The sequence below is a fragment of the Rhinopithecus roxellana genome, chromosome 12 (assembly GCF_007565055.1).
Source record: "Rhinopithecus roxellana isolate Shanxi Qingling chromosome 12, ASM756505v1, whole genome shotgun sequence".
Classification (NCBI taxonomy): Eukaryota; Metazoa; Chordata; class Mammalia; order Primates; family Cercopithecidae; genus Rhinopithecus; species Rhinopithecus roxellana.
In genome coordinates, this window is record NC_044560.1 from 66,621,151 (window position 1) to 66,693,239 (window position 72,089).

The 72,089-nt window shown below is 38.6% G+C and overlaps 1 protein-coding gene and 1 pseudogene across 6 annotated transcripts; both read right to left on the minus strand.

Annotated features, from left to right (window-relative positions):
* Positions 1–682: 682 nt before the first annotated feature.
* On the minus strand, positions 683–1,622 carry LOC115900732 (annotated as a pseudogene).
* Positions 1,623–9,062: 7,440 nt separating this feature from the next.
* On the minus strand, positions 9,063–56,890 carry SSX2IP (SSX family member 2 interacting protein). Of its 6 annotated transcripts, none has more exons than XM_030913168.1 (15): positions 56,623–56,740; positions 46,560–46,609; positions 37,139–37,270; positions 36,614–36,783; positions 35,642–35,854; positions 32,097–32,207; positions 30,403–30,538; positions 27,825–27,900; positions 27,568–27,745; positions 23,683–23,833; positions 21,699–21,835; positions 21,183–21,356; positions 17,077–17,191; positions 15,565–15,730; positions 9,063–12,224 (listed from the first exon to the last, which is right to left on the minus strand). In XM_030913168.1, the coding sequence occupies exons 3-15, from the start codon at positions 37,179–37,181 to the stop codon at positions 12,050–12,052; spliced, it is 1,845 nt and encodes a 614-aa protein (XP_030769028.1). In that variant the 5' UTR covers positions 37,182–37,270; positions 46,560–46,609; positions 56,623–56,740; the 3' UTR covers positions 9,063–12,049. The 6 variants fall into 6 exon arrangements, with proteins under 6 accessions (XP_030769028.1, XP_010380845.1, XP_030769029.1 ...); XM_010382543.2 differs by having other exon boundaries at positions 56,409–56,700; XM_030913169.1 differs by lacking the exons at positions 46,560–46,609; positions 56,623–56,740 and adding an exon at positions 56,836–56,890.
* Positions 56,891–72,089: the final 15,199 nt, after the last annotated feature.

A 72,089-nucleotide genomic window follows, 5' to 3' on the forward strand; every position in this document is an offset into this window, starting at 1 on the left:
CTCTCTAGCCCTCCCACTGGTCTCCCACAGCCTTCACTTTGTTCATACAGAGTCATTCGTAATTTTCCTGAAGGTCATGTGGTTCCACACCTCTGACCTTGTATGTTCTGTTCCCTCTATCTGTACTCTTCTTCACTCTTCAATACTTAGCTCAAGCATCCTCTCTGACCTCCTATTCTGCAGGCTAAACATGCTTCTCCCCCTCTTCCCTGCCTCAGAGCCCTCTAAAACCTTTATCGGAGCACTTATTCAACTGCCCTAAGTGGCCCATTGGCTTATTTCCTCCAGTAGTTTGTTAGTTTCTGAGGACAATGGCCAAGTTACCTTCCATGTTAGAATCCCAGCACCTAGCATAGCAATCCTAATAAGTACTCAATGCACATTTGCCGAATGAATAAAAGAAAGTTCAGTTCTGAGAGCAGAGTTGTGACTGCCTCCCTACAAAGTCAGAAAAAGCTTTACAGTTGTAAGAACCATTTAAGCTGATATTAAAGGAAAATAAAATTTCATCAATTTTTGATTTACCCATAACCAAAACTTTATTGAAAACACCAAAATAGGAGATCACTGCCGCATACCTTACAAAATCAGACACACTTATCTTGGTAGATTAACCAGAATTACTGAACTTATGATAAGGCTTTCTGGGACATAACACAAATTCAGGATGTTGTGTGGATCATTAGTGTTGCTTTCTTCTAAATGAACACTCTTCTGTGAGCTTGGTGTTTCGTCCTGTAGGCCAGCACAACACTGTTGAATAACCTACACAAAGATCCACTGTCTGAGTGTAACTGCCAAATTGGTTCATTTTGCCCACTGCCTATATAGAACCAATTTATCAAGACAGAGGCATTGCAACAGAGAAAGAGTTTAATTCACACAGAGCCAGCTGAACAGGATACTGGAGTCTTATTGTTACTCAAATCAGCATCCCTGAAAATTTGGAGGCTAGGGTTTTTCAAGGATGGTCTGGCAGGCAAGGGAATGGGTGCTGCTGATTGGTTGGGGGTGCAATCATAGAGGTGTGCAGAGTTTGCTTCTTGGTGGGGCCACAGGACTGGTTGGCAGGTCCAAGTGGAGCCATGGTAGTCAGAAATACAAAAGTCAGAAAAGACATCTCAAAAGACCAGTCTTAAGTTCTACAATAGTAATGTTATCTGCAGGAGTAATTGGGGGAAGTTGCAAATCTTGTGACCTCCAGAAAAATGGCTAGTAATTGTTTAGGTCTACACCTTAGCAGAGTTCATGCTCCTGTCATCCACCTAACCTGGTGGTCTTTCATTTGCTTTACAAAGGTGGTTTAGTTTTGGGGAAGGGCTGTTATCATTTAAAAATTTCTCCCAAAGTTAGCTTGGCCCAAACCCAGGAATGAGTAGGGCAGACTGGAGGTTCAAGGCAAGATGGGAGTTGGTTACATCAGATAGATCCCTTTCACTGTCATTGTTTTTTCATTGTTGTTTTTACAAAGATGATTTCATGGGCATGGCTGAAAAACATGGTAATCTTGTGGCAACTAGGACATGTTATATCCACAAAGTAAGAATTTGAACTTTTCACTGGCCTTTTCTTTTCTTTTCCTTTTCCAAGGATGGATGCAGTATATCTCTAGTCAAAGGCATGTTGATCCTTTCTCAAGCTCAGCCCATCCAGACCTCTCAGGCAACACCCTTAGTGAGCAGCACACAATCAAGCACTTGCAAGTTCATCAGATTCAGTAGAAAATGTGCTATAAAATGATTCCTGATGTTCACATGCCTTCTTCACCACGTATTAGCTGTGTGGCGCTGGCCAATTTTACCTTTCTTTGCATCAGTTTTCTCATCTATAAAGTGAGTGTAACAATAGCTTCTGCATAGAGAGTTGTTAGGAAACGTCAAATAAATGGCTTACTAAGGCTTAGTATTGTGCTTGGCACAGCAAGGGCTTGATGTATTTTTGATGGTTGTTTTCAGTTTTTAAAGTTTCTGTCCCTCAAATAATACTTTGTTACAGATGTGTAGAATCAGGAAAGCTGGCATGGAATTTTGAGAGACTGTCAGCAGTCAGCATATGATAAGTGGAGGGACAAAAGGCGCTCCTTTTCATCAACTCTGCTTTAATACAACACATATATCCCTAAAAACCATGTTTTGCAGAATTACAGTAAAAATCACAGGACTTATGGGGAAAATGGAGTTAGGTGCACAGCATTAAAAAATTTCATCAGGGCCGGGCTGGTGGCTCACACCTGTAATCCCAGCACTCTGGGAGGCCGAGGCGGGTGGATCACGAGGTCAGGAGATCAAGACCATCCTGGCTAACATGGTGAAACTCTGTCTTTAGTAAAAATACAAAAAAATAGTCAGGTATGGTGGTGGGCACCTGTAGTCCCAGCTACTCGGGAGGCTGAGGCAGGAGAATGGCATGAACCCAGGAGGCGGAGCTTGCAGTGAGCCAACATGGTGCCACTGCACTCCAGCCTGAGGGACAGAGCAAGACTGCCTCTCAAAAAAAAAGAATTCATCACTGACTCATTAAAAAATATGATCCTAATAAAAAATGGTAGCAGAGTTTTATACATGTTAAGTGGTTAAGAAATGCAAAAACAATACCACAAACATGATACTCTACCTTGAAAAAGACTGGAAGTTAGCTTGTGGAAGTAGGGGTTGGAAGGGTTGCAGCTTGTATGTTGTGAAGTGGTAGAAGGAGAGTTGTCTAAAACCCCAGGGGAAAACTGTAATGTCAGATAGGGATGAGTATTGTTTTTAACGTACATGGGAAACTGAGATAGATGGTAGTGTTAGTGGTGGTGAATACCCAAATTACTGATGGGTCTGTGGCAACCTAAATTCTTGCTTCCTCAGAAGAAAGAACTCGACAGAGGGGCTTAAGGCAGAAAAAGAGACTGAGGCAAGTTTCAGAGCAGGAGTGGAAGTTTATTAAAAAGCTTTAGAGCAGGAAAGAAAGGAAAGTATGCATGGAAGAGACACAAGCAGGTGATTTGAAGGATAAGTGCGACATTTGACCTTTTGACTTGGGGTTGAATATGCTGGCATACTTCCAGGGTCTTGCGTCCCTTTTCCCATAATTCTTCCCTTAGGGTAGGCGCTCACACGTACAGTGCCCTCCTTGTGCTTGGGAGGTGAGCATGCACAGTGTGTTTAGGAAGTTGTATGCATGCTCACCTGAGGCTTTCTTCCCTCTTCTAGTGAAATGCCCCTGGAAGGCCGTACTCCGCCATTTTGTCTCTTAATGCATATGTTAAAGCTCACTCACCCAATTCCTGAGATTTTATTGGAAGCTGATTACCAATTTCAAGTGTTTTTAATCTGGGAAATTACCTCTCCCTGGTGCCTGCAATCAATTATCACGTTAGTGTGACAACTGTGAACCATCAGGAAATTGCCTCTCCTAGGCCTGGCTGCCAATGATCATTTTTAGAGAGGCAGTGTGGTAACTGCCATACCATCATCTGATGGTCGCCTGACCATCCTGGTGGGTGGTGGGGGAGCCCTCTCCTGCCCTGCTCATGTCTGACTACCTATCTACTGTAACAGTAGACATTTGAGATGTATATTTGTTTTATGTGTTACTGTTTAGTTTGGATCAGCTGGGCACAGTTTTCTGCATTCACTTAGTGTTTCTCACTAACAGAATCACACATAAGCAAAAACAAATTTTGCATTATGCTCAAATATTGTTTCCTAATATGTCAACTGCATTGAGACAAACTTGTGCTTTTTTACATGGTGTTTAGGCATGAATTAAAGGAAGTACCTTTGTAGGGATTAGGGTTTGTGAACCCAAAAATATCTGAGATAGGTCTCAATTTAGAAAGTTTATTTTGCCAAAGTTAAGGACAGGCCCATGACATAGCTTCAGGAGGTCCTGGTGACATGTGCCCCAAGTGGTCTGGGTGTGACTTGCTTATATACTTTTTAAGAAGATGTAATATATCAATCAATACCTGTAAGATGTACATTGGTTCAATCTGGAAAGCTGGGACAACTTGAAGCAGTGGCTTCCAGGTTACAGGTAGATTAAAAATTTTTCTGATTGGCAATTTGTTGAATGAGTTACATTATGTTGTGTTGTGTTGTTATGTTATGTTATGTTATGTTATTTTTCAGATGGAGTCTCCCTCTGTCACCCAGGCTAGAGTCCAGTGGAGTGATCTTGGCTCACTGCAACCTCTGCCTCCTGGGTTCAAGCGATTCTCCTGCCTCAGCCTCCTGAGTAGCTGAGATTACAGGCACGCACCACCATGCCCAGCTAATTTTTGCATTTTTTTTTTTTTAGTAGAGATGGGGGTTTCACCATGTTGGTCAGGCTGGTCTCAAACTCCTGACATCATGATCCACCCGCCTCAGCCTCCCAAAGTGCTGGGATTACAGGCGTGAGCAACCGTGCCACCTGAATGAGTTATTATCTAAAGACTTGGAATCAATACAAAGGAATGTATGGGTTATGATGATAAGGGGCTGTGGAAACCAATGTTTTTCATACAGCCTCCAGGTAACAGCCTTCAGGGAGCATAGATTGTAAATGTCTCTTGTAAGACTTAAGGTCTGTGTTGATATTAATGCTGGTTAGCTTTTCCTGAATTCCAAGAGGAAGGAGGGTATAATCAGGCATGTCTGACCCTTCCCATCATGGCCTGAACTAGTTTTTCAGGTTAACTTTGGAATGCCCTTGGCTGAGAGAAGGGGCCCATTCAAATAGTTGGGGCGGGGCGGGGCTTAGGATTTTATTTTTGGTTTACAGGTTCAACAATCAAAACTCAAGTCAGAGTTCTGCTTACTTTGACAGGGCTTCCACTATACACAGGGTGATCATTTGTCCCAGTTTCCACTGTGGTACAGGCCTAATCATGAATAGCTCCCCATTTCAATATCAAGTTTCTCATTTAGATAACAATTTATAGTCACTCAAGCTATAATTAGTGAATCCCAGTTATACAGTGCTTGGGGGTCTGCAAAACAGAAGGCTACCAAGTCCAGAGAAAGACTGTTGAGTCAACAGGAATGTGCATCTCCAGATTTTGGGAAACCACACCACAAGCAACTGTGTCTCCGATGTACACACCCTTCTGGCCCTCACTGCCAAGGCCAGAATTTGCCTCTGAGATTTACCATAGTCTTTGAGTTCCTTATCAAAGAATTTCAATTAAAAGCATTTATGAGGCCAGGTGCGGTGGCTCACGCCTGTAATCCCAGCACTTTAGGAGGCTGAGGCAGGCACATCACTTGAAGTCAGGACCACTCTGAGACCAGCCTCACCAACATGGAGAAACCCTGTCTCTACTAAAAATACAAAAATTAGCTGGGCATGGTGGTGCATGCATGAAATCCCAGTTACTTGGGAGGTTGAGGCAGAGAATTGCTTGAACACGGGAGGCAGAAGTTGCAGTGAGCTGAGATCACACCACTGCACTCTAGCCTGGGCAACAGAGTGAGACTCTGCCTCAACAACGAAAAGCATTTATGAGTTGTTTCCTCAGATCTTTGCCCTTGATAAAAATGAAGATGAGTGCTTTGGAAATAAAAGGGCAATGTGATTTTTAAAACTCCAGTTAAAATTGTTCATGGTTTAAGATCAAAAGTTTCTTTAGAACATATGTGCCAAGGCTTTGTGTGGCTAGTTGTTGGATTTCTAGTTTTCTTTGGGGCATTAACACAGAATCTCAAGAATTATTTGTTTGGAAAAGTTTAATTTCACTGATATCTAATTTATAGAGATTTTCCTTATTTATTTATTTATTTTATTTATTTTTGAGATGAAGTCTCGCTCTTGTCCCCCAGGCTGGAGTGCAGTGGCACGATCTCAGCTCACTGCAACCTCCCACTCCCAGGTTCAAGCAATTCTCCTGCCTCAGTCTCCCAAGTAGCTGTGATTACAGGCACCTGCCACCATGCCTGGCTAATTTTTGTATTTTTAGTAGAGATGGGGTTTCACCATGTTGGCCAGGCTGATCTCGAACTCCTGACCTTAGGTGATCCACCTGCCTCGGCCTCCCAAAGTGCTGGGATTACAGCCGTGAGCCACCACACCCAGTCTTCCCTATTATTTAATACCTCTTTGCTTAAAAGGAATAACATTACAAAATCAAATCAACTAGTTATCAAGGTAGAAGATTTTCAAGATAAAAGAAACTAAAAGTGGTTAGAAATTAAATTGATATTTCACAAAAGCTTTATACTCTTTCTGAAAATTGCATTTCATTGAGCCTCTTCACTAATTAAAAATGCGAAATACAAGTTTAGTTTGAAATAATAATTCTGGGCTGAGAATTACAGAAGAAAAAAATCTCAGGGTAGGGTAAATAAATTACAGCATGTTATAGTCAAGTAAAAACTATACTTAGAGGTTAACAAAACCAGCCATAATAGTCATGGCTAAGCACTAGCAGAGTCTAAACCTAGGGAACTCAGTTGTCTGATCCTATGCCTGGCTGGGATGAACAATTCACCACCTTGGTTTAGACATCATATATAATAGAAAATTGGATCCAAAAAGCCAGAATGGAGGGTTCTTGTTATCCGTTTTAGGGTTCTAGGGAATATGCAAACGATTACTTTTTTCTAATGAGTACACTGGGCTGGGGCATGGTTTGCTTTAACAGAGCACGGTCAACAGGAATTAAACTGTCATGACAGACCAGAAACAAGAAAATCTATCTAAATGTAGATGCAACAGGGAATCTAGAAAATATCCAGCTGCCCTACATCAGCTGTATTCCTTCTAAAACTGAGTAAAAATGTTCACGTTCTTTAATTCTACTACTTTATTTTTCATAAAATGTCTGCAAAAGGTGACTGAACCTTTTGGACAAAATGAAGTATTTCTGGTCACTGTGACTGTAGCCACAGTGGGACACGGCACACAAACTGCCAAGAGTGAACAAAATGGCAGGGCAGAAAAATACAGGCTGGGCAGAGGTGGTGGCTCACGTCTGTAATCCCAGCCCTTTGAGAGGCCAAGGGGGGCGTGGATCACTTGAGTCTGGGAGTTCAAGACCAGCCTGTTCAAAATGGTGAGACCCCATCTCTATAAAAAAAATACAAAAAACTAGCCAGGCACCACTGGTGGCACACACTTGTAGTCCCAGTTTTGTAGTCCCAGTTACTTGGGAGCTTGTGGTAGGAGCACTGCTTGAGCCCGGCAGAGCAAGGCTGCAGTGAGGCAAGATTGCACCACTGCACTCCAGCCTGGGTGACACTGTCACACACACAAATTGCAGGCGATCTAGATGTATCTTCAGATTACTCAATGGCCTTTTGAGTATCATAAACTACTAAAATAGCTATTTCAATGAAATCCTTAATACCTTAATTGCAAAAAGGTAGTGGTCCAACCCTGAATAGATTTGCCATGATAACCAACCAAAAAAAAATGAGGCCAAGTCTTGCACATGCACCAAATGATCACTACTTTTGATGTAGATTATAGGTGGCAGCTAATGGGTGAAGAATTTCACTTAGAAAGCCCTCCAAGCAGGCACTGCAGCAGTGTGGGAAAAGGTAGAAATTTAGCAAACCTAAGATATGGGTTAAAGTCTGGTCTTATCACTTAATAGCAGTTATGTGACCTTGGGTTCATTATTTAACACTTGAGTCTGTTATCAACTCTAAAAATAGGAAGGTTAAGATTCCCTGACAGTTGAAAAATAAAAGTGTTCTGTGCACTGTAAGATATTTTAATAACTAAATGAGGAAAACTACCATTTGAACATTCAGAAACTTGTATTATGAATAGGCTAGAATGTCTGAGAAGCTTTAAAATACATTCCTTCCAAAAATTAAAAATATTTGCTTTAATAATCAGCACTAAACCCCTTGCAGAGCAATGTGCATGGATGAAATATCTAGCATCAACTACATTCGGTAGCAGACTGTAAGTGCTCACCAAATAGCTACATGTTCTATCTATACCTCCCAGTCTTGCTTGCAGTGAGGCTGTAGGTGGAAGGCATGTCTCTTTCAGGTCTGGCCCTTAAAAATATCCTACACCATCTGCTAGTCTGCTTGCTGTCTGATTTGGCAATGTTGGAGACCATGTGTTCCAGATGGCATAGCTAAAAATGGAGGATTGCCCAGTCCACACTGGACATTTCATGAGCATAAATTTTTTTATTAAGCCACACTGACTTAATGTTTAATTGTAGCATAACCTACTCTATCATGATACTCTATATGCAAGGCATTGAGATAGGGTTGGAAATACACATGCATAAGGATTCATGACAAGGTTCCTACCCTCTTGAGAAAGAAGTTTTAGAATTCTAACCTCAAATTCATAGTCCATTCATTCCAGTAATGTGTTGTTTCATCAGTATTTCATATTTCTCATCAATAAATATTCTGTGCTAAGCATTATATACTAGGTACATGTATTTCTGACGCTCAAAGATATGAGGTGGATCTTTATCAGGAGCTTCATGTTACTGACATTACAGTACTTCCTGAGCTCTCAGCAATCCATTATTTGTAAATGTTCAAAAAAACCTCAATCATTTGATTTTATATAAATCAAGTAACTTAATCAATATCCACCCACTCTTACATCCAGCTTGAAAAACACTGTATATTTAGAGAAAGGATTAGAGTGACCAGTTTCATTATCCTTATCTGCATGGACCAAATCTTTGGGAATGCTTTTTCTACTAGATAATACATGTTCTTGAGGAGAGAAAATCCTACGCTGCTTTGCAGGTCAACATTTTGATGGTAGAAAACAAAATCTAGCAAACAATCATCTATTACATAGTACTTCACAAAGGAAATACTGCTAAGACTTATAAATGGAAGCCTAGCCACGTTACTGTTAGGAAACGAATGTGGCCCTGGAGCAGACCCATCAGTCCATGTTTTATGAACAGATTGAACGTGTCATTAGCATCTACCATTGTTTATTACAATGTAGGTTTAATAGTTGGTCTTCCACTCAGCTCAGATTCTCAATAGCAGGCAGCATGCTTATCTGTCTTCGTATCTCCAAGGACTGGAAAGTAGTTGTAACCCTTGACATACAGTAGGTACTTCATACATGCTTATCAAAAGACTGGAAAAGGACAAACATAGAGAAAAGTGTATTTACTAGACTTCCATAATCCGTACTTACTTAAAATCCAATCTAGAAATAACATGACTTATATTAGGCAATATACTTTGAAGATCTGTACAACAGCGTAATCACAGCAGGGTCTTGCTAACTCATAAGTGTGTTCCAGGCATACATGCTGCAAAAACCTCTCTCCTGGGGTCCCAGAGGCTTTCAAATGTTCCCCCAGGGGCAGTCAAGACTAGATCAACGGTGCTCTCTTCATCATGTGCATGAAATGTTTTCCCATAACACCATATTATCACAAGTCTATGAACAATCCTGGTTAGCTAAGGTAAGCAATATAGAACTCTTTCCAAATAATAGTATTTCAATTATGCCACGTAAGTAAACAATTTGCTGTGAACTGTCCTGTGTTCTAATCATTTAATACATTACTTCTATAAGAAAATACTATTTGTTAAATTTTAGTCATAATATCATTGATTCTCATTATAGACTGCAGATGCAAATATTTAATAGTGAACAAAATGTTTATCTCAATTTTTCTTTCACATTTTTATGCTTTGAAAATTCAGAATGGATAAAAACAAATGAAGTACAAAATATTTCAGATTTACATAGTGATAAACAAGAAAGCACTTAAGATTAGCAGGAGGACTTACAAATGGAAGTATTCTCTAGAACCATCATCTATCATGGCTAAATGTCAGATTAGCACAGCTGTTATTATTTGTACATTGCAAACACCTAGAAAGAGATGGGAAACAAAATCCTAGGAGTTTTGTGTGTGGAGTCCTGGGTTTTCCAACAGACATCATTCCAACATTCTGAGATTAGAGTGACTGGGGATCATTTTGGAGTTGGAATGTTTAACAAAAGTGATGTTGTTAGGTAAAATGTCCAACTTCTGGATCTATGCAGACATGAAAGGTGCAGTGAGTCTGGCTTTCACTCTGCTGTTTCTTTCACACTTTAGATTTTAAAGTAAGTCTCAAGGAATTTTTCTTTCCAATTTGAGAACTCACTTTAAAACGGAAACACGCAACGAAAAACAGATGCTGTGTTCCAGAACTCCACTGTCATAAAATACAATATTTGCTAAAGAGATTTAAAAATTAGAATGCTTATTTCTTGCAAAGTACACCATGGAAAACCCTGGGGGGGAAATTCTTGACAAATGTATCCATTAACTGTATTTAAAATTTCTGATTGCCTTTTTTGACCATGTTATTACTAAACAGCAAAACAAACAAACAAAAACAAAAACAAAAACAAAAGCAAAAACAAAGCCTACATCCCAGCCAGATTTCTTCCTTTAGAATATGGTAGTGTCTTCGATATTTTGTGCCATGTGTAGTAGTTTAAATAGTAAAGAAGTGACCATGCATCAAGCTGAAGCTACTAAGTGACTAATGCTCAAGAGCTAGCTCTTTAAAACTATAAATATGGTTACTGTATTATGAGTATATCCACTAATGTCTCATAAGATACTCTTAATGACATCCTATCAGCCCTGAAAAAAATGGCTGCTGCTATGCAACTCCAAAGAGTTACACAGTTATGTATAGTGAATGGATAACACAAATAAGTGGCTTTTTTTTGTTGTTTTTTGTTTTTAATAATATGAATTTAAAATAGCCACAAAGAGGGTGAGTGCATGTAAGTGGCTGAACTGCCGGTACAGGGGCAGGTAAATGGGCCTAAACTACGATACCTAGCAAGGATTGGATCTGTGCAGACTTCTATGTACAGAGACAAGCAGGGTTAGGCACTTAAAGCTTTTTGATGAAAATCCTGGGAAAGAGCTGAGCCTACATTTATTATTATTACTATCAAAACAACAACATACTTTTCATGAAACATGCAATCAGAAACATTACAGAGACTGAAGAGAGCCTAAGAGTTTTCTGAAAATGAAATGACACGTTTTTCCAGAGTATCATAATATCTCAATTATAAAATTTGATGGTTTTACATTATCATATTTCTTTAGTGGTAAATACCTCATTAAAAAATTATTAAAAAATCATTGACAATACAAAGCCCTAGTTAGTATACAGATATTACTATACTGGTACCCATCTCGTAAGGAAAATATCACCATCTAGATATCTTAAATATCTTCTATCATCCAATATCTTAAACCAATTTCTTAAATTGTTTTATTCAAAGGTACTTTTGTTGTCTTGCCCCTATTCCTCTATCAATAGTCCCTTTAAAAATTATAATATCTTACATATACAAAATAAAAATCTAATGTCATAAAAATCTCAAAAATGTAATGTTAGTAGTGCTGATTATCTAAAGAACTCAGCTTCATGGAACAGCTTTCAATATTTATTGCCCAGATGTATTAAAAAGAATTCTTAAATGTAATGCATCAATGGTCCTAATACATCTGTAAACAGAATACCACTAAAACAATTTTACTGGCATGAAATACTATACTTATGGTTGTGTGAAACTTTTAAATCTTAAAGCCTCTTAACATAATCATGTATATCTATGTACAAAACATACATAAATTTCACTTTATTTAAAACATATGAAAGAGGTAATTTCAAATCACACTAAACATAATAAATATAGAACTTGCTTTGTTAAAAATCTACAGTATACATTCAAGTAAAGGCTAAACTTCCAATGCCAACGATATTTGAGACAAAATTAAACATTTACAATAATCAGTTTCCTAAAAGTGCTATTTTTAATACCTATAAGAGGAAACTCATTCTAGTGCTTTTGTTTCCATCCAAACATCTATACATTCCTTTATTCACAGAACCAGATGCTTCTGTTACTAAAAATACATATCCAAAGCTTTTATATCCTTTTAAATAGATTTAAGATTTCAACTCTTTGGGGGAAGACGGGGAAGTCCAAACAAACAACTTAGACCATCTTAAGTTATTAGAGATAATTGACTTTATGACACACCCTGTTTCAACTTAGATGTGAAATTTGATGAACATGTTAATGAAAACAATTCGAGTCCACATGTCTAAGGTAAGTCATCTTTTTCTACATGAGAATTTGTGTAGGTCAAGGAGCATCCACTATAGCAACCTTCCTGTGATCCAGGTCTTGACGCCACACACCATTTTTGATTTGTACATTCTCCTCCAACCTGATTTGGTTTAATTTCTTCAGGAGTTATATTCAGTACATTGATTGAACTGTTGGGAAAAGAAAGGCAGATCTTAGTGACTATCCTCTCCTTCTTTTATACTGTACACATGCCTGGATGTCTAAGGTCTCATTACTTCCATGTCTTGTGCTAATTTACGTAAATTTGGAGGACACATGATCAAAAACAGTAAAAAGAAGTGTTTCAAAATGGCGTAATTTATCACTTTTATTTTATTTATTTATTTTATTTATCCCTTTAGTCTACTTTGACGCATGCTGCCAAGTGAAGTTTAAGGTAGAGAAGCTTAAAGTAGAGCTTAAGGGTTTTGAAAGCTGATATTCCAAATGTCCCTGTTTTTCTGCCACTATTACTTATCTCTTTGTATTTTCTTTCTTTACATGTCCACTTGTTAAAGTATGCTTTCATCTATCCATTCAGACAGATACTTAATGAGTGCCTACGGAAGTGGCTAAAAGACCAGACTCTATAGCAAGATGGTTTTGGTTCAGTCAGCCTCAAAACAATAAATGTGCTTAAACAGTAACTTTAATATCTATGCAGCTGAGCTAATGAATATTTTTTTATCAACTGAATATGTAATTTTTTCACAAAAACTTTTCTAAATGTACATTTCTTGTGACTTTTGTTTAATAATTCAACCTCAAAATGTGGCAATCTTAAAAAAAAATTAAGTTTAATTCTAAAAATCTAAGCCAAAAATCTAATTTAAAATTTTACTTGGGAAAAAAAAAAAAAAAAAGCCTGGGAGCAGTGGCTCACACCTATAATCCTAGCACTTTAGGAGGCTGAGGCAGCCAAATTGCTTGAGCCCAGGAATTCAGGACTAGCCTGAGTAACATGGTGAAACCCTGTCTCTACAAAAACTTAGCTAGGAGTAGTGGTGCATGCCTAGTTTAACCATTTGTACAAGGGATTCTGATGACCAAATTACTATAAATTTATTTACCAACACTTACAGTAATTCGGTCATCAGAATCCCTTGCACAAATGATGAGACTAAGTTTTGTAAGTAACTTACGCACAAGTCTCCTTGCCTGGAACCTAAGGCACAGCCTTTATGTAAAATTCCATTCTACAGTGAAAGAACAATGAGGATGTTGTAGAAATTAGCTACAAACACTAATTATTTTGTTGTAATATTAATATAAACCGAGATCCAAAATGCTTCAGGAGCAAGAGAACCAAGTTTATCAAATAACTTAAAATATGAAGAACCATGTCAGGCTGCACAGCTTCTCTATTAGTTATAAAACTTTTTTCTGTTTGTTTTACTCTTAGAGGCTAGTTAACAATGAATAGTTTAATTCCTTTAAGCTCCAAAATTATTTCTATGCCACTGATGTTGTTCAGTGGAGCACTCAGAAACAAAAAAAAAAGCATGTTTATATTTGTTTACATGTATATTTATTTTTATGCTCACTAAATGTTTACAATGAACTAGGTACTGCTTTTAAGTTCTTTACATATACTAACACTTAACTTGCAACACCCTATGATTTAGGTACTAAATGCTGAACTTTATTAAACATAAAATGAGGTCTTCAAGAGATATTTGTCAAATATTTCACAACTAAAAACAATGATGTAAAAAGCTAAATACGTAAAATATATAAAAACAACTGAGAGAACTATGTTATGCTATCTCTTAGATATAAAATGCATTATTTGTCAGTGGTGGCTAGAATTTGCATCTGTGTCTATACAGATAGTTCTGATTGGTCAAATTTGGAAGTTTGATTAACATTCCTATGTAAGAAAATACTATGAGCTTACACATTATCTTTTGATTGTAAAATAAATCAACTTTCACTTCCCATATTCAACTCATCTACTGGTCTAACTTCAAAATAGGTCCCAAATCCAAGCATTTCTACCTTCACATTATGACCGTAGTCCAAATTACCATTGTCTTTTCGTTCCCACTCCAATAGTGCCTCCCAACTGGATTTCCTGGTTTCTACTAGACTCCTACAATCGGTTTTCAACATTATAAAACAGTACTCTTTTTAAAACTTAAAACTTTTTTTCACTCTCTTAAAACTAATGTTTTTTCTATTCCCCTTAGAACAATACTTGACCTACAAATGCACACTAAAATATTCTGTAAATGAAATCCCAGATGTGTTGGGGGTGGGGTGGAGAGAGCGAGCAGAGTGGGATTATGTATGAACAATATTGATCATGAGTTAATAATTGCTGAACCTGCGTCATAGGTACACATGGGTTCATGATTTTATCTTCTCTGATTTGTGCGTATTTGAACTTTTACATCTCTCCATCCTCATCTCACACCTCTAGGTCTTGATCAGCATTGCAAATGTATGAGGTGTGTCCCACCTCAGGGTCCCTATACTTGGCTAGAGTGCTCTTACCTGGCTCTTTTTCATCCCCTCTAACATTTACTTGGAGTCCTAATCCCCGCACCTCTTAAAAGTCAACTACAACTTATAGTGTGTCCTCCTCCTCCTTTTAAAAGCTTCCTTTCTTGTTTTAAACTCCATCTATTTCATAATTCTTGGCCCAAGGGCCAGCTGGCTTCTTCAACCCTTAGTTCCACTCCAGTCTCTTAACACAGGCCGAGTTTGCTTCAGCTCTGACTGTTTTCCAAGGCCATTGTCTCCTACTGTTAACTAAGAGCAAAGAGATTGCCACCATACTTTCTAACTTACTCCTCTGACCTTTTCTATTCCTCTCTATCTTACTAGGAATGGTCTACATGCTTTCTCTGCTTCGTTTAAAACTAATCTTGGAATTGGCGCTGAAGTAGAGTATTGGTATTATTTTAGAAAATGATACAATAACTTGAGATAGAGGAAAATACCAAAATGTAGCAATTAAGAGCAACATATGGGTTTCCCAGGGTGGAGAGCCACGTTTTTTTTACACTGTCATCCTTGGGCTCAGATCTTTATCACTCAATATGAACAGGCATTTCTCAGTTATTTGCCCTTCAACAACAATAAAATGGGCATGCCAGAAAAAAATGTTAAGATATGTACTCTACAAAAACTGTCAAAACAATATCCATCTATTTAATACAATTAAAGTACTTAAAATATTAACTCCTATAATTAAGATTATATTCTAAATTATATCTTAAATGTGAAATAAAAAGACACACATCACATGATTTACCTCCAAGAGGACAAGGAACAGATCTACCTGTTTGCTATTATATTCCCAGCATCTAGCACAGTGTCTTTATATACTGGTCACTCAGTATTTGTAGAATGAATAAATCATCTACTAAATTCCTCTCCAAAATCTCTATTGTTGCTAATACTACAGACACGCCACATTTTCCTCAGCAGTGCAACTTTAGCAATTTTTAGAAATACGTGAAAAGATCACCTATAGACAAATACCTATGTTCAGATACGCAGGAACGTGTCTGGCAAAAGTCTGAAGTGGAAGGTGAAGCAGGAAGAGATTTAGTAAGTTTAGACATGCAAACTGGAGACCCATTAGACACACTGTGGGGCTTCTTTTGCGGCTGCCTTGAGTGCACTGTAAGATTGTCCCGATCAGAACCTGTTGTAAAACAATGGAAGGGAAAAAGGCAGTACATATAGTGAGGCATTCAATATAGTGAAGGTAAATCATCAGGATGATTCATCTGCAGTTCTGAGTGAGGTAAGAGATGGAACAAATTCAAATTAATATCATTAATCTTGTTATCTTTGTTGCATAGTCCACATGTTTCAAAGGATCTTTTTTTTTTGAGATGGAGTCTTGCTCTATCACCCAGGCTGGAGTGCAGTGGTGTGATCTTGCCTCACTGTAAGCTCCACCTCCCGGGTTCACGCCATTCTCCTGCCTCAGTCTGTAGCTGGGACTACAGGTGCCCACCACCATGCCAGGCTAATTTTTCTGTATTTTTAGTAGAGACGGGGTTTCACTGTGTTAGCCAGGATGGTCTCGATCTCCTGACTTCGTGATCTGCCTGCCTCAGCCTCCCAAAGTGCTGGGATTACAGGCGTGAGCCACCACGCCTGGCCAAAAGGATCTAGTTTTAAAAATATTTCTAGGCGGGGTGGGGTGGCTCACACTTGTAATCCTAGCACTTTGGGAAGCTGAGGCAGAATGACTGCTTAAGCCAGGAGTTTGAGATCAGCCTGGGAAGCATAGCGAAAGTTTGTCTCTACAAAAAATTTTTTTAAATTACCTAAGTACGGTGGTATGTGCCTACAGTCTCAGCTACTCAGGAGGCTGAGGCAAGGAGGATTGCCTAAGCCCAGGATGTTGAGGCTGCAGTGAGCCAAGATGCACTCCAGCCTGGGTGACACAGCAAGACTCCATTTTGAAAAAAAAATTCTAGATGTAAATTTTCAACAACTTCACATTATTACAAACTCACAACAAAAGTCACTTTGGGTATGCACAGTCCCCCTCTCATCCTCACTTTGACTACAGTAAATAAAATATTAAAGTTGATTTTTAGGCCAGGCGCAGTGGCTCATGCCTATAATCCCAGCACTTTGGAAGGCTGAGATGGGTGGATCTTCTGAGGTCAGGAGTTCAAAACCAGCTTGGCCAATACGGTGAAAACCCATCTCTACTAAAAATACAAAAATTAGCCGAGCGTGGTGGCACACACCTGTAATCCCAGCTACTCAGGAGGCTGAGACAGGATAATTGTGTGAACCCCAAAGGCAGAGGCTGCAGTGAGCTGAGGTCATGCCACTGCACTCCAACAGAGCAAGACTTCATCTCAAAAACTAAATAAATAAATAAAATAAAGTTGACTTTCAGTTATAATTAGAGAGCTCTAATTGGTGATTTCCAAAGTTCTGTATTAATAGTACATAGTATTTTGTAATATGTAAATAATTTTATTTATATGCATGTTCAAATTAAAGAGTTTATAAAGTACTCACTTCCTGAGAAGGCACTGAAAAGTTTCACATTTTCTGAGTTCTGGTGGTCAAAGGTAGTCATATTTAAAAACTGCTGCTTTAACCAACTGGCTCTTTCTTCTTCAAATGCCTTTCTCTACCATAACAAACCAAAGGAATAATGATCAATATTTCAACGTCATTTCACATGATTGCTCTAGCTATCTGTGTTTGCTCTCTGGCTATCTATACATACTTCTTATGTCAAATGAGTTAACCTAAAAAAACTAAGAATAATTTTGGCTCTCGTCTGTAATCCTAGTATTTTGGGAGGCTGAGGGTTGGTGGAGCACTTGAGCTGAGGAGTTCCAGACCAGCCTGGGCAACACGGAAAACCCTGTCTCTATACAAAATACAAACATTAGGTGGGCATGGTGGCACAGGACTACAGTCTCAGCGACTTGGGAGGCTGAGGAGGGAGGATGGCTACAGCCAGGGAAGTTGAAGCTGCAGTGAGCAAAGATGGCACCACTGCACTCCAGCCTGGGTAACACAGCAAGACCCTATCTCAAAAAAAAAAAAAAAAAAGCCGGGCGCAGTGGCTCATGCCTGTAATCCCAGCACTTTGGGAGGACAAGATGGGCGGATCACAAGGTCAGGAGTTCGAGACCAGCCTGACCAACATGGTGAAACCCCATCTCTACTAAAAATACAAAATTTAGCCAGGCATGGTGGCACACACCTGTAATCCTAGCTACTCAGGAGGCTGAGGCAGGAGAATCACTTGAATCCAGGAGGCAGAGGTTGCAGTGAGCTGAGATCGCGCCCCTGCACTCCAGCCTGGGCGACAGAGGGAGGCTCTGTCTCAAAAAGCAAAACAAAGCTGGGCATGGTGGCTCACGCCTGTAATCCCAGCACTTTGGGAGGCTAAGGTGGGCGGGCCACAAGGTCAGGAGATGGAGACCATCCTGGCTAACACGGTAAAACCCCGTCTCTACTAAAAATACGAAAAAAAAAAAAAATTAGCTGGGTGTGGTGGTGGGCGCCTGTAGTCCCAGCTACTCCGGAGGCTGAGGCAGGAGAACGGCATGAACCCGGGAGGCGGAGCTCACAGTTAGCTGAGATTGCACCACTGCACTCCAGCCTGGGTGATAGAGCAAGACTCCATCACAAAAAAAAAAAATTCACTTAGGAAAAACTACATTTAAAAAATAGAAATTCATCTGTTTCACCTACTAAACCATCACTGTCTTCATATCAATTTTAAGTTCACACGAACAATGCAAAAAATTGAATAGAATATTAGTCTAACTTTTGAACATACAAAACATTACGAAGTTACAAACAAAAGAAAAACATTCTATATGGTAAATTAGTCACTTGAAAAAAAGGACCTATGACTTCATCAAGCATTTCTCTCATCCTCCAGCCATCTACCAGTACTGGTAGCCACCACCACTAAAGCACAAGAGGGCATATGCAAATGATGTCAAACCTCCCCCTTCTGAACAGCTGATGAATCCTAAACTAAATTCTCCATCAGCCCTCAGGTCTTGCATGCCTCCCTCCTATCCCTCACTATGCACACCATCCCAGTGACCAGACGGAGAAAGATTCTCATGCAGGGAAAGGCACCTGGCAACTGGGAGCAATATGCAAAGCATAAAGAGTATCTGTTGGAGTACTGTGGGGGATATGGGCTCGGAAACAGGTAGGACACAATGCTAGTGCGAATGTTGTTCCCTGAAGATAGCTACTGATGAAACAGACATTTAGACTGGAACTGAGGAAATCCACGTCAGCTACTTAAAACAAGCAACACACAATCTTTCATTCATAAATACTGATACAGAATTATGCATCACCAAACATTTGAGAAAACTAATAATAGAAAAAAGGTCAAAATAAATAGAAAACTGACCATGGATAACAGATAATTCAAGAGATGAAAGAAATCTTTAAAAAAAAGTAACACATATTATCAGACAGATTAATAAACATCTGTAAAATATCATGCTATATAAAGAAAAGCAAAAATTAGGGACATTAGACAATTTTAGAGATAAATTCTGAAACAAAAACTCAGTGGCTAAAGCAAATAATAAAACTGACCCTGAAAGGCCAGTTTCGTGATCTCTAAGATAAAGGTAAGAGAATATCCCAGAATTGAGAACAAAAGTCAACCCGTAGATATATATTCAGAAGGCCAAATGCGTTTCTAACAAAAGTTTCAGAATACAGAGAAGTCAAAGAAGGAAAAAATAAAGACGAAAATTTCCCTAAATTAAAGAAATACAGAATCTTTAGGCTGAAAGGAACTCTCCAGACATATCCTGGTAAAATGTCTAAACTTTAAAAACATACCCAAGCTTCCACAGAGGGAAACAGAAAACAAAACACAGATATCTACAAAGTAACACAGGTATATTACAATCAGGCTTCTCATCAGTAAAACTAAACACTAGGAGAAAGGGAATAATTCAAAGTTTTGAGGGAAAAAAATGTAATCTAAATTCTATACCCAGTCAAACCAATCATGTACGAATATATTTTTGAATATTCCAGAATTCAGAATGTTTATAGCTCATGTACTATTTATAAAAAAAATTACTCAAGAAGGTAATACAGCAAATTGAATAGAAACCCAAGAAAGACAGTAACATGAGATATAAGAAACATGGCAGCCGAATCTGATTCAGGAAATCACAAAGGAAGTTACAGAGAAAGTCAAATAATTCACTAGATAGTGATATATCTCTCTGGGTGGCAAAGTCTTAACAATACAGAGTACTTTCTGTGTCCAAACATATTTGGTTATAGAATTATATTTACATAATTGTAATGTTATCAATTTTCTTTCCTGGTTTTCCAACTTTGAAGTCTCAAGTTTAGACAAAGTACTTATACCTGGATTGTACTGAAGGATAAACTATAAATGTGATAACAATGAAAAATAGTATCACAAACAAAAACTGCAAAGTAGAGGAGCAAGAGAGGTAGAACAAGAGTAACTACAAGAATGTCCTCAGCTTTCACTGCAGGGATGAACTGATACTGACTAAAGTTGAACAAACATGAAATGAAATGGAAGCTTCACATTATTTCCTTAAAGCAAAAAAAAATAGGCAATCAGAAGAACAAAAGGAACATTATGAAGACATGAGATGTGAATGAGGAAGGGTGTAGGCAGGAGATACAATGAGGACACAGAATTCCTTATCTTTCAGAGCAGGGAATCAATAAACTGATAAAGAAGAAAACTTGAAATACATTAAAAGTTAAAATAGTACTTCCTACAAGAATTTCCAACAGATACTTTTAACAAAAGTTACCTCTAAGGACTGAAACTGGGGATGGGAAAGGAGGAGACTTTCTCACTTTGTAGCTTTTTTTATGAGTTTTGTTGATTTCTTTTAACTATAGTCAGACATTACTGCTACAATTTTTGAGGGGGGAATATCTTAGAAGACACTTTGCTAAGTAAAAAAAGCAAGCTACATGGAGAAACCCTGTCTCTACTAAACATACAAAATAGGCCGGGTATGGTGGCGCATGCCTGTAATCCCAGCTACTCAGGAAGGCTGAGGCAGGAGAATCGCTTGAACCCAGGAGGCAGAGGTTGCGGTGAGCCGAGAACGCGCCATTGCACTCCAGCCTGGGCAACAAGAGCAAGACTCCGTCTCAAAAATAAAAAATAAAAAAAACAAGCTGTAGAGCGTATATATAACAATAGTGGACTGGGGAAAAGAGAACTTAATTTTTTTATTATACTTCCTTTGTAAACAGCAAACGTAGTCTTTGTTGCACTGTCTTCTGACACCACACCTACTGACAGTGGATGAATGATGGATACCCAAAAGAGATTTCTTGTGGAAATCTCTTAGCAGGAGAAAGCCAATCTGAAAGGAGTAATAAATGCTTATAGCCTTTTTTTTTTTTTTTTTAAGTTCAGTTCTCAAATCTGGTAAGGGGAAATAATCCCATTCTATATGCTCAGCCTCCCTTTCATTTCAAATTATTTATGAGATCACCAGTAAATATTTTAGAAAATAAGTAAATAGCAAGAAACCAAAGTAGACCTTAGAAGCATTCTACTAAGGCCCACCCACCCCCAGTATTTTCAAAAGCACTACCATTATTTAAAATACCTCCAATCCCAGGCGAATAGCGGCTTCTGTAAAGCTTCGTCTTTCTCTCTCAAAATTCTTTTTCTGCTCTTTAAAAAGCGACCATTCTTCTTTGAGGCGTTCCTTTTCTTCCAACAAGTAACAGTCTCGTAATAGTGAAGTGGTATCATCATCACATGCAGTAGCGAGCTGCTGCTATTAAAATTTAAAACATAGTAAGTTCCTGAGGGGCCCTGCAACACTCCAACAACTTGAAATGAAAGCAAGGGAAGGCGGGTCAAACTTCAGGGCAGGAATAGAAATTATTAAGAATCCAAAAGTCAAACGAGAATTCCCATTTCCCGAAAGCTACTACCCCAACTAGCAAAGTATGGACTATTTAAGGAATGGTACACAACGTATCTGTTAGCAGGGAACATAGACTAGAAAACTGTCAAATACCAGGGCCTTATGAAATAAAGGAATACAAATCTGCTAAGGTTCAGCACAATTCTGGCTTTTCATGGAGAATAGTTTTAAAAGGTAATTCATATTCACCTGCAAAAGCTGTTGCTGAGTTTTAATCATTTCTTTACACTGCTGAATTTCTAACTCAAGTTTTTCAGTTTCTTGTTCGTGGTCTTGTCGTGAGATTACATCTTCATCATTAAAACCTTCCAGGTGTACCTTTGAAACTAAGACAAAATCAGTAAGTTGACATAGGTTTTATAGCCACCATTTAGTTTACAGTGTTTTTGCACGTATCTTTAAAACAAGGGCTCTCAGAACTTTTATCTTTCTGGAATTTTATAGGTTTTCTAGAAAGTAGTTATGTTCTTTGGCTTTTTAAAATTTCATAAGCTATAACAAAATTACATTTATATTATTTTAACATTATAAAAAATTTTTAAGAAGCACAGCAACTACAGGAGTTCATGACAATTATACATTTGTACAATTTTAAGACTAAATGATATGCTTACAAATGGAGCTCTATTGCCAACATTTAATTTGTAATCCATATTTATTCAAGATTATGTCCTAATTAAAAACAGACAAAATGGCCATATTCAGAGAAGAGAAAAATAAAATCATTATGTTTCTGTTGACACTGCTTCAAAGATCAATGACGTGTCACAAATCTTGCTCTCAAATATTAAGTTCAACAAACACGAAGTCCAAACACACTTGCTGTTTGCTAGTAGACAGCACTGACTCAAATGAACAAAATCTCGAGTATATTCATTTTGGTGTTGTAATAATTTTGCTGATTGCTCTTTACTACTTAACACAACGGCATTGAGTTCATATTTTGACTATTTAAATTTTTTTCTTTAAATAGGCTTCATTTACTGAGCAGAAATCTTCATTTTCCTAATTTAAAAGCAAACTTTACCAAGTAGAAAATCTTAAGAATATATTCATCAATGTAGAGCTACGTATAAGGAAAAAGAATAATGTCTGAAATAATAAAGTGAAAAAAGCACACTAAAGAAAAATATAGGTGATATTCAATTTAAAAAAATTTTTTTAAAATAAGTATCTTGCAAATCCATAGAGGAAAGTCTAGAAAAATATGCACCAAACTGTTAAGTGTTATATGTACGGAATGGAGACCTGGATATTCTACTTTATATACTTCCAAATTAATATTTTGCATTAAACATCTATTATTTTAAAAATAATTTTAAGTGAATTACTAGGAACACAGTAATCTGCAAGCATCTAGAAATAAGCAAAAGGTTCCTATCTATACTATGATAAATATTTCTTGATTTTTTGAGAGTCAGTAAAAGAGACTCAGTTTTCTCTCTTTTTGGGGGGGCAACAGGTGGTGTGTGGTTACATGAATAAGATCTTTAGTGGTGATTTCTGAGATTTTGGTGCACCCATCACCCAAGCAGTATACACTATATCCAATGTGTAGTCTTTTATCCCGACTCAGTTATCTTTATTCGATTATATACTGCATCCAGAGCAGATGGATCCATGATGTCCTCTTTTCAAACATTCACTGAGACCAAAGTGTATTTTTCTCAGTGAGGTTCAAACCTCACCTCTAAATGTATGTAAAATCTCAGCTGTGCACTGTGGCTCACACCTGTAATCTGGACACTTTGGGGAGGCCAAGGCAGGTAAATCACTTGAGGCCAGGAGTTCAAGATGAGCCTGGCCAACACAGCGAAACTCCATCTCTACTAAAAACACACCAAAAAATTAGCTGGCTGTGATGCGCGCCTATAGTCCTAGCTGCTCAGGAGGCTGAGGCAGGAGAAATGACTTGAACCTGGGAGGCGGAGGTTACAGTGAGCCGAGATCACACCACTACACTCCAGCCTGGGTGACCGAGCAAGGTTTTGTGTCAGAAAGTAAAATAAAATAAAATGAAAACATAAATGTATGCAAAATCTTGCTTTCAAACCACCAAACTGAAGTATAGTACTTTAGCTCTAAGCCTACAGATGTAGCTTTCTAAGTGACTGAAAATCAACACCTTACCAAATGTCACAACTCACTTTACATGCAGAGAAGCAGTGGTTACCTTGGTTATCAAGTTTTTCTACATGACTTTTCAAAATTCTCCACTGTTTTCTGATGCTGTTGGTAAGCTGCTCTCTCACAGTTTCACAGGAAAGATCCCACATACTCTCTCTGCTCAGTTCTCCGGCGTCTTCTTCAACATCAGAAATAACCTACAAGTGGAGAGAGATGAAGAGGAAAGGCTACCACCTTACAATGGCTTTAGATGCTCAGGCAAGTAGTCTTCAGTTTGATTTCCAGAGGGAGCTGCATCCGAATCATTTCTGTGCTGTGTCTTATGCATATATGACCCAGTATTTAACATAAATGTCTTGGAAAAAAAAAAAATGACAGAGACTCCTAAATTCAGCTCTCTCTAAACCTGCATTTGAATCCAAATACAGGTAATGACAAGAGTCATGAAGCTGTCTGAGGAGATATCACTACCTGTCTAATGTGTTGGATGTTTTCACACGTTATTTAACACTCAGCTCATTACAATGTAGGAAAACCGAGGCTTAGAGAAGCAGCATTACAACTAAGAGGCAGAACTGATATTTGACATTAGATCAACTTGTTTCTAATCCTAGGCTGCTTAAAGAAATGCATTCGTGAAATAATCTCTGAAGTATTTAATAGAAGCAACTGTTAATTCTATTTTCCTCATGTACTTTTTTATACAACTGGAGATATTTTTCTTTGTATTCTGCCAAAACATGAATTCATAAAGAAGTAGCAAACTTTACTGATATATGATCATACAGAATCAAAGCAGGATCAAGAACATGGGGAAACAATACTAAAATGGATATATGTCATAATAACCCACATCTACAAAAAGTAGATCTAATTTGTCATTAATATTCAGGAAGTAGAAAGATATGATTCACTAATTTGAACAATAAAACTCTTGCTGGGGTAAAAAGGAAGATAAAAGCTGAAAAGAAAGAAGGGCTGGTTCGACTGCTCTCACATAGAGATCAGCAGGATGAGGGAGCAACTGAGTCTGAAGAACTCTATCAGTAGTTGAGGTCAGCACCGGGCTAGTAGAGGTCAGGGTTTCGGAGGCAGAGCAGACAGGGAATGGCCCAGGATCTGGCTCATGGTGATTCTAGCCCCTGCCAATCCTCAAAAGCTACTTGCCAGTAACTCTTCCAAGGAAGCACAAATTGTCTTCTGAACATTTTAAAGCCTATTAGAATACTACGAATCTGTTAGAAAAAATTATTGGCCAGGCGCAGTGGCTCACGCCTGTATGTAATCCCGGCACTTTGGGAGGCCGAGGCGGGCGGATCACAAGATCAAGAGATCGAGACCATCCCGGCCAACATGGTGAAACCCTGTCTCTACCAAAAATACAAAAATTAGCTGGGCGTGGTGTTACGTGCCTGTAGTCCCAGCTACTCAGGAGGCTGAGGCAGGAGAATCACTTGAAACCAGGAGGTAGAGGTTGCAGTGAGCCAAGATGGCACCACTGCACTCCAGCCTGGCGACAGAGCGAGACTCCGTCTCAAAGAAAGGAAAATGAGTAGTTATTACACATTTCTCAGATTGAACAGAACTCTGTAACCACAAAGTGAAAATAAAAAATTTGGCTGGGCACAGTGGCTCACACCTGTAATCCCAACACTTTGTTAAGGCCAAGGTGGGAGGACTGTTTAAGCCCAGGAGTTCAAGACCAGCCTGGGCAACAAGACCCTGCCTCTAAAAAACCAAAAAACAAAACAACAAACTCATTTTACCTGAATTTTCGGTATACGTTTTAGCTACAAGTAGGTCAAATAATAAATGAAACCTGGATGCTACCTAGGCATTCCAACATTACATCTTATTTCTCTTGCTATAATGCTTCAAAAATCTTTCCCTACAAAAATGAAAGAGAAAAGGGAGCTAGAAAAATGGATCTTTTAAAACTAGAAAATGTATTCAAGAGATCGTTGTTAGTCCACTTAAACATTTGAATTATGAAGAATTATACAGGATACTACCCACTGGCTGAGTAATGGGGGTGAGGAAGGTTTAATCACTGGAGAAAGATCTCCCTGATTTACCACATACTTTTGCTGACTGAAATCTGGTGATGAGACGTTAAGGTTGGACCAAAAACTGAAGATGCTGCAGGAGTAACGGACACTATGCTAACCTTTAAGAAGTATTAGTGAATGTTAACAACTGACTAGAAGTGACAGGTTTGAGATAAAAGGTTAACTACATATAAGAGGTCAAGCAGGCCTCAAAATGGAGAATGTAAAAGATATTCGGGAATTCCAGACCAACCTGACCAACATGGAGAAATCCCATCTCTACTAAAAATACAAAATTGGCTGGGTGTGGTGGTGCATGCCTATAATCCCAGCTACTCTGGAGGCTGCGGCAGAGAATCGCTTGAACCCGGGAGGCAGAGATTGTGGTGAACTCAGATGGTGCCACTGCACTCCAGCCTGGGCAACGAGCAAAACTCCGTCTCAAAAAGGCCTGGCGTGGTGGCTCACGCCTGTAATCCTAGGACTTTAGTAGGCCGAGGAGGGGGGATCATGAGGTCAGGAGATTGAGACCATCCTGGCCAACATGGTGAAACCCCATCTCTACTAACACACACACACACACACACACACACAAACACACACACACAAATTAGCCAGGCGTGGTGGCGGGCGCCTGTAGTTCCAGCTACTCGGGAGGCTGATGCAGGGGAATCACCTGAACCCGGGAGGCAGAGCTTGCAGTGAGCCAAGATTGTGCCACCGCACTCCAGCCTGGTGACAGAGCAAGACTCTGTCTCTTAAAAAAAAAAAAAAGAATATTCAAGTAATATTTTTTAAAAAAACGTTAAGGAATAAAAAAGAAAAGGTAAGTGCTGGGATGGGTTTATCAGCTGGACTGATGCGTAATACCACAAAATAAATAATCCTCAAATACTGGTTTAAAAAGTAAGTTCTGGTACCTTGCTGTTAACTAGCATTTTCCATCAACATTATTTTCAGATTTTAATTACTAATGTGAACTTGCTGAAACCTAAGATTTTAACTTATATGTAAAGCAATTAAGTAAAACGAACTTTTCACCATTATGTGATTTTTTTTTCAGACCTCTGCATGTATTACTCCCGTTCTCTGGAATGCTTTCTCCATGTTTTTTTTTTTTAACCTCAAAAATACTTATTTTCTAAGAAGCAGTGAAAATGTCACTTTCTCTGTGATGCCTTGATTGCCATAACTGTTCTGCACACGGCACCACCTTATTACAGCACCTAATAATGTAATAATCACGTCTCCACATCTGTCTCTCCCAAAAAGAGCTTCTTGAGGGAAAAAGTCAAAATTTTTCCTTTCCAGAGACCAGAACATAAAGAACACTCAGTAAATTTATGAACTGATTATTTGGTTCCCAAAGTTAACGAAAGTTTCACTCTGTGAAAAGTAGAGTACTTAATACTAAAACAACTGAAAGGATATTTGACACAGTGGTTATGATCGTGAGCTTTGGAGTAAGGCAAACTTGGATTGAAATCCTAGCACTGTCACGTGTGATACTGGGCTAGTAAGTATTATGCCTTAGTTTCCTTATCTATAAAATGGGGATATTTACAGTATCTAAATCATCGAATTATATGAAATAATCTCATATGTTACAAGGAATATTATAAAATGAGACAATGCTTATAAAGCACTTCTTACAGTGCTTGACATGTATTAATTTCCTGGAAAATCATCTGCAGTATTTTTCAGGAAACGTCTGAAAACATACAGGAACAGTCTTTTTGGTTGTCACGGTAACTGAAAGTAGCATAGCAGTGAGTGTCCTATTCAAAATATCAATAGTGTCCCCATTGGGAATGCCTATCATATGTTTTCATTATTCTTATTAGCAATCTGAAGACTATATTAGAGAGGAAAGAGCCACTTACAGTTCCTGTACTATCATCTACTCTTTCTCTAGGTTTCTTCTTTTGGGGAGAAAGAAGGGAAATCATTTCCTTTTTCATCTGTTGAAGAACCTTCTTAAGTTCAGCATTTTCCATTAGGATTTGTTTCTGACGATATTCATAATCATTCAAAAGAATTTTATACATTTCATCTTCATTCCTGAGAAAGAAACTGTCAGTATGAAAATGCAGGATAGAAGGAAGTCTGATTACATTTATCAATTTAAACTGGACTTTACCTGGCTTCAGTTTTACCAGTCCTCCAGGAGCCTCTTTTTCCATCAGCTCTCCCAACATAATTCAAAATGTCCATAGCTACAAACATGAACACAAAAAATTAATTCTTACCATACATGCTTAAGCATCTAAAACTCTAATGCACTCTATACACATGTGGTGAAAGTGAATCTGGTATATAGGTTAGGATTTGGGCTTAAACAGCCTAATTTTCGAGTTTCTAGTTCCACCACTTGGAAGCAATGAGATCTCGGCACATTATTTAACTGCTAAGCCTGTTTCTTCTTGGACACTGGGAATAACAAAAGTATCTACCAAAGAGTTGTGAAGACAAATAACTGTTAAAGCACCCAACACTGTAGAGTGAACACAGTATCTGGCGCATGGTAAGTACATAATAAATGTTACTTTATCATTATTAATTTCATTATCAGGGTTGGCTGATAATGGCCCACAGGCTGGCTGCCTGATTTTGTAAATAAAGCTTTATGGGAACACAGCCACATCTACTTGTTTACATACTGCCTATGGCTACTTTTCCTGTTACAATGGCAGAGATAAGTAGGTGCAACAAATAAGCTATAGATCCCATAAAACTGAAAATGTTTACTATATGCATCTATACAGAAAAAGTTTGCCATGCCCCGTTAACATTAACATCTTCATCTTCATCAAAGGAGTCAAAGCCCCTGGTAGTGTATAATACCTTCTGCCGCAGGTGGACATGGAAACATTTGGCATAAGAAGGAAATAAGAGTAAATTATTGTAATCTTAGAGTTAATAAAATCATTATGAAACTGTCACTTCTGATTGGACCAGGAAACAGTTAGGCCCCTATAATGGAAGAGCTCTGTTTCCAGAACTAAATCCTTAATAAACTTCTCTGTATTATATTTTATACTTTCAGCATTTCGGCTGGGCGGGTGGCTCACGCCTGTAATCCCAGCACTTTGGGAGGCCGAGGCGGGTGGATCACGAGGTCAGGAGATCGAGACCAAGGTGAAACCCGTCTCTACTAAAAATAGAAAAAATTAGCCGGGCGCGGTGGCGGGCGCCTATAGTCCCAGCTACTCTGGAGGCTGAGGCAGGAGAATGGCGTAAACCCGGGGTACAGAGCTTGCAGTGAGCTGAGATCGCGCCACTGCACTCTAGCCTGGGCGACAGGGCGAGACTCTGTCTCAAAAAATAGTAATAATAAAATAAAATAAATTTAAAAATATACTTTCAGCGTTTCATCCTGCTTTTTAATTTTTTTTCCTTCATGAATGAACATGAGGCTAACTAACCTTAAAAACCAATGATTCTCCTAATGAGTAAGATTAACTCAGGATACCTAAAGCTTTCCAATCTTAACTGTGTATTACTGAATCTTCATTTCTATTTTTCAATAATTTAAAAAATAAAGTATTCGGCTACCTCCAACAGCTCTGCTGTAGAATGACAGTGATGTAGTCAACACTAAACTGCTTGCTGACAGCAGGCAGAGTGTACCACATGACAGCCTGAAACGTATGCTCATCGCCCGTTTTTCAAATCTAAGGTAAGACAGTTTAGGGGTGTCATGGTATAATGTATGTTAGAGGACTACCTATAGTCACTTGGAAACCACTCTTCAATAAATTAATACACACACTTCTTGTGTCTCGTATTTATACCAGGCCAGTAAAACTGTATTGTAAAGATCTACTTTCATATTTCTTTGCTTTTTTTTTTTTTTTTTTGAGACGGAGTCTTGCTCTGTCGCCCGGGCTGGAGTGCAGTGGCCGGATCTCAGCTCACTGCAAGCTCCGCCTCCCGGGTTTACGCCATTCTCCTGCCTCAGCCTCCCGAGTAGCTGGGACTACAGGCACCCGCCACCTCGCCCGGCTCGTTTTTTGTATTTTTAGTAGAGACGGGGTTTCGCCGTGTTAGCCAGGATGGTCTCGATCTCCTGACCTCGTGATCCGCCCGTCTCGGCCTCCCAAAGTGCTGGGATTACAGGCTTGAGCCCCTGCGCCCGGCCTATTTCTTTGCTTTTTAATTTACACTATCTACTTGAAATTATCCACATATTTGGACGAACTGGTTTAAACTTTTGAAAAAGCCTACTATTAGCAAAAAAGTATACCTTAGACACACACACGCCTAACTTTCAAAGTCCATCCTTTTGACTAGTTTCTCCAAAAATGCACAGCTAAACTTATTTAAAGGAACTCAAACTGACATGAACGATTTGGTCCGATGATAAATTTTATGAGGTTTACTCTATTTTGACACTCAGAAACTGACCCTGATTTTTAATATTATCAATTCTTCGATATGGAAAATTAGAATGTCCTCTGGCTTAGTTTTTCTCTATGGATTAATTCTACACTGGTCATGTTAAAAAACACATGCAATTAAATAAAGCAAGGCAAAATGACTTATTTTCCACTAACCAGCTGTCTAAATTTTTTATATAAACCACCACCACTGAAAAGCAATTGTATAAAGCATGAAAATAACATTTCACGAGTTACTGTGTTCAATCCTTTTACAATTATCTCTAAGCATAGTATTAGCTAATTTATTCCCTTAGCTGATCTTTGCCAGCTGTTTACCTATTTTCTTATCTTTCTTGTTCATAACAAGTTGATGTAGACGTTCCTTCAGTTTATTATATTCACGCTCTTTTCTCTTCATATCATGATTATACTGAGTAGCTCGACTTGCAATGATATTTTGTAATTTTTGTACCTGAAAAAGGCATTTGCTATTATAAGCCCGGTGACAATTCACAAATTCGGAAGAGAAAAATCCTAAAATTCATCTCCCCATATAGGTTTTAAAATCCTAGGATGATTCTTCCTTATTTGTAACCAGTAGAAACCACTTTTTAAAATATTATATGAATCATATAAAGTTTAATTCTGAAATTTCTAGAAGTGCTAATTTTCTGAATTATCTCCTGTACTTTTTACCTTACATATAGACTCTGAACATTTAAAAACCAGATATTCTTATGGAAGTATTAAAATGATTAAAGCTTTATCTGAGATAAACTGAACTCATCTGATCATTTTAAGTGAACTCCTTATATTACTGACTTAAAAATCACTTATACTTTTTGTTAATCTGTGACAAAGTGAATTAAGCCTGTGGCACATGGCAGCAGGTAAGCAGGCTCATTTTTCTAATTAAAAACAATTCTCAAATAAAAGTAACTCCAAACAGCAGAATAATCCAGTCCAAATATTTGCTGAGTGTGTATTACGTGCCAGACACTGCTGTTCAAAGTTCAGATCAATTACAGTTTCTCAGGCAGCTCCTGATAAGAGTATGTCCTATTCTTTTATAAAGCTATTCCCAATCCCTGCTAGGGATTAACATGATTAACTTAATCCCTACCAAAGATGAACTGTATTCAAACCGTTTAAATGTAATCAACAGATCTAGTCAGAATTGTCTGTGAACTCAAGGAAACATGTATAAGCAACCTTACAGTTTAAATACTAATTACCTACTTACTAAATATACTACTAAATAAACAAATATGGTAAAACAAATCTATCTAAACCACTCCAGGGCTCTTTAAAGAAATACACTCCTCAGAAGTCTTTAATTATAGTTCAAACAACATAAAACACTGAAACTATTATATTTTTATAGTTATTAAATAGTCAGAGGTTATACTTTAGAGCAATAAAAACATAACGGTTTCTTCCTACAAAAATGAAAAAATAATATTTTGAAATGCATTAGTGCTATAGGTCCAAGTAACCACTAAAGTAGAAATTAGAATTCTGCTAAATAACCACTAAAGCAGAAATTAGAATTGTATCTTTTGTGTCAGAAATTAGATTTTTAATGTGAACTGCTTCTGTGCCCATTTAATGAAGAAACTGCTTGACTAGATGAACAATGTCAGTATTTAAGACAGTGCATGCAAGAAGGGGCACCTCCGCTATCACGTACAGGTACAGCAGAGAATAAAAGATCCGCATTTAAAGCACTCTTGTGCCTAAGAAAAAGTGACAGTGAACATGAGTCCAGGAAGGGCAGTCCAGGACACTGACTGTTACCAGCTATGAACTAATATCTAAGCCAAATGGATCCACTGGTGGCGGGGGCTGTGGTGGAGAGGGTTCCTGACCTTCCAGTTAAATACTATACACAAAGGTCTACCGTACCAATTAGGGGAAAGATGAATAAATGGTTCTTTCTTTTTTCAAGTAAAGTGGCTCTTATGGTCATCTCATATTACAAAGAAAACAAAAATTCACTTAAACTTCATCTGCAGTAACTGACAACTCACCTCATCTTTCTCATTCTTTAGTAGCTGATGCAAATTCCTGTTCTTACATTGTAACTGTCTATCTCTTTCCTGAAGCCCAATCATTTCCCTCCTGGAAGTTTCCAGTTGTTCCTAAAACATTTACATGTAATTCTGATTAAAATTAATAAAGGATTTAGAATAATTGAATCCTTAAAAGATCAGTAACAAGAAGTTATACATCCTACTGTTCATTAGTCAAAATCAAATGTTAGTGGCACGTGAAATGTTTATTTAAAGGAATTATTACAAAGTACACTATAAAATTGTAACATTTAAATTTACACATCAAATTGTAATTTACATATCAAATTTTGTACATATATTAAAAAGTGCTTCAAAATGGATCCCTGGAAAGAGCATCACTCCATGATGCTGCCCCTGAATATTTTTAAAGTTTATTTTTAATACTTTTTAACACTTCTATACCACGTTTTTGAAGATCTCCTCAAATACAGCAATGCCATCATCCTTCGAGAGTGTACTTGGCTTTGAAAAAGAAGCAAAAGTGATTTGGAGCTAAGTCTGAAGAAAAAGATGGGCGACCAAGCAAAGTGGCAACACGTCGAGTCACAGAAATGGGACTTCTGTGTGACACCACTTCTCCCTGCAGGTGGTAAAGTCTCTGAAGGTACTTTCCAGAGAGGAATGGCAGCAAATCCAGAATTAGTATGAGACAAGATGCTCCTTTTCAACTTACTGCATTTCCTGAGGAACTGTGCCAAGTTCTGCATGAGGCCACCCATATGGAATATTTTTTAAATTGTACTAATATTTGTATAAAATTCAAAAGCCAATCAAGTTATGTCATAACCGACCATAAATAATAACTTGCACAATTTCTGTAAGAACAGATCTCAAGAAGATACAGAAAATGTAGGAGTATAACCTGGATAACTAAGGTTGTCAATTTTTGGCACCCTTTTTTTGAATGTGTAAAACTTACTATTACTGCTAGGACAGATCAGTTGGCATGACATAACTTACAGGCACTAGGCCAGGTGATACGTAGCATATACATCAAATCAGAAATTCGCTCCACGTGATGATCAACACTTTACCTGAACTCAGCGTCACCCCTGAACATCCGCATGCACCCCTCCTTCCTTTCTTAGTGAACTACATCACCATCCTCAGTAACTCAAGGCAGAGACCTGAATGGGGTCTTGAATTCATGACTCCTATTCTCCAAATTCAATTTTTCATAAAATCCTACCCATTCTACTTCCTAAGTGTTCATCAGATCTCAATCTTACTTACTATCCCCATTAGCACTACCTTAGTTCAAGTCCAAAACCTCAGCAAAGGGTCGCTAACAGGCATTCTTATCACCAGGGCTTTCTGAGCCCCCTAACTCCATCCCAAATTCAAGTCTGCAATTCCCCTATAATTTCTCCACCCCACTGCCAGAATATTTACACATTGTTTTCCTCCTGTTTACAACTCCTCAGTGCTTCACTGTTTTCGTACAATTCCTTTTATATCATCTGGAGACAAGGCTCCAGTCTTACCTCATACCACTCTTCATACCCATCACATACTCATCGCAGCCCCAACAGAGGTATTTGTGGTTCCTCTAAAGTGCAGTGATCTCTTACGCTGCTACACATTTATACAAGTCATATACTCTGCCTAGAATGACATTTTCAAGCACTAGCAAATTTCTACTCATTCTTCCAATCTCAGATCAGGTGTTACCTCTCCGTGAAGCCTTCCCTTGCTTCCTACCCCAAGGACAACTAATGAAGCAAACAGTTATGTTTCAATATGTCTCCTTTCCCTGGACTGCAGTCTCCTCATGAACTAAGACTGGGGCTTCACTCAACTTTGAAACTCAGTGCCTAGCACATATGCAATACATTTTTGTTCAACAAGTTGAATTAATCATATGCTAGATCTAGAAACTTTTCCAGATAGATTAGCAACTTTCCCCATTGAATACACATTTCTGTCCACAGTTGACTCAAAATAACAAGATTCTGGCCTAGGTCAAATCCCATATTAGAAGACATCCTGAAGAAACAGTCCCTGCTCTGGGTAGTCCTAATAAATGGGACCACTCCTTGAAGGAAAGGCTCAATAGCCTCAGATCACCAACATATCATAATGATTTACTTGCTACTTATAAGACACATGGCCAAGGGTTACAACCTCTGGATCAGCCCAATCCTTAATAAGACCTTCCATAGTTCTCTCTGATCAGGATTAAAGTACCATCTATAACTCATAACCTTTTCACAAGCCTGGGGGGCACCAACTACCCTTTCCAATCTACCACAGTTTCCCCAAGAGACATAGCTGGATCATCTCTACCCTTTAGGAATATAGGATGCACGAAAGCCTAAAAACATTACTACGAGAAAACACACTTTCATCATTGTGTATGAACCAAGAAGACAACATAAGACAGCATTATCAATGACAGACTGGTAGGCACAGGTGCTCGTAAAGAGCGAAGATGTCTCTAAACCAATCCCCAAGTGTTTCTAGTGTTCCCATGTAGGCCAACTCTATGCCACATCATCACAGCACATTTCCTGCTAGGGGATTTTTAAATATTCTATAGAGAGGTCCTATTATTCCCTCACAGAGCTCGAAGATTCAAGATTCTGAGTGGGTTTTTTGATTGTTTTCTTAGACGGTGTGCGGTGGGGGAGGATGCACACAAAGAAAAATAAGGAAAAGTAAAGGGGCATGGACCAACAGATGAAAAACTAAAAGGAAGCTGATCATCTGACAGTATACAAACGCAAAGGCTTTGATTTTCACAAATCACAAAACCCAATATAGAATAGTATATTTAGGAAAAAATTTGACTTGATTTATATTACATCCTTAATAACATACAACTATAAGTCCCGACCACACCATGATTTTGAACACCTTGTTCCCTTCTCCCTGGATAAACATTTTTAAAATACAAATGAAAACATAAAAGGAAGAAAAAGAAAGAAATCAAAACAGAAACCAGTATCAAATATTCTACATTTTAAAGTTAGTAGGTTCAATGGTCCTGTGAAAAATACTTCCTTTTTTTTTTAAGAGAAAAGAAAGTTTACTAAGCATTTTTCTATAGTCTTTTCCAGAGACCCAAGGCTTCTAAGAGAAGTTATCTAGTCTGCTTTAACTATTGAGCCTTAGCTCATGTGGCATCATAGATGCCTCAATAATATTTTTCTTGGAATTAACTTGTGCAGCCTCTTATAATAAGACTTTTAAATGAAGCATATACTTTCTTAACCAAGATTGGATGACAGAATCGTTATTTTATTTTCCCAGAGCATAGAATATTTCCTAACTTTTTACAGATTCAGCAAGTCATTAAACAGCTCAAAAAATTAATGCCATCAATATGCTGTAGGTATTAGGAAGCAGATGTGTGCAAATTATAAGTTCACTTTTATTTACCTGTTTAAAAAGAAAACCCTAAAGCTTAAGAAAACCCTGAAATATTTAATAAAGTCAGTAAAAATTTATAGTATTCAATTATATAATTATGGCATCAAAATACAGATAACAATTTTTACCTTAAGTTTTGAGTAGCAGCTCTGTAGATGGTCCATATCACTTCCCAGCTTCAAATTCTGTGTCTCCACATTTTCCTGAGCTAGAAGGTTCTTCCGCTGAAGCACAAGCAGCTCATTCATACAATTTAAAACAGCTACTATATTTAACTCTCTCTTTGTCTCTTTACCTTTGGATTCTTCATATAATGAAGGAAAACCAAAAGTAGTCAATTCCTGGTAGGAGAAAATGTTTTCTTAAAGTTGGTTACAGTTGAGGAGATACAGGTCAGAGGATATAAACTTTCAGTTAGATAGGAAGAATAAGTTCAATAGATCTATTGTATGTCATGGTGACCTCAGCTAATAACTACGTACTATATTCCCAAAATTGCTGAGAGAGTAAATTCTACCACAAAAAATGATGTAAGTATTTGAGGTATGTGCACTGTGCCATTTCACAATGCGTTTTCTGAAGCATCATGTTGTACATGACAAATTATATAAGTTTTGTCAATTAAAAATTAAAAATATATGTGAATTATTTTAAAAGGTTGGTTACTGGACAACTTAGTAAAAAAAAAAATCAACAGATAGAAATCTTTTCTGAGAAAAATAGAAAACTATCTTGAAATAGTTAAGAAAATGGTCAATATCCCAAAGGACAAAGAGTTAAAAGGATGGGGCTCTTTTAGCCTCTGCTATAAATCTGTGACATGCAGCAAAGCACTTGGGTTTCTGCATCCATAAAGTGATGGCTAGACTCTCAGTGGAGGAGCCCCTGGGACAATGAGGAGGCCAGCCTGCTCCAGATAAAAAAGTTAGACTTGCTATCTCTAGATGAGATAATCACCAAGGTTGTCTGAAAATCTAAGTCTCAGGGGCACTCACTATATAAACAAAAAACTTGTGTTTGACAAATGTTTCTCTCATAACTTTGATACATTCTATTATATAACATGATTTACGCTATTGTTTTTTACAAAAACATGTTACCTGATCAAGATATGAAACACTCTGTTCAATATTATCCTCTGTGCAGAAGGCACTGAAAAAACTGTGCACATTTTTTGATAAAGGTATTGAAGAACATAGCACTTGCTGTGAGTACAAACTTGATGGAGACATCTTTATTTCTGAGGTATATTGAGAGATACTTTTGCTTTCTGAAATAAAAGGCACTTATATAAATAATTTAGAAAAATTTATGTAAAGCTAACACAATCTCCATTACTAAAGACTTGAATTATATATATACACATAAACATAGATATAATTATACTATATACATACATATTTTAAGGTATTTTCAAATTAGGGCAAAGTCTCTTTTTTATGAAAACTATATACTTTTTTTTCCAAAAAGATACAAATAAAGTGGTGTTCTCAGCAGGCATGAAAATAAGTATTTTATAACCACTTGTCTCTCTTTAGTCACATCTTCTAATTATTTTATATTTTCATTGAAAAATTCACCTTTACAGTTTCTGCTTTAGTTTACAATTATTTAGACTTAGTTACCTGAAGACAGACCTCGATCTGTAACAGTCATCCAATCTCCCATAGCAATCTCTAGAGCCAGGATACCTGAGGAACCAGTTCAGCAGTTAAACATTTAGTCCAGCTGCTGTCACTCTTCTATGTAGGCATCTCCTTAAAAAGCAGATTATAGAATAATAGCATCTAATTTAAAATATGAAAGCCAATATAAACCCAATGCTTAAGAATTAGTTGTATGTGCTTCAAAACGAAGGATTTTGCAATATTTATTCCCATGCACAGAGACAGAACATGGTGTGTGTATATACACAGAAATATAAATAATATGTAAGGATCAAGGTTAAAGGCTTCCCAAGTTCTACTGAGGTATTCATATTACTTTATATACAAGATACATGGTACATGATTTGACTCAACATACATCTAAGGTATAGTATTGTACTAAGTAATATTTCCATATTATATCCTTTAAAATAAAATACAATTACTTATGTAGACGAGAAGATGAAAAACTTCTTGGCCAGCATTTCCATTTTTTTTGTTTTTACCAACTATATTGGCAAAACTTGTAAATTACAATTCCCAGTGTTGGCAAAGATGTAGAGAAATGAACACTTCCATATACTCTCTCCAGATTATAGCAATTTATACTACTACCAAGAAAGCTGACAATATGTATCAAGTCTTAAAAATGAAAATATATTTTGATCCAGAAAATCTACTTCTAAATTATCCTAATAAAATGATGTGTACAAAGATTAATCTAAAATTTGTTATTCACAATATCAAAAAAACGTGCTTATGTTTCCATAGAATGGCTAAAAAAAAAAACAATATATTTATACAGCATTTAAATGTAACTGTTGTGTAGAATTAGATGGCTAACAAACAAACAGCCAAAACTACAAATTGTATGGACTAAGTATAAGACACCCTTTCTATTTCCATTTATGTTTTCACTTTTTTATAGAGACAATGGAAGAGACAAATATTTCTCCATCATAAGAAAAGCAATTCAAACGAAACTGTAAGTGGCAACTGGCAATTGATTTCAAGGTCAGAGGGAAGAGGAGGAAGGGTGAAGACTGTATGCTACCCGGGGAACACATGTCAATACTGTGGACAGCTGCTTCTTGGCTACAATAAATTGTGGTCAAGGGGAAAGCAGTTGTGTTGATCTTAGATGTTTTTATGAGATACTGGAACTCTGGATTTTTATGTGAAGTCTCCCAATTTTAAAATGTTAGTAGCTAATTTTAAAAAAACCTCTATGTATTAAGTTATCCTGTGGGAAAGGGGAGTGCCTAGAGAGGGAAATGAGTGAGGCTTCTGGGGTGCCAAGACTTTCTACATCTTGATCTGAGATGTGGTTACACTGGTATACACAAGTTCAGTTCATCGAGTTGTATACTTTTTAAGATCTGTGCACTTGACTGTAAGTTATAGCTCAAACAACAGCACTATGTAATAAGCCAAGTAAAATGTGTCTTTAGGCCAAATCTGGACTGTGGATCAAGAGTTCACAACCATTGTTCTGAATATTTAAGACTGTGGTAAATATTCAAAATATAGTGTTAAATGAAAATTTAGGCCGGCTGTAGTGGCTCATGCCTGTAATCACAGCACTTTGGGCGGCTGAGGCGAGTGGATCACTTGACGTTAGGAGTTTGAGACCAGTCTGGCCCACGTGGTGAAACCCCCGTCTCTACTAAAAACACAAAAATTAGCCGGTGTAGTGGCAGGCATCTGTAATCCCAGCTACTCAAGAGGCTGAGGCAGAGGAACCCCTTGAACCTGGGAGGCAGAGGTTGCACTGAGCTGAGATCGTGCCACTGCACTCCAGCCTGGGCGACAGAGTGAGACTCCATCTCAAAAAGAAAAAAGAAATTTACATTCTTCCAATAAATACTAATTGAGCTCCTACTATGTGCTACTACATTTTTCTAGGCACAGGGGAGGCCATATGCTCTCAAGAAGTGAAGTTCATATTCTGATGGAGGTAGAAATAAATACCAAACAAGTGAGCAACAACTTAAAGAGTGATAACTAAAAGAAAATAAAACATGGTAATACAAGAGAGTATTAAGGTAGGGAGCATCTGGATCAGTGAGAGAACCTCCACTGAAACAGTGACATCTGAAGTGAAACCTAAATGATACAGTCAGCCACAAGAAAATCAATGACCAGAGCAGTCCAGGTAAAGGAAACAGCAGATACCAAGACTTAAGACGGATATTAACGTGTTATAGATGCAAAACAGAGAGAAGGCCAGTATATTTGAAGCACAGTAAGCAAGGCTACAGTGTAGGACGTCGGATTTCCTCTAAACTGCAATGAAAATCTATTGATGTGTTTCTCGTAGCTAGGAAAGTAACATGTTCTCTTTTATGCTTTAAGAAAGATTACTGTGGCTACTCTGTGAGTAGACTATAGGTAGGCAATTGTAAAAACTGGAAGAAATCAGGGGGCTACTACAATAGTTCAGGCAAGACAACCAGTGTTAAACTACAGTTCTAACAGTGGAAGCAGAAACAGGCAGATGAATTAGGGATGTGTTCTGGAGACAGAACGTTCAGGACTCAAAGATGGATTGAAATGTGGGCAAAAAAGAAATCAAGGATGATTTCTAAATTGTAGAGCAGCATACAATATATACTGAGACAGATGATGTTATGTGTCTATTACATGTTATGGTGTTACACACACACATATATACAGGAAGTAATTCAGTCTGGCAATGGTCTTTTGCCACTTTTCTACTCATGTGCTTGGTAAGGAAGGGCACCTTGAACTATTTTGTTCTTCCTACTGTCCTTAAACGGGTGTTAGCAACAGGATGAGAAGGATAAAGACTGAGCCTGTACCAACTAAGAAAGACGCTGATTTTACTTTTGGCTTTCTGAGATAATCACTATAAGTAAAACAGAATCCAAGAAATAATAAACCCTTCTACTCTAATATAACTCAGCTTTGGGTAAATTCCTTAACCTCTCTGAGCCATAGTTTCTTCACAGGTAAATTACCGTAACAATGAAGAATACCTCCTAAGTTTCCCAAGAGAAAAGTCATTTAGCACACTGCTTGGCACAGAAGACACACATAAGCTAATATTCATCATCTTCATCTTCATCATCATCATCATCATCTAGACACAGGGCTATTTGATATAAATGACAGGCTTCTAAAACCTGTAACAAAATGCACCACTGCTCCTAATAAAGGTTGAACACAAATTATTAAATGATCTAGAGACAGATATCTTTATAAAGACACAGTACACAGTGAGCTAATTTCATAATCAACTGGTTGGGGGAAGAAACAAGGTCAGAAGAAAACAGTAATAGGCATCTTTCCAATTTCTTTGTGTTCTTGTTAAGGTATCTGTAAGACAATAGTGCTTTAAGTGTCTTTTCTCCTCATACAGAAAGAATACCAAAATGTGTCTATTATATACCCATTCTTTAAAATCGTAAATTAAGTCAGTTACCCTTCCTCTGTGAATTTAGCTCTCCTGTGCCTACAGGCTAGACAGTGAATTGTTCCCTGCCCTACTGATACAAACTTTGTAAAATGTTTACAACGAAAACCAAAACCCCATTTTGAAGTCCTATGAAACAAAAAACTTAACTAACAGTATATGATTTCACACAATCTAAAAGTTTCCATGAATCCTCTTCTGTTCAATGATGTAACAATTACATGCTAGGAGACTTGTGATAAAAGAAAAGTTACCCGACCAGTTTTTCCAAGAAAGGGGACTTACGACTCTTTATCAATACACACCCTAAAACTAAGCAGTAAATTTAAGCATATTATTGTATTTCAGCTCAAATACAGCCAAAACTGCATTGCTGAAGGTTGCAAAGCATTTTTTTTTTTTTTTTTTTTTTTTTCGAGACGGAGTCTCGCTCTGTCGCCCAGGGTGGAGTGCAGTGGCCGGATCTCAGCTCACTGCAAGCTCCGCCTCCCAGGTTTACGCCATTCTCCTGCCTCAGCCTCCCGAGTAGCTGGGACTACAAGCGCCCGCCACCTCGCCCGGCTAGTTTTTTGTATTTTTTTAGTAGAGACGGGGTTTCACCATGTTAGCCAGGATGGTCTCGATCTCCTGACCTCGTGATCCGCCCGCCTCGGCCTCCCAAAGTGCTGGGATTACAGGCTTGAGCCACCGCGCCCGGCCAACAAAGCATTTTTTATGAAGATGTTAAATTAAGTCAATGTTAATTTCAAAAGGAAAAAAAAGGTAACAGAACTGTATCTGTTTTGCATAAACATAATACCATCACAAGCCCATTTCAATTTGAAAGTGTCAAATGCAACCAAGAATGACTCCATTACAAAGTCAGTGCAGGAACGCACATTCATAATATAGATTAATCAAATAATAGTAAGCCATTATCTAGTGGACATGATTATTCCTCAGAATTGGAGTAAGAACAAACTTAGTTATTCCAGCACTGTTACCATAGTTACTTTAGGAGAAAAAAGTAAGTAGTGATCCATGTTTTAGTTCAAGTAACCTGTAACCTGAAATTCTATTAATATGATTTGTTAGAGTATATGAAAGGAAAATACGTCTTGGGACCCCAAAATCACTAAGCCAAAGGGAAAAGTCAAGCTGGGAACGGCATCAGGCAAACCTGCCTCCCATTTTATTCCTCAATAAAATAGCTACAAAGATTAAAAAGCTACATTTGTCCAAAGTTCCTTGTGGGCCTCAGGCCACCCTAAAACAGTTCTGTTGGATTTCAGTCTTGCAGTGTAAATTGATAGCTTATTTTCCAAGGTGCGGGACAAAGGACAGAACTCAAAGTTTTCCCTCTGCTTACCTGAGACAAATGCACATCTGATAGATTCCTATGCCCTATTATTTACATAAAAATGCAGATTCAATGAATCAGACTAAGGCATAAGTGGCTATTCCTCTACTTCCCTCTCACATGCAAATTGTGTACTCAGTGAAAGGCCGATCAAAGACCCAAAAGAAAGCAATCTTTCATCTCATCTACCTGTGTCCTAGAAGCCCCCGCCCCCTTTTCCCTTCCACTTCAAGTTGTCCCGCCTTTCCAGACTGAACCAACCAATGAATTACATCTTACATATACTGACAGATGTCTCATGTCTCCCTAAAATGTATAAAACCAAGCTATGCCCAACCACCTTGCATATGTCGTCAGGTCCTTCTGAGGCTGTGTCACAGATGTGTCCTTAACCTTGGCAAAATAAACCTTCTAAATTGAGACCTATCTCAGATACAGCTACCCAAATTCCAAGATGGATCAAATTCATGAGTGAATTTTATGAGCAAAACTTGAAGATTAAAGAATTTAAGTATCTTGTAAAAGGCATTTCATTCATTTAAGATTGTCACGGAACAATCTTGAAATACATCAAAGCAAGAAAAATGTATAAAGTAATCCATAAATAGGAGATGTAGTTTTGTTCATTAGTGGTAGGAAACATGTATATAGCCATCTAATAAACTTCCTGTTCAAAGTACTTCTCAACATAGATTCCAATCAATGTCTTTATACTGTAATAGAAAATCTTACAATAATTTTGGTAAAAGTGTTACCTTACTACTTTTGAAGTAGTAAGTACTTTTTAAGTACTCTGTCTTCCCTATATGTCGCTATGGGTTGCAAAGTACCAATGCCATATACTTTAGGTATGAAATAAGGGAACTCTGGTCTTTTCTGGCTAAAATCACGCAGAGCTTAAATCTATCATTCTTCATGTCCAAATGTTTTCTCTTTTGCTTTCTGTTATACAGATAGGAACTAGGGCTCAGAGAGATCACCAGGTTGGCCCAAGGTCGCATTTCTTATTGGTTGTGAAGCCAGGAAACAAATCTGATTTCAAAACTCTGTGGTCTTTTCCTTTTTTTATTGAAACAGAGTCTTGCTCTGTCACCCACGCTGGAGTACAGAGGCGCAATCTCAGCTCACTTCTACCTCTGCCTCCCAGAGTCAAGCGATTCTCCTGCCTCAGCCTTCTGAGTAGCTGGGATTACAGGTGGGTGCCTAGCTAATTTTTGTATTTTTAGTAGAGATGGGGTTTCACCATGTTGGCCAGGCTGGTCTCAAACTACTGACTTCAAGTCATCTGCCCGCCTCGGCCTTCCAATGTGCTGGGATCATAGGCGTGAGCCGCCACGCCCGGTCAACTCTGTGCTCTTTTCATTCTATCGCTATTCAACCTTTCAACTTTGTACACATAAATCTCTATCATGCATGCACATCCAACTGAAAATAGAATATAATCAAAATGATTTCCACTGTTTCTTTAGAAGACTGTGTTCTTATAATCCACTTTAAATGAGTTCATTCAGAGCACACAGTTCTCACTGGAACTTATATACTACTTAAATTGAGGCACAACTGTAAAATTGGTCTCTGCTTGGCCACAAAACAATAGCTTTGTTCTTGTTTGTACTTCTCTATTGTAGAGTAAATATTAACACAACATTGAAACTAACTTTACACACCTTTAGCAAAAATATCTTGTGGTTCTGGTTAATCACACCTGTTTTTTCCATCAGAAAAGTTCCTTGGCTAGCTATCTTTTTCCTTCTAACCCAAAGATGAAGAGGTTCTCAATACACAACAATACCTTGTAGAACTTTGGGTAAGCAGTCTCTAAGACGGCTCTCGGTTATTTCTGCCTCCTGATGGACACGCCCTTGGGTTATTCTGTTCCTTGAGTATGGGCTAGATTTACTAACTAGCTTCCAACAAACAGAATATAGCAGAAGTGAAGGGATTTCACTTCCAAAATTAGGTTATAAAAAGGCTGTGGCTTCCATCTGAGGTTGTTTTTTCTTCCTTGCCCTCTTAGATACCTCTTCCTAGGGAAAATAAGCCATCACATTGTAAGCAACTCTATGAGAGGTCTGTGTAGCAAGGAACTGATGTCTGAGGTCGACAGGACCTGAGGCCTGCCGAGAGCCATATAGGTGAGTTTAGAACTAGATTTTACCTCAGTCAAACCTTGCGATGACTGCAGCCCTGTCCAACACCTTGACAGCCTAGTGAGACACCCTGAGCCAGAGCACCCAGCTAAGCTGTGCTCAGATTCCTGACTCATCTATTGTAAGCTGGCTGTTTAAGCTGCTAAATTTCAGAGTAATTTGTTATGAAGCAATAGTTAACTCATACAAGTTTTTAAGTATGTATGTTAAATATATATAAATTTATTGAGAAATTTCTGAGTCCCTTCTAAAACTTACACCATAATTGACTGAAACATAACTAAAAATGATGCCATCCACTACAAATGCTGCTGCTCAGGTTTTTAACAATGATATCAACCAGTATTACAATTAATCATTCCATACTATTACGGTTAGATGCCTTCCCCACTAGTTTATGAACTTCTATAGGGCAGGGAACGTATGCGTCTTTGTAGCCAACAGTACCTGAAACACAGCAGGTGCTCAGGAAATGTTCACAATATGAACTGAGTCCCACATATGGCACACTCACTCAGCCTCTGTGCCTCCACCGGTGCTTTCTTCTCACACCTATCTCAAAACTAATGCTTTTACAAAACACCACCGCCCCCATCACATAACCTTCTCCAACTACTCCAGCCCACCAAGCTCAATCTCTAAGCCCTCCACATACTCGGTTTGTTTCATCTTTCCCAGCCACACTTTCCAGTACCACACATTTTACATTTCTGTACTCCCTCCAACTAAACTTAAAGGATGGCATAATCAATGAGTATTCAAAAACTGATAACAAATTAACATGTTCATTCCGGCAGGCAGAAGTGGATAAAGGAACAGAGCAATGGAAAAGTAGCAAAAGAAGAGTCAATCCTTTAGAGAAAAGAATTACTCTCAATTCCCATTTGTCTTTTCCTCTTCACCCCCAAATCTCTGCAGCTACAAACTGAAAGAGAGCTCCGCAGAAACACCGTATCCTGATTACAAGATTTCCCTCACAAAGTACACTACTTTAAGTGTTCTTTTCAAACTCACTTGAAATTCAAACTTGAGAAGGTGCTAAAGGCCTACCTACTCTGAATTCCAAAACAACTGCAGTTAACAGAAAATAATAGCTTTCCATTACACAGGGACATGGTAACTTAACACCACCTGGGCTTCTAAGTATTGCACAGAATTTTTCACAAATAGAGCTAACTAAAGTCTTTGCTAAAATCTCACAATGTTAGAGTTACCAGACTGTTGGGTTAAGAAGATAAAACTAAGTCTTGTAACATTAGTCCTATCTTACAAATTCAGTCCTAAAATTTAAGAATTTAGTTATCAGTATTGACTCTTAAAAACTAGACATATTACAATTATTTAAAACTGTAATATCACTTTCAACTATGATTTTGTTATAAAGGAGACTGTAGCTTTGAATTCCATTAGAAATATCTCTGCACCTTAAAATTGTTCAGATGCGCACATCAGTACAGAAACACATTAAGTCCAACCTCTCAGAAAATCTACTCTTTACAAATTTAAAATGTAAATTATTTCTTCTAAGTGGTGTAATTTCATATTTTCCATAGAAAAACACTCTTCCTCATAAATTTAAATATACATGAATGGTACGAACTCAAAAATTGATATTAATAATGTGCCTTCCTGATGTTTTGTGGCCAATAGAGGATTTATAGTTGCAAAGTACAGTGCAAACAATGCAAGCCTCAGAGCCCTGGGTCAACAGACTGGGTCATATCTTGACAAAAACACTTATTTCTAAGACTCTCTCTCCAAGACGGTTTCCTCACCTGTTAAAACAGGGTGATGATAATCTACTTGTTAAGGTTGTGGGTATTTAACGGAGTAAGAGGTGGAAAACTAAGTACACTACAACTAGGACACAGGATACTGGTTTAGTAACACATGTGCCAGGAGCTATTCTAAATGCTTTACATATATAATTAAGTCAATCCTCACAACAACTTCGTTATTTTTTCCCTTTTACAGATAAGGAAATTGTGGCAGAGAGGTTAGGTAATTTGCCCAAGGTCACAGAGCTAGCAAGTGGCAGAGGCAGGATTCCAACCCCCAACCCCACATTGGACTGCAGAGCCCATTCTCTTAACCATCACATATTGTTGCTTCAGTGGGTGACGGGCTCAAGAAGCAGCATCTCCTACCACCACTCCTTTAAGAACCAGTAAAGAGAGAACTCAATCTATCTCCCAATTGGGCTCAGACTGCATAAAATAGTGTGAACACACAAATTATGGTACAATAATTCATGTGTATCTCTGGGTTGAGGGATATAATCTCAATGAAGCTCCTGGCCAAAATCTGCCATTAGACAGCTATCCTCAGCTTAGAAAGCAGGGAGCTACATGCTGTTCTTTAAATTCCTTATGTATCTTTGAACTGATCACTGCTGTAGTATGAGAAACAGTAGAGTAAAAGAGTTAAAATCCAAAGTCAGACCATCTGGTTCCAAACTCTGGCTTCTACACTTACAGACTAAGTGGTCCTGAACATAAATCTTCTCTGGGCCTCACTTTCCTCATCTGCAAAAGGAGAGTAAAAGCAGTTTAGCTCAAAAAATTATGTGGTTACATAGTAAATTTATTTATCAAATTTCTTTAATAATTTTACTAAATAAGCTTATGCATGTAGAGGGCTTAAAAAAAGGTCGTGGGTATACAGTAAGTGTTCAATAAATGCTAGCTATTATTAGCTATTTTACTCTTGGAAAGGCTTCCATGATATTTTGTTAAGTAATGTAAAAAAGTTACAAAACCATATCTAACATGAGCTTATTTAGTCGTTAGAAAAAAAACAAAACAAGTGTCAGTAGATATGTACAGGTATAAATTCTGCTCTATAAAGTTTTTATAAGGACAGAAAAAATTGCAAGGAAAAACCAACTTAAAAAATAAGGAAAAGGCAAGGGCAGGACTTTCATTCCTTTCTTTATGTACTTTCATGCACAAAAATGTAATTTTTACTTTACTGTCTTCCAAATTTTCTATAAATGAATGTGTTTTTCATACAAAGAAAAAAAATCTATGTTTTTAAAAGGCAATTACGGTGATGATAAGCAGAGGAAACGGGGATAAATGGCACCATTCTCAAACGCCAAAACTAATGGTAGAATGGCATGAGTGATAAAAAATTCATAAAATAAAACGGCAAGCAGCCCTGTTAGGCAAAAACTGGTTAGAAAATTATACAGAAGTCCTAGAGTTTTTTAAGACAATTATGTAAGGGAAATAGCTCTTTACCAGAGATCAGTAGTTTGCCGTTTTAGAGGGCAATTCCAACAATTAACAAATATTTGAAATGTGTAAATCTTCCCACTAATCAATTCTACTCTAGGCATATAAGAGAGCAAGCATAATACATATTGAGGACATTATTGAATTGCAGTATTATTTGAAATGGCAAAACCTAGAGACAATATGGACAAACCGTTAAAAACCAACACATATGGTACAGCCAGTCTATTCTGGGATTATTACAGATTAAAGCAAATCTGCATGTATAGCACAAAAAAAGAAGTTACAGGTTAATTAGAACAGTATGATCACCATTTTTTGTTAAATCAAACTACCTATATATATTTAGGGGAAAGTTCTGGAAAAGTTACAAACTGTTACAAATGACACTCCTGGGGATGGAATGATTGGGCATAGGGAGGGGTGGAAGACCAGGGCTTTCACCTCTTCCACAGTGTATCTTTATATAGCCTGAATGTTTTAGGAGCATGTATTATTCTGTAAAATTTTTAGCGGCAGGGTATTCAAGCACAATTAAATGAGATAATGTGTGAAAGTACTCTTAGCTCAATCCCTGCCCTTGAGGAGAAATCTCAACTAAGACAAATCCCACCAATCAAGTACACTTCTAGCACCTGTTCCACATATGCACACATACCCATGAGCAAGGGTAATGCAGTCTTTACTTCTGTGGGAACGTCTGTGGGAACCCGGCCCATTGGGAAGACAGGAAACAGAAATGCAGAGGCCAGACTTTCCCCCAACTATCGTCAAGGGCAAAGCCCTTGGAGTACTGGCAGACCCGGCAAAAGTGGACTCTCCCCCTGGCTTAATGAACAATCCACTTGGTAGGAGGAAAGAGGGAAAATTTTAACTATTAACACTCTCTTCAAAAACAAATGCTCTTAATCTTTCAACCTTCGATGAATGTAACTCAGAAGGTGCATTTCCGCTTCAAGAGAGCAGCTCACAAAGTTAAACACAGTAGGGACTTAATCTATGTATACCATCTGATATTCCATTACACACTGACTTTTTATTGCTAATGTTTTCATCTGTTTTGGAGTTGGCTGCCAATTAAACTGTTAGTTTTCCAGGGTGCTGTCACTTCAGGGAAGCTGTACAGGGTACTGAGAGAGCACTGGACTGAGCAGCATCAGAGGCCACGGTTCTCAGCAACATTTCTATTATGTACAGAGCAACCTTGAACTGGTCATAATTTCTTTGAGTTTCAGTTTCCATATCTGTAAAATTATGAAGTCAAACTAGATGACCTTTAAAGAATTTCCAGTTCTATTCTTTTGATTTTTACATTTCTCATGGGACCCCATATGGAATTGAGTACAGCTATTTATATCAAAATTATTTTTTCTTCACCTTTTGTTTTTTTTTTTTTTTTTTTTTTGAGACGGAGTCTCGCTCTGTCGCCCAGGCTGGAGTGCGGTGGTGTGATCTGGCTCACTGCAACCTCTGCCTCCTGGGTTCAAGCTATTCTCCTGCCTCAACCTCTTGAGTAGCTGGGACTACAGGCGCTTGCCACCATACCTGCTAATTTTTGTATTTTTAGTAGAGACGGGATTTCACCATGTTGGCCAGACCGGTCTTAAATTCCTGACCTCATGATCCGCCCACCTCAGCCTCCAAAGTGCTAGGATTAGGCATGAGCCATCACTTCCTGCCTTTTCTTCACATTTTTATAACAATGTGCACACATTGTCTTTACAACCCAATGTTTAGCAAATGAGATTCTACCTAATTTTAATAACAATAATTTATTAAGCATGCAGCACTTACTTGGAACACTTTTAAGCATTTTATGTGTACGAACTTATTCAGTCTTACAATGATCCAAATACTTTCCCCCATTACAGATAAGGAAACTGAAGCCTGGAGTTTTCTTGACCTAGGACACAGAGCTAGAACATGACAAAGCCAAAATTCAAACCCTGGTAGTCTAGCACATTTAACATTACACCCTACTATCTTTCGTATAGGAGAGGGGGAAGTATACAATATTCAAGCTGCTTTTTCTTTTTTTAAGTTTTGGGATACATGTGCAGAACGTGCAGGTTTGTTACATAGGTATACATGTGCCATGGTGGTTTGCTATATCTCTCAACCCATCATCTAGGTTTTAAGCCCCACATGCATTAGGTATTTGTTCTAACGCTCTTCCTCCCCTCAAGCTGCTTTTTCAAATTGAACAAGTATTCTCTTCTTGACCACCTCACCTGAAACTAAATTACAATCAAATAATTATGCCAACTGAATAACTGGAATGGGAACTATACAAAAGCAGACAAAATATTAAATTCCGTATGTAACAATTCAAAAAAATTTTTGAAAAATCTAGCAAATATATTGCCAGGCTTTCCCTGCACTGCCATCCCTTCTCTTTGTGCTTCTAGAACACTTAATATGAACTCTATTACAGCACAGATCTGACAGGAATACAATTTCTCTCCCACCACCTCAACTGAGTTCTTGGTTGGCAAGCTTGTCAGCATATTCTTTGTACCCCATTTCGGTATTAGGTATCATCACTCATTCAAGGTTGGAGCCCAGTCGAGATTGCTGAACAAATGTCCAAGTCCAAGGACCTATTAGTGTAAGGTTTGCTGCTGTCTTAGTATGACAGACAAGTCAACACTTTGGCCATGCTGCAATTTAGAAGGGCTTACAATCTAATCTTGATTGGTAACAGCTCAGAGAAGGAGCAAGGTGATTCAGGGTATGAATCAAGAGCATGGCAATTTAGAAACTGTATATCAGTTTCAAATTCTTCCAATGTACACACAGCAATAACAGCAATCATATTCTTAGTAGAAGATTATTAAGAAAAAAGAAAAAAAGAGTCACCTTTTAGAAGTCTATCAACTTTTAAGGTTAAAAGTCAGCTAAGAAGTCCAAATCAAATTTTGAAATTACTATTTATTGGTATTTCACTCGTCAAATAATGAAATGGTAATAACATCTACTAAAGGCACTGGAAATAATAAAGAAACCAAACATAATTAATAAATCTACTCACCATTTTTTTCAACGATTTAGCCCAAATTCAATCATTGGTTATAGTTCTCAATGTATGACCCTGGAACCAGCAGCATCAATATCACCTGGGAACTTGTTAAAAATGCAAATTATCAAGTTCCGCTCCAGACCTACAGTTCAGAAGCTTTAGTGGAAGGACCGAAAAATCAGTGTTTTAGCAGAACCTCCACGTAATTCTGACACAAAGTTTGAGAATCACTGCTGTGTTCTATAGAATGTTGTTCAATATAAATTAGCATTCTATTTATATGCACTTTCAATTAGAGAAAATCAAAAAGGAATTCTTATCTATGGGTCCTACAAAATGGGTTCCAAGAATGATATAAAAGTGTTCTAAAGCACTAAATGGAGGTTGAGAATAACAGGCCTAGGGAATGCCTGGCTAAGCAGCTTATTAAACCTTGGAAGATGGGGGAAACTCTGAAACACAAATAGTTCATCAGCTGAATATTCATTTATCCTATTAACATACTCTACAACCCAGCAAGTCCACTCCTAGTGAAACCCAAGAGAAACTCTTGCCTATGTATGCCAGGAGGTGTGCACATAAACAGCAGCATTCTTCACAACAGCGAGCAGCACAAGAGTATCACCCTGGAAACAACCCATATACCACCAAGAGAATGGATAAATTATGCCATATTCACAAAATGGAATATTATGCAGTAATCAGAAAACTTCAGTGACACATAATACAAATCTCAGTATTATAAAATGAAAAAATGTTCAGAAAATAGGGCATGTAACATATACAGTTTTAAATTATGTGATGCAATAAAACTGTAATTTTAAAAGACACCAAGGGAATGATGGCTATAGGATTCAGTAAATAGTTGCCTCAGGTGAGGGAAAGAGGAAAAAGAAATGGAGGGGCCCATAGGGTTATGCAGAGGGTTAGGTGGTGCTTATTGTATTATTAAAACTATAAATGCACCAGTTAAACAAATGCGTCATGAGCCAAGGGATATAAACTAATTCTTTACACCTGAAGTCCTTTAAAATGCTTTAAATACATATATATAATGTTCCTCAAATATTTCAAACAATTCTAAATTCTACCCAGTTTGACTGTGGAGGCACCAAGAGCCCTGGGTCCTTGGCCTTACTGCCAACTCAGGGGTTAAAATGTTTTGGGCCCCAAAACCCAAAGCCAATGACCCTCTTCCTTTAAAAGTACAAGAACAGGCAATTTGGGCTCGAGTTTCAGAGGATCTATGAAGCCATCCATTTGCAAAGGATCCACGGATGGCAAGTTAATAACTCCTGTACTAGCCAATTATGTGAAACTGGTAGGAGAGAAGCTAATGATGAATTCAAGAGCACCTAACACGTGCCAGATGGGGCTCCATCAGCTGCACCACTTAACCCTCACACTAGCCCAAGGAAGGAGTAAAGATAGCACTGGTTTATTGATGGAAGAAACTGAGGCAACAGATCAGGTAACTTACAGTTACAAACCTGGAAGACAGAAATAAAATCCAGCTATTCAACCGGGAAAAACTAAAAACTAGCTATTTATGATTCCAAAGCCTCACAGGCCTGGTTTCCTCCTGACACTCAACAAATATGCTGAGCAAATGATATCAATTCTCTGAGCCTATCGCCTCATTACAAAACAACCTGGCTAATGATGGGTTGTACTTACAGATTATTTCTATGATGATGGCTTGCTTTTACAGTCTAGATCCTATGCAGGGAGATATTCCTAAAATTTGGCTATAGAATAGAGAATCAAATCGAAGGAGACACCTTTCAGACAGGAAACCACAACCAGACTACAACTAACAGGCAAATGAAAAGTATATGCAGTGGCTGGAACCCACCTTGAATTTTAAGTATCTACTGGACACTATTTCAGCTCTATATACGATTTTAAAATCGTATTTAGTCCTACAATTCTTTTAGAACAATATTTCTCTACAAATCTCCTCCAAACTTCATGCTTGCAAAATAAGTTCTATTTTTTAGCACCGTGGCACAAAAATATATTCTCAATGCTCACTGTATGCCAAGAACTATACATAATTTAAATACTTTTTTGCTTTTTATTATTTTTTTTTTTTTTACAAAAATCATACAATACTTTTATAATCTGAAAAAAAACCTTTGAGACAGATATCATAGTAAACTGGGCAATTAATGGTCAGGAACCAGATGGCTGACTCAGTCAGTGACTGAGGATAGCCAAGAACAGGTAAGAAGTAATTCAGAAGTTGAACTGACAGGACATGGTGACAAGTATACAAAAGGAAGGCATTTACTCTCCCATGTAAAAAACCTGTCTTTGGCACCTGACAGATAATAGTGTCATTTAGATAAAGGGAACAGAGCAGTAAGGTTAGTAAAACTGGGTTTGGGCAAATGTGTGGAGATAATGAGCTTTGTGCAGCTTACTGGGTTTGGAGATGCCCTCATGAGACATTCACACAGGGCTAAACTCTAGGCCTAGAACTCACAAGACATCAGAGCACGTTTAGATAGATGAAATTCACAAAGAAAAAAGGGGCAGGAGAACGAACTCCGAAGAACATCAACGTGAGTAAGTGAAGGAGACCTGGACGCAAGAGATACAAAGAGATGGGGGAACGGACTTCAGGAAAGCCAAGGGAGAAGAGATTTAAAGAGGAAGGGTGATACACAGCAGCAAATGCCATAGAATGGGCAGGTTTTTAATTTAAAAAACGTGTTGGATTTGGTGATTAGTGACTTAATGACAAAGCTGAGGGCTAAAAATGAAAATCAGACTTCAGAAAGATGATCACCAGATAAAAGGAAAATCACTTGTTCAAGAATCCGAGTTTAAAAGAATGTTAGTTTCTCTGAATGTACAGGCTTTATTAGATGCTCATGGATAGATTTAACATGACAAAAAAAAAAATCCTGCCTTTAAAGTCAGTTCTTATTCAATTACAGCATTTTTATATCAAGTAGAACTATTACGTGCTCAATAAGTATGAGCTATTTTTCCAGGCACTGTTCTAACCTATTTTTCTAATCACACCCCTCCGAAGTAGGTATTGTTATCATCCTTCACAAATGCGACAACCAGGGCACAAGATCGCATAGCTAGTAGTATGGTAGATCAAATGTGACTCAAGAGAATATGAGAAAAGGACATGTGTGAAGCAAGAGTTAAAAGACAAGAACTGTAGTTACGATTGCTCTGAATGTTTAACTGCTTGTAGTTTAATTTCTATTTAAAAAGTTATTTTTGCTAATTTGAAAGACTTTCTTCTCTCATCTCAGAATCCTACATTGCTAGAATCTGACATTTTTATGTCTGACACCCAGATTCTGTACTGCATTATAATTGTGTTATTTCTCCTACTGAATGCAGGTTGCTTGAAAATGGGGAAGTATCTTATTTAATTTGTATCCCTATTCTTCCAGTCTTAAAAGTAGAATATACTCAAGAAAGGTCTGTTGTATAATTATTTCTGCTTTTCAACAGTTTCTGAGGGCTTCAGCAAAATAGACCTCAAGTCTAATTGCTGTGTGAGACTCCTGTCTTTCAGATATTATTTGGATTATGCTCAATACATTTTGGACCACTCAAAATGCTGGTTTTGGTGGAAATATCCTTCTAAAGTAAAAATCAAATATAATTCCCCTTCATAAAACCCTCTGAAGGTTCCCTGTAACCTACTGGTCAATGTTCACAGCACTGTTCTACAGCCTTATTAATATGGCAACCCCACCCTGGTCCAACTCTACCAAGCCACCTGTAACTCCTCAACTGTACACTGCCGCAGAATGCACCCGCTGCTTGATGAACTCCACGTTCTCTGCCAGACACAGCTGAAATTCTCATTCTTTTTGAAAGCCTTCCTATATCTGCTTTTTGTGAGGTTTTTTTGCTCTCTCTCTCACTATGCTGATAATTTCCAAAATACAAATTCCTCAAGGCAACACTCATCTTTTTAACCTCAGGTCAGGCAAGTAGCAACTAACTAAGCGTTCAACGAATGTTTATTGAAAGAATTATTAAACCGTAATTCAGTAAATCTGCTGGTTCTACATATAACATTGGCCCACAATCAAAAGGCACAATTCTAGGATGTTTTACATTACTAATAATGAATGGTGCGTTTCTCTATTCTATCTCATCCCATAAACTCATGAATTCAAGGTAACTTGTACCTTCACTACTAGCTAACCATATCGCCATTACCAAAGCCACAAAACAAACCCACATCGTATCAAAACCTCTTTGTGTCATGAGCAAATGGTGAAACCAATAAGGCATGTTCACAGCTATTGTAAAAGACATGGAAAAAAAAACTTTAAAACCTTTGAAATCGATCCAACTTAAGCATGTGAAATGAATTAAAATCACACAATTTTGGGGCGGTGTCTTTTCATGCATCTAATTTCTCTAGGTGCATATTACACAGAAGGCACTCAAACGCCTACTTTATGAAACCGGTGTCACGGCCTGCTTTGGCCAAAGAGCAGACTGTCAAGTATTAGGAGATCCCAAGTATATAATCGGACATTGTGCCAGACTTGAGGTCTTTAGCAAACAGTTTCAGCATAACATTTAGCTTTCTCATATATCTGCCTCATTATGTTTAGAACATAATGTGCTTTAACAAGTCTTGTCACAAGGCACAATGTGTTATGAGGAGATCTCCACATTTCATCCTAGAATAACTAAGTCTTCACAGTTATCTTCAAGCTGTCTCACCCATGTTACGTAATCCATGAGCTTTATTATCTTCCCTGTACAGCTGGGGAACGAGAAGGGAAGGAAGGGTACAAAATGACTTGGTCTAAGAGGCTCAGCCAGTCACTAAAAGAGCTTTCGTTTTAACTATCAGTTCCTAACCCTCTTCTCAAAGAACCGTTTTGTTTGAGAAACTTTCACTGACAGCAGGCAAAACAGTGTTAAATTAGCTATTAGCGTTCCTTACTTGTTTAGTGTGAATGAATAACCTAAGCTTCCTACGCCTGTAGGTTGACAGTTTTAGGAAAAGAGATTTGATGGATCAAGTTTTGCCGACTGGATCCAAATTCATAAATCTACCTCTAACTTCTAAATTTCAAGATAGCTTGACGTAAACTTTAAAGGCATTTTTCTCTCCAAATTTCTAATTCTTTACAAATTTTATTCAGTCTCTTAAATGAGTGAACTCATACCAACCTGTCTAGTTCAGGATCAAACTGTAGGACTACCAGAATTTTCTTCTACCCCACAGTAAGCCAAACCCCCATGAACCATGAAAGCCTCCATGACATCCATCACCCACAGCCAACTCTACACCTTGACTCTAATCTGAATTGTTAGGGAGCCCAGGAAGTTTAAGAAGCCTCCACCCTTACACTTCTAAATCACCCTCTTTTCTAATCATCAACCTATCACAGCGACCAGAAAACAGAAATCTCAATTCTCTCAGATTCAAGAACTTTATCAGCGTTGCTAGAAATGGCAGTTTGGCATTTACAACGATAGGTCCTGAAACTGGGAAATAATCTAAAGATTCCCTTATTATACGTGCAGACAGCAAATTATTTAGTACATTCTATGTCCTGGGCCCAAGCGATTTGCCTAACTGGGCAATTAACATATAACATAGGCTCAAAAAATGTGCCGGGAGCTCACAATTCAGTTTACTGTCGTTAACTACAAAATTCTAAACCAAAGTATTTTCATGATAAAATTCTAAACTAAAGTATTTTCACACATGCCTGCTTCTTGGATGATGTAAATTCTTCCCCTCGACTTTTTACTGGACCACTATCGGGGTTCTCCTCCACTGCATCGGCCACCGGCCACCCAACAACTAGTTCTGAAGACTGCCTCTTGCGGCTGCACTAGCAAATCGCCAAACCCCGCATGCTCCACGGCCGCTGCTGAGACTCTGCAGCCCCAAATCGGCCATCCCCTCCTCCCCGACGTCTCCGCGCTGCTCGTACCCCCACGCCGGGCGCCACCCTCGCTCCATCCCAGGCAGGGTTTGGGGCTCCCCGGGTCAGAGCACTCCGCGGGCGCAGCTCCGCGAACGCCAGCGAGAGTAGTCCCGGGTCCAGCACCTACCTCCCACCACTTCCTCCAGGAGCGGCCAGGGTCGACGCTCGCCCGCACCCTGCAACGGCCCCAACAGCCGCGCGGAGCCTCGCGCCGAGCTGCAGGGCGCTGAGCCAGGTGCAGGCTCTCACCTCGGGCGCCCGCCCCTGGCCGGCGCCCACCCCCGCCCGCCCCTCCCTGGCGGGGCGCGTCACAATCCCCGCCGCGAGGCACGGCCGCTCACCGTCACGGCCCCCGGGAGCGGCGGGGAGTCACCGCTCGGCCTCCTAGCCCGGCTCCCGCAGCCCCGAGGGCCAGCAGCGCCTCCCGCCGGCGGCCCCTCCTCCGCCTCGGGCTCCCGCCTTCCCCGCCCCTTGCAGCCGCCTCCCGGCCTCCGCAGGTTCCCGAGGTTCCCACCCCGCCCCCGCGCGCCGGCGCCGCAGGACCCGCCGCCTACCATTGGCTCCGCCAGTTGCTAGGCGATGAACAACCGCGGCCTGCATTGGTCGGGTGGGGGCCTCGGGAGTGTCCTCCTCACCTCCAAAAAACCCGGAGAAAAAGAAGACTTTATCCCTGGAGTCCGCGCGCGCTGCGGGCGCAGCTGCGGCTGCGGCACCTGTTACGCCCTGTGATTCACCCGGCCGTTCCCTACTCCCCGCCCCCTCCTGACGCCTGCAGCGTCCGGGGCCGGGGCTCTGCGGGGACAGGGGTCGTGGCTACTTTAGAGCACGTTTTCCGAGCCCCACTGAACCCCAACACCCAGCCTAGCAGCAAAAGTGAAGCTTCCAGAAGAGCCACGTGCGTTTGCCAAAGTGGAGAAATAAACATCCGGCACCTAGAATTAGGTCAGGCCCAAGGAACGGGAGGTTCAAGCGTTGGGAGTCGTGGATGCAAACAATCCAGCCGGGAGAAAGTTACTTGTAAAATTAGGGCGAAGAAATGGATCTGGGCAGAAGACCGCGGGCAAAGGAAAGACTAAGAAATGGCATTCGTGAACTCTCAGTTTATGCAAAAATGTCTTACACCCACTCGACAAAATATGTGCAATGAAAATGTATGCCTGCTGCACCCGTGGCTAGGGTCAGGCTGTCTCTTCCGTGGTTTCATGGCAGCCTAAAATTCACTGGGTAAGAAAGGAGGCCAGAGAAAGGATCAGATGGAGAAATCACAGGCATATGGGTTACACACAGAGGTGTACTTTGATTTTTGTTTTGTTTAGTTTTGGTGAAGCCAAGGGATTTATTCAAAAGGCGAAAAACAGGTTTGGTATTTTAAGGAGGCTCCTGAGAGCGCTTTGAAACCAAAACAGTATGAGTGAAGAAGATACTAACACTGAAAAACAAGAGCGGGAGGAATGTCCGCCTGCCAGTTTGCATGCACGTATCCCCAGTCCTGGATGAAAAATCAAGGCCAGAAAAAGCAGAAGAAGTACGCCACGGTGACAACTTCAGGGCCCAACGAAATTCTCTTCTTTTCCTTTGGCCTGAGCAATCAGAGGCCCGACTAGCTGCTGTTGAGCCCAGGTGGCCTTACCATTAACAGTTATATTTTTAGAAGGTTTGAGCCAAGCTTAGTTGAGCTCTGGGAAGCTTAGCTCCGACTTCAGCAACCCCAGGGAGGAATAAGATGTGCCTGAATAAACCAGCGGTCTCAATCTTTTGGTCTCAAGACCGCTTTCCACTTGTAAAATTATTGAGGCCCCAAGAACTTTTGTTTATGTGGGCTACAGCTATTGATATTAAAACAAATTTTTAAAAAGTTATTTTTAAAAATAAAAATGTCAAATAGCACATTTTCATTACAAAAACTGTATTTTCAAAAAATTAGTAAAAAGAATGGTGTTACTTTAAAATTTTGCCCATATCTTTAATGTCTTGCTTAATAGAAGGCATTTGGATTTTCATATCTGTTTGTGCATTCAATCTGTTGTGCTATTTCAGGTAGCTTCTGGAAAACTCGACTGTGCACTCATAATGAGAGTGAAAAAGGCAAATAATGTCTTAGTATTGTAATCAAAATAGTTTTGACTTTGCAGACTCCACGGAAGGTTCTTGGAAACTTGCCTCCCCAAGGTTCAGCAGACCTTTAAGAACCACTAGTCTAAACCTCTTGGTACTCTGTCCCTCTTTGTCAACCAATAACTGGTTGAGGAGCTAAAAATATGACCTAATTCTGTTCAGTCTATAAAGGGGAGTGGGGGATGAGGAGCTTCAGGGGAAGGATTTTATCCTGACAACCTAAGGACAAGTTTTTTCCTTACTTCTTGCCTTGAACATCCTCCAGTGAGCCAGACATGTTTGGAACTGTGGCAACGTATTCTGCAACCACGAGAGAGAAAAGCAAGAAAAATACATGCGTACCTTGTTTTATACTTCAATTTATTGCACTTCACAGGTACTGTGTTTTTTTAATAAAAGGTTTGTTGCTCAACCCTGCATTGAGCAAGTTTAGTGGCACCATTTTTTCTAAGAGCATGTGCTCACTTGGTGGCTCTGTCACATTTTGGTAATTTTTGAAATATTTCAGACTTTTCCGTTACATATGTTATGGTGATCTATGATGTCACTATTGTATTATTTTGGGGTGCCCCAAACTGTACCCTTATAAGACAGCCAATTCAATGTGTGTGTTGACTGCTCCACTGACTGGCTGATCATCTCTCTCTCTCTCTCTCTCTCCTTGGGCCTCCCTATTCCCTAAGACACAGCAATATTAAAATTAGGCCAATAAATAACCCTACAATGGCCTCTAAGTATTCAAGTGAAGGGAAGAGTCACATATCTCTTACTTTAAACCAAAGGCTAGAAATGATTGAGCTTAGTGAGGAAGACATCTTGAAAGCTGAGATAAGCAGAAAGCTAGACTTATCGTTCCAGTTAGCCAAGTTGTAAATGCACAGGAGAAGTTCTCAAAGGAAATTAAAAGTCCTCCTCCTTTGAACACAGGCATGAAAAGAAAGTGAAACTGCCTTATTGCTGATAGGTAGAAAGTTTAAGTGGTCTGGATAAAAGATCAAACCAGACACAGCTTTCCTTTAAGCAAAAGCCTATCCAGAGCAAGGCCCTAATCTTCAATTCGTGAAGGCCGAGAGAAATGAGGAAACTTCGTTTAAAAAGTTTGAGGCTAGCAGAGTTTGGTTCATGAGGTTTAAGGAAAGAAGCCATCTCCGTCACATGAAAGTGCAAAGTGAAGCAGCAAGTGCCGATGTAGAAGCTGCAGCAAGTTTTATCTAGAAGATCTAAGATAATTGATGAAGGTGGCTACACTAAACAGATTTTCAGTGTAGACCAAAAGAAAGCCTTCTATTAGAAGAGTATGCCACACAGAACTTTTCTAGCTAAAGAGGAGAAGTCCATGCCTGGCTTCAAAGGACAGGCTGACTGACTGTCTTGTTAGGGGCTAATGCAACTGCTGACTTTTTATTTTTATTTTTTATTTTTTGACAAAGGGTCTTACTGTGTCACCCAGGCTGGAGTGCAGTGGTGCGATCATGGCTCGCTGCAGCCTTGAGTGATCCTCAAGCAATCCTCCCGAGTAGCTGGAACTACAGGCACACACCACCATGCCCAGCTAATTTTTGTATTTTTTGTAGAGACAGGGTTTTACCATGTTGCCCAAGCTGGTCTCAAATTCCTGAGCTCAAATGCTCCACCTGCCTCAGCCTCCCATAGTGCTCTAAGCCACTGTGCCCGGCCCCAGCTACTGACTTTAAGTTTAAAGGAGGTAATGCTCATTTGCCATTCCAAAAATCCTAGGGCCCTTAAGAACTATCTAAATTGACTTTGCCTGTGTTCTGTGAATGGAACAGCAAACTCTGGCTGACAGCACATCTGTTCACAGCATAGTTAGTGAATATTTTAAGTCCACTGTTGAGACCTATGGCTCAGAAAAAAAGATTACTTTCAAAATCTCACTGTTCGTTGATAATGCACCTGGTTACCCAAGAGCTTTGCCTGCTAACACAAGATCCATTCTGCAGGCCATGGATCAATGAGTAATTTGGGCTTTCAAGTCTTAATTTGAGAAATACATTTCATAAGACTGTAGCTTCCATAGATACTGATTTCCTCTGATGGAACTGGGCAAAGTAAATTGAAAACCTGGAAATGATTCACCATTCTAGATGCCATTAAGAACATTCATGGACATTGAAGGAGGTCAAAATATATCAACATTAAGAGGAGTTTGGAAGAAGCTGATTAAAACCATCATATATGACTTTGAGGAGTTCAAGACTTCAGTGGAAGAAATAACTGGAGATGTGGTAGAAATAGCAGGAAAACTAGAAGTGGAGCCTGAAGATGTGACTGAATTGCTTCAATCTCATGATAAAACTTAAACAGATGAGGAGTTATTTCTTATGGATGAACAAAGAAAGTGGTATCTTGAGAGGGAATCGACTCCTGGTGAAGACACTGTGAACGTTGTTCAAATGACAACAAAGGATTTAGAATAGTCTATAAACTTAAACTGATCAAGAAGCAGCAGGGTTTAAAAGGATTGACTCCAATTTTGAAAGAAGCTCTACTGTGGGTAAAATGCTGTCAGACAACATTGCATGATACAAAAATATTTTGTGAAAGACAGAGTCAATCCATGTGGCAAACATCGTTGCATTATTTTAAGAAGTTGCCACAGCCACCCCAACCCTCAGCAACTACCATCCTGATCAGTCAGCAGCCATCAGCATCAAGGCAAAACCCTCTACCAGCAAAAAGATTATAACTTGCTGAAGGCTTCAAGATTTTTTTAGATTGTTAGCATTTTTTAGCAATGAAGTATTTTTCAATTAAAATATGTACATCGTTTTTAAAGACATAATGCTATTGCATACTAATATATAATAATATAGTATAAACATAACTTTTATATGGACTGGGAAGCCAAATGTGTGACACCCTTTATTGTGATATTTGCTTCATTGCTGTGGTCTGGAACCGAACCTGCACTACCTCTAAAGTGTGCCCGTACAGAAAAGGCAACCCCAAGCCCAGATGTTACTGAGTGACTACATTAGTCTACCTTGGCTCTGTATATCTCTATACTGCATATCATGTAAGACAGTAAATGACCTATCGCTTAAGCCATTGTAGGCTTAAGCCTAAGAACATTTTTAGCCTAGGGCTAAAAGAAATTGGGCTTGATAGATCTTTACTGTGGTAAGTGTATTAGGCTATTCTTGCATTGCTGTAAAGAAATACCTGAGACTGGGTAGTTTATGAAGGAAAGAAGTTGAATTGGCTCACGGTTCTGCAGGCTGTGCAGGGAGCATGACACTGGCATCTGCTTCTAGGGAGGCCTCAGGAATCTTCAGTCATGGCAGAAGGTGAAGTGGAGCAGGCACATCATATGGCAAAAGTAGAAGCAAGAAAGAGAGACAGCAAGGTGCCACACACTTTTAAGCAGCCAGATCTCATGAGGAGTCAATATTCTCGTGGAGGACAGCACCAAAGGGATGATGTTAAACCATTCATAAGAAACCACCCCCATGATCCAGTCACCTCCCACCAGGCCCCACCTCCAATACTGGGAATTACAATTCAACATAATACTTGGGCAGGGACACATATCCAAACTATATCAGAAGGAAAGATAAGATCTGAAAATTTTATTTTAAAAATGCTTCCTTTGGCTGCTTTCCACTTTTTTTTTTAGCAAAATTAAAAGGATGTGACTATGAAATGCTGCTGTTGTTGTTTTCCAAAACATATCAAAACTTCTACCCTTGCTCCTCTATAGTCTGCTTATATCACGGTGCGCAGAGTAATTCCCTTAAAATGTGAGATCCTGTCACGTCTCTTCTTTGGCTCCCCTAACTCAGTGTTAAAACTGAAGTGCTAACCATGGCTGCAAAGCTCTTACAACCTCATCTTCACCACCTTACCTCTCTGACTCCATGTCCTACAATCTGTCAACCGTTCAACTAAGCACTCACCCAACCACTAGCCACCTCACTGTTCCTCGACTTTGCCAAGCACGTTCCTGCCTCAGGGTCTCTGTTTGAATATTCATCCCCTTAGCATCTGTATTAGTTACGTCTTCCCTTTGAGTCTGCTCAAATGTCGCCATCTTGGTAAGGCCCAACCTGACAACATTGTTTAAAATTGGAACTCCCTTCCAGCTTTCCAAATTTCTCTGACTTTGTTCCTAAACAATCTTAAACCATAATAGATCATTTACTTATTTTGATTGCTCATTTGGTCTGTATCCCTCCACTAGAACATAAACTCAGCAGGAAAAGAAATTTCCTCTACTTGTTTCATTAACGTATCTCCAGTGCCTGAAACAGTGCCTGATGCTTTGTGGCTGGTACTCAATAATTATTTGGTGACTAAATTTATAAATTCAAAGAAATGTTTTTCATTTCAAAGTAAGCACTTTAGCAGGCTGTATACACATTCCAGTGTATACATATTCAAAAAGTATCACATCAGTATTTACTGTAATTTGTTGAAAATAATTATTTCCTTTGAGCTGGAGTTGCAAGGTAAAAAAAAAATAATAATAATAATTATTATTTTTTAAGAATAAATCTGATTTCTGGGACAATCCAAAAGTCATTCAAGAGCCAAATCTGATGAACACATTCTGGAGCAAAATGTTAAAATCCCAAACCTGTTTTCCTACTAAGTTACTGCATTTGAGTGGGTAAGGAAAGGTCAAAAACAAGATGTGTTTGATTTCTCTAAGATGCAGTAAACTGATTCTGAGCATAATTTCAAAGAGTTCTAAAAATGTACACCAATAACTAGTTGCACAATAAGTGCTACATATCACCATTTTTGTTTTCAAAAATAGAAATATTTATTTCTGTATGTCTGCATGTATGTGTGAATGAATTTCTTGCAACCTGTCTGAAGACTTCATTTTTGCCCCCATTACATTAGAGGCATCTTTCAAAAGTGAAAATCAAATTCTGATTCCCCTTCCCATTTAAGAACCTTCAATGGCCTCTCGTTGTATTTAGTAACTTCCCACCTAGCCCTCCCTGGTATGACCTGGTCCCTGGTCCCCAACCTCCTTTCAGAACTCTCACTTTGGCCACAAAGTGCCAACTATAGAGGCTACCTTTTCAGTTCCCTTAGCTCTTTGTACTTGCCATTCAGGCTGCCTAGAAGGCTCTTCCCATAAAGATTCAAGACTGATTCTTTTTTTAATCATTCAGATCCCACCTCCATATGTAAAGAAACCTTCTGAGGTTGGGTTTTATTTGTTTTATTTGTTTTCTTGCTGTGATCTTTCTCCTTCACCTAAAACATAAGCCCTCTGAAGGGAGGGGCCTTGTTGGTCATGTTCACCTCTGTAGCCCCAGCTCCTCAGTACCTGAGATAATGATGAGATTGAGGGCCAAAAAGATGAAAAGCTGACACCTCATCAGAAACCACGGAGGCCAGAGCCTGTGGAATGACAAATTCAAAATGCTGAAAAAAAAAAGTTAACCAAGACCTTCTAGCAAAACCATACCTTAAGAACAAAGTAGATATTAACACATCCCCAGATAAACAAAAACAGAATTTGTTGGTAACAGACCTGCCCTACAAGATGTTCTAATGGGAGTCAAGCAGGCTGAAATGAAAGGACAGTAAGCAGTAACTTAAACCCATACAAAGAAATAAAGCGCACAGGTAAAGATAACTACACAGGTAAATATAAAAAAGTCTGGGCATGACAGCTCATGCCTGTAATCCAAGCACTTTGAGAGGCTGAGGCAGGAGGCTTGCTTGAGCCCAGGAGTTTGAGGCTACAGTGAGCTATGATTGTGCACTGCATTCCAACGTGGGCAACAGAGCAAGGCCCTGTATCAAAATAACAACAATAATAATAGTGAGATTGGGAGGAAAGCAGAAAGGAGCAAAGGAACATTTGCCTTACATTTTATTAACTTGTTATATGAATTTTTATAAGTATGTAGTATTGTGATCTTAAAATATTTTAATTTCGCTGTAAAAAATAGGCTCTAATTTTAATATGCATTAAGCTAATGACCCACCCTTTATTCTACTCATATGTTTTCCTCAGGAACAAGTGTTTCAAATACCCCAGCCAGCATTCAGACCACAGTGCTTCTACTAACATGCATATTCAGATTTGGATAATAATGGGCCAACTTATAAAGGCTTTCTTCTGTAATGCATACCATCTGGGTTATTTCAATAGGAGCAACAATTTCTGGATCTGGTAGAGAACATTTCCTGTTAGGACCTTGTGCTGCAGCAGATGAGAAGATGGGCTGAGTCACCTCTGCTTAACGGCCCCGTTTTCATTAATTCTGTGTTCTGGCCAGGACTACTTTTCCAGAAATAACAGAATGGATAGATAAAGTCTTGCTGAATACTGTCTAGGCACTTTCATATCCATGGCTTCATTTTATTAGCAAGACCAACTTAAGGCTGTTTGTAATTTACTGCAAAACAGTATGGGGCAGAGTCCAAGGGCCAAGAGACTTCAGAGTGTTCTCAGTGTGCTAGAATTATCAGGGAGTACTCCATGGAAGAGAAAAATCTAGGCCAGGGCCTTGGGGCAATCTTGACACTGGAAGCTTCACAATAGTTCTGTGAGTTAAAAAAGCTTCGAGACCAGACTGCCAGCTCTGCTTTCTGACTTCTAAAACATGGCCTCACACTTAGCTGGGATTGACTCCTCTGACTATCTTAGTGAATTTCTGCATCATGCTGCATTTCCAAAGATGATTCATTTCTAGCTAATCCCTTTGGATTTTGGCCAGTAGTAGTAGTAGTTGCAATGACAGTATGTGCTACTTACAAAGTGCTGACTGAGTTTGCAGGAAAAGCAGACCATTGCTATTCACTCTTCCTCCCACCTCCAGCCAGGTGAAAATCTCCAGAAAAGGAAACTGTCCCTCCTCCGTCCTGCCACTTCCCCACCCCACTACCAACCCACCCTGTCATACACAAACACACAGATCAGCAGACAAATGCCTAGGTGTTCCATTCTGCTGGGTGTTCCATTCTTAGTACTTTAGATTTTTGTCTGATCTGCTGAGTGTTTTGCCTTATGATTTCTTCTGAAAGGACTCTTTCTGAGTAAGAACACTTGATGAATTTTATCAAGCGCTAACACATTGGTTCCCAACTCTCCAAGTGTCCCAAAAGTGATTTACGAGTTTTGAATATGACATGTGAAACTTGATTATGCATAAATGAAACAGTTGATAAAGTATTATCATAGAAAAGTGGTCAGGTACCAAAGAGAGTAGTTTTCAAACTGTATTTCCAAGAGAGAAATATATCACCTTTAGTAAATGCAGTGTGCACATATGCAAAACATGGGTGCGCACACACACACACACACACACACGCACATGCACACATAATAGGTAATCGTTTTAAGGATTTAGGTGGACTGTCCTAAATTCTGATATAACATTTCAGCCATGTTAACGCAAGTTCTTGACACAAACTCATCTTCATCAGTATCCAACAATACCAAGTATCATATAACTTTCATAGACTTACTGGAAACTTGTGGGGTCTCATCACACAACCTATAACATTTCACTTTTTAAAAAATCACCAGCACCGAGCACTTTGGGAGGCTGAGACGGGCGGATCACGAGGTCAGGAGATCGAGACCATCCTGGCTAACATGGTGAAACCCCGTCTCTACTAAAAAAATACAAAAAAATTAGCTGGGCGCAGTGGCGGGCGCCTCTAGTCCCAGCTACTTGGGAGGCTGAGGCGGGAGAATGGCGTGAACCCAGGAGGCGGAGTTTGCAGTGAGCAGAGATTCAGTCACTCCACTCCAGCCTGGGCGACAGAGCGAGACTCCGTCTCAAAAAAAAAAAAAAAAAAAAATCACCAGCAAACATATCACTTCTCGGGTCTCTCCTCCAACTATTTTGTTTTTGCTCAATTCCCTCTTCCTTTCCAGTACACACACACACACACACACACACACACACACACACACACACAGAGCTAACCTTGCTGACTCCAGAGTCAGCCTCTAAACCTTTCTCACGCAGAGCAATTTAGCTCAGTGTACTCTTCTAAAGTTGCAAATTTAAACCCAGGGTCATTCAGGTAACAAAGCTTCAAAAAAAAAGTGGGGGACTATAAGTGACCCAAAATGTCTTCCAGTTATACTGAAATTTCTTTGAAAACTGCGGAACACAAAGATCCAGCATTAATTTGAATAATCTTAATTGATTTAGTTCTGTACCTAAGCACCTTTTTATTTCACATAGTTCTAGTTTCCCTCTTCCTGTTTAAAATTGATCTCACTGGTTTAATGAATATTTATTTATTACTGTGTGTCAAGCACTGAGGAATATAAGGAAAGAAAAGATCTCTGCCCAAAACAGGAACTCAGTCTCCTAGGACAGAGTATTGAAAATGTAAGTATTGCAGAGAAGTAGAGTGTGCCATGTGCACATAAGTCAGACTGCCTAGACTGAAATCAGCTCAGCCACCTGGGTCCATGTTGATAACACTGAGCTCCCAAACCAACCTGGGACCACCTTCCTCTGGGCATTCGGTTTAGTGAACAATAAACACTTTGAGTTCTCAAACACTACTGGGTTTTTGTTACTTGCAGCCAAAAACATCCCTGATAGTACACTGAAAAAAGGACATTCATGAAGGGACCTGAGACTATGATATTTCACTTCATTGGTAAAAATATGCTTAAGTGTCACAGATGGAAACAGTCAAGTGAGCAAAAAAAGTGAGAAATGAAGTATACAAGTTATTACAGAGCACTGCATGAACAGAAAAATTAAATAAGAAATAGGAAATATGTGACGCTCTTTATGCTTTATATTATCAGCATATATCTAAGATATGAGCATTTTTCTGAATCATATTTTCTTTCTTTACTAATTTAATTAGGCCACACAAATTAAAATATATTGATAAAAACAACTTTTCACAAAATGATTTTTTTCTTTCTGAACTTTTCAGGCCACAGCACTATGTTTTCTTGCTAGTACTTTCTTTATGTAATAGATATTTTCCAGGAAAAGTCATGTGTAAATAATGTACTTATAAATCAAATCATATTCTAAATGTACTAGTGAAGCTAGATGTTTAAAAGAAAACTATGGTAAGTCTTTTTTGCATGATGAATAACACCTTTGTAGAACACATAGTCTCTTTATCATTTATCTGTTCTATAAGATCATATTTTAATATGCTGAATTTCCTTTCTTTCCTTATCTATTACTTCAAATCAGACTTTTGTGCAATTATTTTAATAGAGAGTTTTCCGTAATGTGAATCACACTACAGAAGGCTAAGATGTTGCAAACAGTTCATATGTTTTTATTCTGTAATTCTCAATTTTTATCTTATTTACAAATTTCCATTTGCTTTCATTATTCACTAGGCAAAGTTTCTTTTTCTGCATTCTCAGTGAAGAAGAAATCTGGAGGCTTGATTCCTGATGGATTACACTTTCTGCTTTGAAAACCTTTATCAATAATGTTATCAAATAATTGCTCAAATTGAGGTATAGTGGAATAGAATCCTCTACGTACTGAGTAAAACACCCCCATAAAATTTTAGATTTGAAAAACTTTGATGTCAATTATGTTTTGAATAACAGCTTAAGACTTAAATCATATATGAGTCTGCCTGTCCCTTTAAGAAACGAAATCACATCCTGCTTGCTGGGCTCTCTTGGATTTATTTTTTCTTAGCAGCTGTTCCTGAAGTCGATGTTATTCAGATGTGGGTTTTTAAGCTCTTTGTTGTGTTTTTCAACTTACTGTATACGCTATCAAACATAAAACCCAGATTTAAATGAGGTCAGGAGGGGGACAGCTAGAAATACTGGAAAAATAAAATAATACTGGGAAAAGGACCTCTCATTTTCATTTAATAAAACTGTTGATCATGATCTGCTTGAAGCCCCAGTAAAAGCTGCAAGGCAAAACCCCTGAACCTCTAAGCACCAAAAGTTGGATGATATATTTAGTAATAAGTGTGTGTGTGGTGGGGGGCGGGTTGGAGAGAAGTATCTGAAATGAAATAATGGAAATTTCTGTGGTTATAAAAGGTAAGGAAAGAACACAGTGAACACTTTTGCTACTCTGGAAATAAGCATACTATAAATTTTGCTTAACATATGCTACTTTGATCTAGAAAGAATAATTTTACAACTTATATGCCTCATATCACTTATTTTTGTTTCATTTATTTTTCAAGAGGCAGGATAACACAGTCCTTAACAGTGGAAACGCTGGGTAAGAATATTGGAATATTCCACATGCTTACGGTGGAACCTTATACCTTTTTGTTTAGTTTACAAATTAAAGCAGTTAGTTTAAGTAACAGCAAAGTACATATCAAACTTATGTGGGGGTTATTGTCCTAATTTTTATGTCATATATAGTCATTTCCTTGTATGAATGTGATGATTTATTGCATGACTACCACTTGTCAAGCACTGCTTTAAGTGCTTTACATATTAGCTCATTTAATCCTCGCAACAACCTTATGAGGTAGGTATCATTATTGCCTTGATTTCTGGATGAGGAATTTAAAAGGTTAAATAATTTGCACAAGATTACATATATATAGTTAGTTAATTTCAGAGCTAGGATTCACAGAGCTGTCCTCTTACCCACCATGTCATTACCAATCTGTTTAGGACTGCTTAATCTCTTTTGCTCTCTGTCATTTTTATTCAAAAGATGATGATTAATAAATGGACATCTTCGGTCGGGCATGGTGGCTTACGCCTGTAATCACAGCACTTTGGGAGGCCAAGGCGGGCAGATCACGAGGGCAGGAGATTGAGACCATCCTGGCTAACAGGGTGAAACCTGTCTCTACTAAAAATACAAAAAAATTGGCTGGGCGTGGTGGCGGGCACCTGTAGTCCCAGCTACTCAGGAGGCTGAGGCAGGAGAATGGCCAGAACACGGGAGGTGGAGCTTGCAGTGAGCTGAGATGGCGCCACTGCACTCCAGGCTAGATGACAGAGCAAGACTCCGTCTCAAAAAAAAAAAAAAAAAAAAAAAGAAATGGACATCTTTAAACTGGGATAAACCTGCACTTTCCTGCAGCTCCCAACCCCAAGTACCTCCCCCAAGATACATGAAGACTCTCCTCCAGTGGTGCAAAGCAGGATAGTTTCAAGAGAATCAATTCTATGTCCTTGATCCTTTTCTATGTTTTCCTAAAACCCGTCTGCCTGAGAACGTGCGTGTGGTCTCCATTCCATTCCCCTTTCACAATGTCCATTTCCCACTTGGCAAAAAGTCATTCTTCTCACAGATCCCATATCTTACTATGGTGTATTGTCCTAGGTGCACACAATATGGCAAAGTAGAAGCCTGCGTGGGCATTGAGAAAGAGAATGCCTATGATGACTGGGGAGCAAAATTGTCACCTGATAGAGCATTAGAAATAATGTAAATAATCTATCATTGCATGATATTTGGCATATAATTGAAAGAAATTCACAGAATGGAGTAACACTGCTACAACAAATTTCTCCCATTCCCATCTACTCAATTTCTGTGAACAAAGTACCTTAGCATCTATATCTACAAAGACAGAGTCAAACACATGAATACAATTCGGGAGGAGTTCTGTTTCCTTCTAGCTATAAATAATATTCATCCATCACTACCTTAGAAAAGAAAAAATACCTTCCATATAATCAATGCATACACTTTTATTTTTTGTTTGAATATACTTATTAATTTATAACATAGTCGCTGTTTGATCAATTGTATATTACTAATAATTATTAGGATAACTCCACCCAGAGATTTTTTAACACCTTAGTCTTTAGAGTCACAAGAAAGTAAAATTATATAAATATGTAGTTATAATGCCTGTTGTAAAGAATGACATACTGATCAATAAAAGTTTTTCAAGCATGAAAATATGCAACATGATAATATACTGTGGGGAAAATGCAGTGAAAATATGAGTTCAGGAAGAAAAGGGAACAATGCAAATTTTCTGACTGTGAAAGAAGAGCTGGTTCATGTATATTTAAAATGAATAATGTTGGGTAACAAATAACCGTGGGATTTAGATTCTTCAGGATAAATTTAAAAGAGTGAGCTAACAGCTTTATTTTAAAATATCATGAATTGCAATATGCTGGAAATAACACCCTTTGCAAACTTGTAATGAAAAGTTATAGTGTAGGTGGCAACAAAAAATGTGGAAGGGATGCAAGGTTTTCCAAGGTTTCTCAGAGCAGTATGTGGGCAAAAATGTTTGAAGACCACTGATCTTGAAGGATGCTTAAAATCTAGTCCAAGTAATTGTTAACACAAACCTTTTACACAGAAAAACATAGATCCCACGTGAAATAAAATGCCATTGGTTTCTGCTTTGAATGCCCGAGAGATTCAGCCAAATGCTTACAAATGAGGACTGGGCTTTGAGTCGTGGCAATCGCTTTTTCCTGTGCTATCCTTTTATCTCTAGAGTCACGGCGTATAGCTATGTCTGCCACATTGTGTGTTTCAAGAACACGATAACACAAACACAGCCTTTAAGATAAAGAAAAGTGCCACAAGATTTCCATGTGAATTCCCTGTCAGTATAAGCCTGGCCTATAAGCTATTTGAGATATATGTTTTCCTAACTCCAATTTAGGACCCAAGACCTGATACATGAAATTGTTCCTTGGAGGTTAAACTGGCAGTTGACTGGAACTGGAAATTTCCTGACAATCCAGAGCCCTGGAAAAAATAAGTAGATATAATAAACATCATGTCTACTATCTTAGAGTGACCATCTTATAACTTACCCTAGTACCAAAATTGGACTCTGGAAAGTTTGGGTTCTCATTTAATGCTGCTAACTAGTTGTGAAATCATTAGTAAATAACTTTTCTGGGCTTCATTTTCTTTTTCTGTGAAATAAATGTAAATACTTACATTTCTTTTGCTTTTCTTCTGCACAGAAACTCTATTTGTTCACAAATTCAACAAATCTCTATGAGCCCTTCCTCTGTACTGGCACCGTGCAAGGGACTGGAGATACCAAATTGAGTTAGACAAAGTCTCTTCCCTCAGAGAGCCTCTGGGCTGTGAGGATGGTAGGACTGCTTGCTTGTTTGCAGATACTTAACAATATAATGTGGTTAACACTGCCACGGAGCTGTGTGGAGGGCACGGTGGTAGTTCAGTGGAGATGAGCATCAAGGTAGAGAAGACTTTCAAAGGAGGAAACACTTGACTCTATCTTTCTGGGGGTCTGTTTAATGCTTAAATTTTTTTCAATTCCATTGTTTCAAAAATGAAGTAATACATTCATAGAATACAAAATTCAAAATGTACAAAAGGACATGCTGTGAGAAGCTTCTCTTCTACCTCTCACCAAGCCGCCCAGTTTCTCTTCTCAGGAACAACCAGGAGCATCTGTTTCTTGTACATTCTTTCAGAGACTTGAATTATTTCTTAAAAGAATGTATACAAGGTACTCAAAAAAGAGGAAGCTAAGCATTGCAGACAAAGAGAACAGCATGAGACTGTTGGGAAGCGGGACCCATGAGGCTGAAGGCAGTGAAAGAGTCCTTTCCAGGAGGGGTCTTACCATGCTAAGGAATTTGGATCTGATCTTGAAACATTAGGAAAGCCATTAGTGGATTTAGGGCAGAGGAGCTGCCTGATGAAATTAATGATTTACAAAGAACACTCTGGCAGAAATGTGGAGAATGGATTGGAGAGAGGCATGATCAGTGAGAGAGACCAGTTAGGAGGCAATTGTAACAGTCCAA

Bases quoted from the DNA above. Each gene is read 5' to 3' on its own strand.
- SSX2IP (XM_030913169.1), bottom strand. From the start codon at position 37,181: ATGGGAGATTGGATGACTGTTACAGATCGAGGTCTGTCTTCAG. The intron at 27,746-27,824 runs GTAAAGTCCAGT...TTTCTTTCTCAG, and splicing joins ACTGGTAAAACTGAAGCCAG to GAATGAAGATGAAATGTATA. The intron at 23,834-27,567 runs GTAAGTGGCTCT...CTCCACTTGTAG, and splicing joins TAGATGATAGTACAGGAACT to GTTATTTCTGATGTTGAAGA.